Genomic DNA, 65,194 nt, shown 5'->3' with positions numbered 1-65,194 from the left:
TCCCAGCTTTGAAGCCTTTCCCAACTGAACCAGCTGCCTGTGAACTGTTCCATTCGATGAATTTAACCTCTGAGCTATCATATCGACTGTCAAATTTGGCTCAGCTTCCACGAGTTCGAGCAAGGCGTCGGAGTTAAAGACTTCAGGACGACCAGCGCGCGGGGCATCCTCCACGTCGCAGTTACCACTTCGGAATTTTAAAAACAACTTTTGCGCAGTCCTTACACTCACGGTATTCTCTCCGTAATGAGTGTTTATTTCTGCAGCAGCAGTTGTTGCATTTTAATCACTTTTATAAAAAAAATACAAAATATGCCTCTTATACGCGTTCGAAGATTCCATTTTATTTTTTAACAGCCCGTGCTTCTATACGCGATTAAAATCACTTGTTGAATGCACAATATATTAAAGAAAATATAAATAGTTCTGTTATATTCCGCGAGTAATTTTTCGTATTCAAAAATCATACAAAAGAGAAATTATGGGTAAAATACGCACGAACTGACTGAAATACGCATGGACTGACCTGATACTAAATTACGAATGAATTAATTTCTTACGTCTGGTGATGCCAAAATTGCAAGGCCGTCTTCTGGGTCAAGGTCTCGCGTGATTCCAATTTGCTCGAGTCGAGCTGCCAAGCTCCGAAATATTTGCCCAGTTGGGGCGACACGATTAGGAAATCGACGTCCATATTCACGCTGCGCCAATACACCGACCGAAAATTGGTAAAAAAAGCGACACAATTATTATTGTGGTCGTTATTGTAGCAGCACAAAAATTGCTCATACATGACCGAAGAATGCTGCTGGAGTCACAGTATTTGGCCGGATATAAACCGAGTCGTTCCGGTAACGTAGAACCGACTGTCGTGGGAACGATGACACGAGCAATCTGGCGAAGTAACGTCAGCTATCTACCTCGCAACTATCAAAAATGATAGACGTGCGACACCACTTGCAAAAATTATAATATCTTTGATGATCAATTTTGCGCCACCTCGTATATATGACTGGCTGCTAAACTTTAGGATGCTAAACTCCAGAATAGATTGAAGATATTTAACTAGACACAAACCCTAAGCAAGAGTTCTATCTTCCTCCTGTGGAACTCTCAGTGGTTGTGATAAGGTTGTCCCCCACATGGCTTAGTGTTGATCGACCGACGGCTAAAGTGAATGAGCTAGAGTTCTACAAGCGTTCAAATTAGTTCACCTGTTGGTAATATCTACTTCTGTCTTCTACTCAACTTGGAAGAGCCGACGCGCATTTGTCTGCTTACACATTCCCTGGACCACTTATATATCACGGCTCTGCATCTCAGCCTGAAAAACACTACAGTAAAGGCTCAAAGCTCAGTCAGCTTGAATCTCATTCAATGAGAGTTAGTGGGAAAAGACGCCAGATATTTTCAATGTCTGTTTCGCCAACTCAACCATAGTGGAACTTTTCACCTTCCCGAGGAGAAATAAATTGGCATCTGCAACTTAAAAAACTTAAAAACTCTTAACTAAGTAGCGTCCATCTATGCCCCGCAGACAAGTTAAATTTCGGGCTGCTCATCTGGAAAGGAAGCTGAATGGAAAGATGCTGCGAAACAGAATAATTTTCATTGCAAAATTAACGGCTCAAACTTTGTGGCGCTAATTGGCTTTTCATATCTCAAACATTTTACCTCATGAGAAGTTTTTGTTTTTGTTTTGACACATGTTTTCACTAAATAATTGCTTCCCATGCATCAGAGGAGAACTGCATAGGTTGAAGTATTTATCATCGCACATAAATGGTTTAACACAACAACATTTGGCAACAAAGTCAGTACTTTTAGGTGGAAACTTATGCGTCGTGTGTTTATTGCCTTGTTTATGACTATGTATCGGGTGTTTTTTTAGCTGCATGAGAACTGGCAAACTGTGCTGGCATTTCTGTTCAGTAAGATTTGTCAAGTCATCATGAATCGGTTAAAGCCAGAACTACGCTTTCAAATTGTGGAAATTTAGTTTGAAAAAATGTAAAAAAAAATATGTTCACGATGTTCACAGTTCGAAGAGCCGAAATGTCGATTGTCGTCGTTATTCGCCTTTGTATTTCAACTACGTGGAAAATTTTACGTATGGATCGCTTTAACGTACGGAGCTTTTAAAATAAAGCTAGTGCAAAAATTAAAGCCAAATGACCATCGTTTGCGTCGAATATTTTCTGATTGGGGCTCATTTAAATTTACACGGGGGGTTCAATAAGTACTCGTGTTAGAAATAATGACACCATTTTTTCAAAAAAAGTGCTTGTAGCGCAGTACGCATAACAGAAGTGAAACTTTCAAGGCAGACAGAGATAGAGGGAGAGACCCGAGAGAGAATGAGAGAAAGAATATATATCTAAATAAATTCACGAAGTTTGCAGAGAATACAAATAGACAAAATTAAAAAAAAACCGAGAAGTGTCGACCGGTGTAGGTAAAGGACGGACACAAAGCGTGGCAACAACGCGCACTACTCCGAGCTTTTACCACCCGCACAAACGCAGCGATTCCAGGACCGCAGCAACGGCACAAATTACCGCAAGGCAATACCAATAAATCCGACGCCGGAAGGGATGCCACCTTATTGTGCGCCAGGAAACGGAAATGAGCATCAAAAAGTAGGCACAAAGCAAACAACGCAAAAAACAATTGGGTTTTGTTATTTCTGACTAGAAATTAGCAATCACAAGGAAAAACTCAGGAAAAATAGCCTAAAGTGTATCTAAGATATATATGAGGTATAGCTATCTCTCTCTCTCTTTTTCCTCTACGTCATATCTTTTTTCTCTCGCGCGAAACGAAAATGCCCAAAACGTTGTATGGCCTTGAAATTTTACTCTCCATTCTCGCTCGTCGATGGGCGACGCCTAAGAAGTTTCACTTAAAAAAAAAATTTTTATTTTTCAACATAGTCCAAAAATACACTTTTTCCAACGCCACAGCCATTTTTTTAACCCCTCCAAAAAATAGTATTTTTCGAACTCTTTAAAATACGCCTCTGTCTCGGCGATGACTTCCTTGCTCGAACTAATTTTTTTGTGCTGATGTCTTATCGTGGTTCACCGAATGCGGCCGTGTCTCCTTGAATTTTTTGTGAAAGCGGTCGAATAGCTCACTGTCGTATTGCCCAGTGATCGTTCTCTTCTTCCTTTTTCTAAAAAATTCTTGAGGATAGCGCCATTCGCATCCCAAAAAATCGTCGCCGTGACTTTTCCGGCCAATGGGACTGTCTTCGAATTCATTGGAGCAGATTCACCAGAGAAACTCATTGTTTTGATTGTTGCTAAGTTTCTAGTGTGTAATGACGAACCCAGGTTTCATAAACGGTGACAACTCGACGCCAAATTCTTTCGGATCTCTCTTAAATTGTTCCAAACACTGCTTGTTACTTGTGAGCAATCGCATCACCCATCGGACGGACAATTTTTTATTTTTTATATTTTATCATGTGAAGTACTTATGAATTGCCGTTCCGGTCGACGCACCTATGGCCTCTGGTACTTCGCGCACTTTCGTTCCTTGATCAACGAGAATCATATCGTGGACTCTTCGTATGATTTCCTCGGTAACCATGACTGCCGGGCGTCCTAATCGCTCCTCATCAAAAAGAGATGTTCGCCCACGTTTCACCAATATCTTACTGTGGTCATAGATGGCGAAGCTTCCCCAGAGGCAGCACCCACCTTTGCTTTTATCTCCTCGCATTTTCGCCCATCCAAAAAGAAAAAGCGAATTACCGAACGATGCTGCTCTTTTTCCATCTTAGCCAAAATCACGAAGCATGTCGGACTCGAACAGCAGCCAAATCCTAAATAATCTATCAAGCAGTCTGAAATTAGTTTTGCCGTCGTTTGATAGATGGCAGCAAACGATGCCGCCCTCGTATTGTGCAGATTTCTTGGAAAAAGTGGTCATTAATTTGACTGATCGAATGAACCATGTAACTCGCACCGGTGGCGAGAATACGCCGGATTTTATATACAATAAATAAATGGCTTGAAATTACTAACTTGCTTGAAATTGAAATTACCAGATCAAAAATTAAAAAAAAGTCATTCGAACAATATTTCTGCTTTAGCTTATCATTTTAGTTTTCAAGCTCTTAAAAAAATACCCGATACTTACTTATTTTGCTACTGTTTCGTTCATTGTCACTTCTGCGTTTTATATTTTGTGACTTTAGTAGTGAATTAGTTTTTAAGAGACGCTAATAAAATAACTGAATTTAGCACTTTCGGTTTCTATCTGCAGTTGTTAAAGCAAATTAATTAGAAGGAAACCGAGTTTTTATCGCCCTCGTTTAGAGCTTAGAACTCTTCGCTATTCATTGCTATGGCTTCCATGCGTGATTCGTATTCGCTATTATCTATTTTGTATGCAATTTAGAGGAATATGGCTAATGGGGATTAAGTATTTGTGAGAAGTTTTTTTTTAATCAAGACTTTAAGCCAAAAGAGAGCCTGAATGGCCCCCTATTGGACCAACCTCATTTTTTGGCTCTAACAAAAATAACCTAAAACAGGAAACCAAGGAATATTGAAACAGCACAAACGGCCTAAATCATTCCAAAAAGTACTTGACCTTTAATACCAACAGAGCAAAATCTTATTTAACCCTAGACAAAAGGTTCCTCATATTACTCTGTGGAGCACTTATGTACAGGTCGCTTTGCCTGCAATAAACTGTGATGAAGAGGAGTCCATGGAACACTTAATCACCAACTGTAAAGCGTAACGTCACAGCAGACACAGAATCCTGGGATCGCACCTACTAGAGGCTGAAGATTTAGAAATGCTCCCTCCTTAAGAGCTGGTTCGATTCCTTCCAATACTGAATAATTAAAACTAAGCACAGAAGCGCACAATCGATCAATTTAGCCTGCATAAAGGCCTTAACATGACCCGTACAACCATTACCATTACCAATATTTGTAGGAATTTCTTCTATTTTTTTTTTTTTTTATTTAAATAAAATTTAAACTAACCCAGAAAGTATTCAATTTCCCACACAAAAAGTGATTACAAAATGGGAGTAGCTGGCAGACATCAATTTTAATTTTGACCTTAACTTCCATTAAGCGAATGATAAGGAGTCCCCGGAGGCATCTCGAAAACAGTTGATCTGCGGTGTATATCATTCACATAACGTATCACTGGTGGAGGGGTGAAGAGTGGGCTTTTCCCTTCGATTTTTTATCTCACTGTTGTTCGAAAATCTTCGTTCACGTAACTATTATTTTTTTAATTAAGAAAAAGCAAAAATTCTGAGAGGGGCAGGTTCAAACTGTAGTATGGTTGCTCAGTTTCGGAGAATCTTGTAGATTGCAAGGTCTCTCTCGTAACCCGAGAGTCCAAGTAAGCAATCGTTTCCGCTTGTAGGGCACTATGAGCACGATATGGTTGTGAAAATCTTTGTAACTTGTAAAATCATTGTGAGAGCGAGCGAGATTTAAATATTTTCTCCGATAATCGAGTTGCAATCAAGGCTCTGACGACGCCATGATGCATATCCAAACTAGACATCTCCTGAAAAGCAGAGATGAAGTAACATTTTTCTGAACTGGATTCCAGACATAGGAACATAGAGGTAAATGAAATTTCTGATGAGATTGCCAGGAAAGGGAATGAATTGGTCTCCTACCCGGTCATCGGTATCCCCCTGTATATAAGTATATATATTATATATGTGAGGTCGAGATTTCCTGTGAAGTGCGGAGAAGGAAATGGCTATGTATTGGTCACACACTGGGAAAGGACGACAACAGCGTGGCTAAACAAGCGTTCAAATGGAACCCGTTCCAACAAGCAGGACGTTCAGTTGGAAGACCTCGAATCCGAAACTCTTGGCTTATCATAGAGCGAACTGAGGGTTACAGCGCAAAACCGTACTCGCTGGCGATCTGGAATTGTTGACGCTCCATGATCCACAATTAGTTAAAGGAAAACATATAACATCAAGCCACGATGTTGTCATCTTTTCGCAGTGTGTGTACAATCAATTGCCATTTCCCTCTCCGTAGTTCACGGGCAATCTCGACTTGATTCGTAATCCTAAGCAACTCCGAGTTCCCTGTTTTAAAGGGCCAGAAGATTCGTAGTATGCGTCGAAGGCAGTGGTTGATGAAAATTTGAAGGCGTTTTGTAATTGTCACTGTAACCTTGCAAGTAGTGCACCCATATAGCAACACAGATTTAACGCATGCATAGAATATTTTCAGTCTAGTACCGACGCTTATGTTGTTGTTCTGCCATAGAGGCGCGATAATACCAAATGCAGACTTCGCTTTGGATACTCTTTGTTCAACATCTATGTCAGAGCATCCGCTTGCGTCGACACTACTCCCAAGGTAGCAAAACTTCTACACGCTCTCGAGCTGCCGTGCTGTTGAGATACAATTCTTTAGTTTCATTGACATTGATTTTAAGTCCAGGCAATCGAAGTTGCTATTGCACGGACGTTGTCATAGCCTGAAGATCAGAAAGCTTGGGTGACAGTAAGCAAATGACATCGGCAAAGGCCAGGTATCTCAACACGGTGTTATCAAGCTTCCATTGAATGTCACGTCGATCACCAACAGGAAAAGTAGAGGCCATGACATCTTCTATAACCAAAAGAAAAAGTATTTGCAAGGGGTTACACCCGTGTCCACTCTCAACTTGAAAAGGCTCTGCCAACACACCTTTTTGGAGCACCCGATTACTCATTTCTGAGGAAATCAGATATCAAAATGGTGATTTAGTGCTACTTAGAGCGTGTTAGACTGGTACTTCAATCATTTCACCGTCTTCTTACGCAATTTTGACCGAGTTTAACAAAGCGCGCCAGTCGTTTCTTTTTCATGCTATCCGAGATACATCAAGTGAAGTCAAGTCCTTCTGCACCTGATCTTTCCAACGCAAAAGAGGCCTTCCTCTTAATCGGCTACCACCACCATTCGGCGAAATGACCCAGCCAACGTAGCCGCTGGATCTTTATTCGCTGCGCTTTGTCTATGTCGTCTTACGCTCATACAGCTCGTCGTTCCATCGCATGCGATATTCGCCGTTTCCAAAGTGCAAAGGTCCAAAAAATCTTCCACAGAATCTTTCTCTCAAACACTCCAAGCGTCGCTTCATCGGCTGTGTTCATCGCCCACACTTCTGCGTCATAAGTTAGGACGGGCATGATGAGAGCCTTGTGGAGTGTTAGTTTTGTTCGTCGAGAGAGGACTTTACTACTCATTTGCCTACTTAGTCCAAAGTAGCACTTGTTGGCAAGAGAGATTCCTCGTTGGATTCCAATGCTGACATTGCTATCGGTGTTAGTTCTGGTTCCTAGATAAATGAAATATCTTAGCCCCTCGAAATCGTAACTGTCGACAGTGATATGGGTGCCGGTATGGAATGCGCCGACTGTTCGTTTGATGCCAGGAGGTACTTCGTTTAGTCCTCGTTCACCACCATACCCATTCGCTTTCCCTCTTTATCCAGATTGGAGAAGGCAGAACTAACAGCGCGGTTGTTAAAGCCGATGATGTCAATATCATCGGCATACGCCATCAATTGTACGCTCTTATAAAATGTTGTGCCTGAGAGATTAAGTTCTGCGGCTCGTACGATGCTCTCCAATATCAGCTTAAGGAACTTTAACCTCTTAAGCCTCGTTTGCTATCAAACGGCTAGGAGAGGTCCTTCCCAATTCTGACGGCGCTGCTAGTGTTGAGCAACGCCATCTTGCAAAGCTGTATTAGTTATGCAGGAGTACCAAATTCAGACATCGCGGCATGCAGGTAATTCCTTTTCGTACTATCGAATGCAGCTTTGAAGTCGACGAAAATATGGTGTGTGTCGATTCTCCTTTCATGTTTCATGGGTCTTTTCCAAGATTTGGCGTATTGTAAATATTTGGTCGATGGTAGACTTTCCAGGTCTAAAACCACACTGATAAGGTCCAATCAGTTGGTTAACGGTGGGCTTCAACCTTTCACACAATACGCTCGCGAGAACCTTATAGGAGATATTTAGAAGACTAATCCCGCGGTAAATGGCACAGAATTCAGGTTCTCCCTTCTTCAGCCATTTCACCTACCCACCTAAAATCATTTTAAATTAATATATTGCTTAATAACATTACTCGTTATGTGTTTAGGATCAAGGCAAGAGGCCACGTCATCACCTTATCTTTCTGACACAATCTACTCCATGTCCTTGGATAAGCTTCTTCAGGTCAGATCCCTCTTATTTTGGTACAAAATCTACTACCCGAAAGTACCTGGGTAGCTCGTCCTCTGAGTATCATAACAGCCGCGAAGTCAGTGAGAAACAAAACACAAACGTCAGAAAATCAGTTATTGGTGCATGTGACTCAACTTTTGAATTCTCATCCCCAAAATTTAGTATCCATAAGTTGCACGAACACTTCGAACACACGAACAAGCGAATTTCAAAGTGCTGATCTAAGAGAGGTCATTTTATTTCATATCTCATAAATAATTTTTCTTATTTCTTTAAAGGTCAACTTTGTTTTCCTATGTAACTGAAAATATCTTTGTAAAGTTTATTATGAAAATTGTAACCTTTAGTGACTAGCGGTAATAAATATTAGGTTTTCCGTTCCTCTGTTAGAATCGAATCTCTAAATAGATAAAATAAAAATGAATAAATGTTGTGCAAGCACATCCGTTAAGACTGACATTTCCTAATGCTTACAATTTCTTGGTATTTGAACATTTTTGGCATCCGGAGTTACACATGTTTTTGTATGTAAGTGATCAAGTGACTAACTTGGCTGTCAAGCTAAATTTATTTCGTTACTCCTATGCATAGATACAATTCCTAACACCTTAATACCAGTTTACATTTATGCAAATATCTCTGTTTTATATGCGAAGCTTGAATATCTGCCAATTTGTATGGATGTAAACCAGTGTTTAATTAAATGACGCACTGATTGCGGTCGTGTGATAGTAGTAGATATGTAATTATGTGTGAATGTATGTATGGATGTATGTAGCAAGTGGTTCATATCTCAAGCGTTTGGCGCACTAGCTGGACCTACGCCAATTTGCCAAGTACTTGGCAGCCGCAATGTCTGTTGCGCACAGGCGTTCGAAGTAGATTTGTGTTAGATTAAATTTATGTGGTCACAATTTCAGGGAATGTGGGTCGAGTGAAGTCATTCATATATTTGTTGAAGCCATTGATGAATCCACGAGGTGCGGTTGTGCGGTCCATGGGTGTAAGGATATTTCATATTGAAAATCGTGCACTTCGTCTATACATTTTTATTGAAATATTGTAATCTGTGGGCAAAAAGTAAGGTGAATTTATTTTTCAAACTTCGCGAGATTAAAATTTCGCTCTAGTTATTTTTTTTATGAGTTGGCAGCACTGTTAATAACATCTGGGCCAACTTTCATGTGAATGTCATTATCAGTAATATATTTACGCTTGTGTTTACCAAACGACCAAGAGTGCATTTTTCGATTTTTACAATGTCTGAATTGATTGAGCAGAGAAGTGCCATCAAATTTTGTTTGCGGAATGAAATTTCGGCTGCGGAAACGTTTAGCATGTTGCAGAAGGCATTTGGTGATTCGACCATGTCACAGAAAAATGTTTATAAGTGGTACAAAGACTTCAAAGGGGGTCGAGAATGTGTTGATGACTTGGAGCGCTCCGGACGACCATCGACGTCAACAGATGACCAACACGTCAATAAAGTGAATGAGTTAGTGCTCAAAAATCGTCGGTTGACTGTTAAAGACCTTACTGATATGATCGGAATATCAGAAGGATCTGTGAAAACCATTTTGAAAGATCATTTGGGCCTACGAAAAGTCAAATCTCGTTTGGTACCGAAAACTCTCAATTTCTTGGAAAAAAGTCTTCGCGTTGATGTGTGTGAAACAATGCTTTCAGACTATCAGGACAAGCTCAAATGCATCATTACGGGAGATGAGACTTGGATTTTTGCTTACGGCCTTGAAACAACCGACCAATCAAGCGAATATCGTGCTAAAGGCCAGGCCAGACCGAAAAGAGCACGTCAAAGTCGTTCAAAAATTAAGGTCATGATGACAGTTTTTTTCGATTTTCGTGGTGTGGTGCACTATGAATTCCTTCCACCTGGCCAAACTGTTAATAAGGAATATTATTTGAGCATTATGCGTCGTTTACGTGAAGCAATTCGTCTAAAAACACCAGAATTATGGGCCAACAACTATTGGTTTTTGCATCACGTTCATCGTTCTTCGTGACCATTTCGCCAAAAATTCCACGCATATCGTTCCGCAACTACCGTATTCGCCTGATTTGGCTCCGTGTGACTTCTGGCTACTCCCAAAACTCAAGAGACCACTCCGGGGAACGCGTTTCGAGTCGATTGAGGAGATAAAAGCTGAATCGAAGAAGGTGCTGATGGCTATACTGGAAATGGACTATTTGGCATGTTTCGGGGATTGGAAAAATCGTTGGCATAAGTACATTTCATCGAGAGGGGATTATTTTGAAGGGGATGAAATTGATTTACAAGAATAAATAAAGATTTTTCATTTTACAACCAAATTCACCTTACTTTTTGCCCACAGAGTATTTATTATTCAATTTTTTTAATAATATTTACTCACTCAAAAGCATGTCTTGAAAATAAAAGTATGCAGCTTTGACTCTATCGAGTTCTTTTTGCTTTAAAATCTTAATTTTTTTCATTGCTGAAAAATGTAGGGAAATATTGCCAACTTGTTTTCGAAGCTAGTATCGTTTTGGCGGAATAACCTGCTTGCTGATAAGAAGCTGTGGGAAAAACGAAGCCCCCATTGCGGCAGCTGTACGTTAATCTGCTCAAAAATCTCATGAAACTGGCCTTGCTTACCTATATATACTCTCTATATCTATCGCCTTTGATGAGTATCGGCTGGAAGTGGTCATTTAGAAATATCGATAAGCATAAATACCTTGGACTATTCGCTTGTGAAAATCAATTCTGTTGCAGCTTTTCCGGGCCTGTTATTCAATTTTTTATGGTCTTAGTACTCTGCGGAAAGTTCTTATACTAACTGATTCATTATCAAATTTTTCTCCATATATTTTCGCCGGTTATTTCGTTATACAAAGCTCATGCATTTATTTCCGCAAAGTTGAGAATATTAAAAAATATTTGAAGAGGACTTCACACTATATTTTAAGGTCATTTGATCTGTCATACCTACCCCACATTTAGTCTTATTATTAAATGGAATAGTTTCTGATATTTGGTTCTGTCCTTTTCAATGTTGACGGAATTACGTTTTGTACTCAGTAGAAGTACTTTTTTAGATGGCTTACTTTTATATGTCGTCAAAGAACAATTATCGGTTTTATTAGTTTCTGATGCATGTCGTGGTAAATTATCTTTTTTTGTTTGGGTTAGCCAGTTTCGGCAATTTTTTTTTATTTCCACGAATTGTTCCAACTAAAGTAGTCCGTTTTCCTAATAATTTCGATGCCAGAGATTTGCTGGTAATCAGTCTATACATTTCTCCCCGCACCAGTAAATGGTTCGATTAAATTCAGGACAACAAACTCACTCAAAAGAATTAAGGATTGTTTTGTTTCGTTCTTTCCCAAACACGGGCATCCATTGATAATAAATTTATTTTGTAGATCAGATGCCAACTAAAATTTTAATCCACATTTACTGGGTTTGTTTGAGTCAATCGGCATCTCGCTTTAGTAGGGAATACTTCTTCATCGATTATGATGTTTTGGCCTGTTGCGTAGGAGTTCTGGCAATATTCAATGACTTCCAAATTCCAAATAGTTGATATCAAAGCAAATTTATCCGTATGCAATCGTAAACTCCGTTCATTTTCTTTATCGAAGCGGATAAATTGTAAAATGTACGTAAACTCTTTTCTGTGTGCATTTCAAATTTCAATTCTTAATTTTTTTTAAATCTACCCGATCTCCGAAGAAATCAGAGTAGATCATGTGGTGCCAAGGAGCCAAGGCGGTCGCTTCATAAAACATCAGTGCCAAAGAGCTCAAGCCTGATTCGAGCAAAGGCTGGGCAGACACACAGAAAGGGGTCCGCCGTCTCATCCTCCTCTTCACAAGCTGGGCAGAGCACACCGTCTGAGATACCCACCTTTTCCATGTGCTTTGCCCATAGAAAGTTGCCCGCCATCAGTCCGACCAGCTGCCTATAGCCCCTCTGCTTAGTGACAGGAGGAACTGCGACAGTCGGTCGGACAAGGCAGGTGACATTATTTTTTCCATCTACAACTTCTCTCAGCCTGCCAGGCTCGCTTGTGGGTTAAAGTAAACCATTTGCTAACCGTGGCTTTTTGATAGCTGCAGAAGGGAGTGGCAGAACGGGTTCCGGGCCAAAGAAGTTGGTCTCAGAGCTCATTCTGGCTAAAGAGGCAGAGATCTCGTTACGCGCGATACCCACGATTACCGGAACTCCTGTTAACATCAGGCATCAGGATATTATGTCTACCGACATAGTTCAGCCTGAATTTACAGTACTCAACTACCCCTGAAGTGGTTGAAATGCTGTCTATGGCCATGAGCGCAGCTTTGCTGTCGCTGCAGACACATACGGATCTGCCTCTCCATCTGTTTTCCACAACAAAGTTTATCGCTTTTTGAGCAGCACACACCTCCGCCTGAAACACAGATGCATGGATTCCAAGAGCGAAATGTAGTTTTTTCCCGCTGGATTCCACGTAGACACCAGAGCCGGGATCGTGCTCGGTCCTGGAGCCATCCGTGAAAGTGCGAAAACAGTGTTTGGCGGGCTCATTTTCTGAACTTCCTCACAGTTAAGCCTCAGGTATCCCCATACTGTATTTCTTGTCAAGTAGGACTCTTGATGGCATGCAGTCGAAGGGCATGGAGAGAATCGTTGGATCGAAGTCCATGCCTACTCTGTTTTCCAATGCCGGACAGGGGCCGTACCAATTCCCATTGGGTTTCAGCCTGCAGGTGGCATTCAGGGCTTTTCCTTGGATGAAACCACCAAGTGCTGGTAGACCAATCAGAGCATCTAATGCCGGGCCTGAAGTGTAGGCTCATAGGACTTTACTAGGAGAAAGACCTCACGTTTTCCGAAAAACACCCTTGCACTGCTAGAAGGCTGTCAGTGTTTTGGATGTATTTGTTTCAACGAGTGACTTCCAAAGGAGCTTACTATCGAGGTCTACTCCAAGATGTTATTTATGTTAATTATCATTGATTGTTAAAATAATTTTTAGCCAAAAAATGCTAAAAATAGCAAAACGAGAGGTGATAAGTGATGAGTAAAAATAATAAATTTTTATAATTTAGTTAGCCGAAAAGTTAGCTGCTTATCCACTAAGAGCTTTTTCACTTATCATTTAAAACTTTAGTCCACTGCTTATCAATGACTTTGAGTGATATTTTACTTATCAATTTCAGTTCAATGACTTTCACTTGCAAAAGGTTGGGGAAACACATAACTTTGGGCAACTGCGATAATTTGCTAAAATGCTAATGACCAGACGAGGGTGCAAAAGGACCCATGTAAACGAGGTGCGGCTATTAAATAACGAAACTTAATCTGTAAAGTAGTTTATTTTGATTTCTTATCCACTCGCTTATCGTCACCCTCAACACACCCACTACTCTATGCTTTTAGTACGCCATTAGCTCATTCTTGATTTACCATTGTTTATTGTTCGGAGCAGGGTCATAGGTCATAGATGATATGAATCTCTCTCTCATTGGCCTTATGTCCCTTTTTCCGTTTTTCTTTACTTCCAAATTGCATTAACGGATCCGCCATCAGTTGTCAAACTCTAAGCAAACTTTTATAATTGAATCATGGAAAATTATTTAAAAATTGTTGACAGTTTTCAAGCCAAAAGCTTGATTTCTTTATTTATTTCTCCCCGTCAAAAAGGTGGGTTTTGTTTCTAGGTACTATAAATTGGTACCTCACTCGACTTCAGTCAGATAGCTGGCATGGCGCATAAGACGAAGAAGTGAATTCAGTGAATTTATCTCCTAAAAATTATTGTTTCATGCGTCTACTTACAAATGTATAATAATAAAGTCATAAGAGAGACGAAAATCAAAAAAAAAAAAAGAAAAAAATGATCTGTCCCTCACAAATATTTGTTGCCTGACATTGTCATGTCAACTCAATGATAAACAGCAAATCTCCAATTTCGAGGTCATGTGGCGTCATAAGAATGCCAAGATGAATGTATTGCTTTTTTTGGTTTTATGCGGTTTTTAAGTAGCAAAAAAAGGTTGGAAAAATTAGCAAAACAACAGCCAATGCGAGTTGTCAGCCAAAGCTGCGGTAAATCGCATTAAAATTGCAAACAACGCGAAAAGAATTTGAAAATCTCTTTGCTATGCAGCGCGGAAGCGTACAATCAACCGAAAAAATGCAAATCAAGTACAATTAAACATACAAATACAAGTACACAAATAAATTTACATACACACACACCGCTCCAGCGAATGCGTGCGCGCGGACAGGCGGCGAGGCGAAAGAAATCCAATTTACTAAACATTTATTTCGCAAGTGACACTTCCTCCTCCTAACCAATGAATGGGGTATGTATGTATGTATGTATGTACGTATGCATTTAGGTAATAACAATACAAATAACCACAAATGAGCAGCGTAAATAACATTAAAGCAGCAAAAAGAAAGGCCAGCAACAAAACGAAAATAAGTAATGGCACGCAGCAACAGCAGTAAAATGCGCTTGCACGTACGTAAGTATGTATGTACGTATGTGTGTGTGTGTGTGTGTGTGTGTGGAAGAACATTAAATAAGCGAAAAGAAGGCATGCAAAAAAAATATACTCCTAAAGCCAATTGTGGCTCATTTGGTTGGTTAGTCTCTTTGTTTTTGCTGTTGTTTTTACTTTGTTTTATTTTGTTTTTTCTTCAGCTTTAGCTTAGGTTTTTAGGTTTCGGTTTTTTGGTAGGAGTGTGACATAAGTTCACAACCAAACTGACCACGGCCATGGAATTCACAATCAGCATATCAGCGTAGGCACTTTTGGGCAAAGCGTCGCACGTAGCAATAACAGTAACAAAGAATTGTACGACGTCTGATAGTGGCGGAGGAGTGGGCGAGCGAAGTGAAGGCAAAGTAGTTAGCTTAGGCGATGGTGGGCAACCAACGCGTGCGGCTGTGTGTGCAATTTATTGGCTTAAATGGGCACGTGACCCGCATGCCACTCAGTGTTCGGAGCTCTCGAAGTTACTGACTGCCGCGCATTGCGATTGCGCAGCCGCAACGGCAGTCACAGTAGTCAATAAACACTGGAAGTCGTTACGGCGTAATAGTTGCAGCAATTGAAAGGGAAATGGAACCATGCGTTGTTTTCCGCGCCCGCACTTGCTGCACGTGTCGGTATGTATTTTAGGGCGGGCTATAATTTTGCGTCTTATGTTGAGCTTGAATGCCGAAGAAAGCACTGGTTCAAAAATTAATTTCAAACCTTTGCAAATATATGATTAAATACTTAAATTGAAGTCGGAATGAAGTAAATTGACTGTCCGTGGAAGGTAGCAAGGCCGAGAGCTTAGACGAAAATTTAAAATAAACTTTAAAAAACGTAATTACATGCAGTTGAAATAATTTAAATGAGCAGATCTGGTGAAACGAAAATTTTTTTAAACTGAAAATAATATTTAGCTCTGGATAAGCGCTCATCAAGTGATCAAGAAGAGGATCCTTTCCACGACAATCGGTTCTACGTTACCGAAACGACCCGGATTAATATCCGGCCAAGGACTGCCACTCCAGCAGCATTCCCCGTATGTAAGTATTGGGAATGTTTATGCTGCTACAAGAACAAGATGCTTTAATTTCTTTCTAACTGAATTGTTATGCATTCAAGTAGATGTTCAGTGCCATTGAAGAGAGCATCGAGAATTAAGGAGAATATTCAACGAAATTTATTTTACAAGGTTGACTTTTTTTTGAAAACCTTTAAAATTTGAAAACCTTTATTTACGATTCCAATTTTTTTTACACCTCTGAAATTTTTACGGTTTTGATATTGAATTATTTTTTTTAGTTTTTAAAATATTTTTAAAGAACTCATAATTGGGTTTTAATTTTAGAAAATATTTTAATAATTTTTTTATAATTTTCTTAATTTTTTGGAATTTTGTTTACAATTTTCACATTTTTTTTTATAGCAATGGAACACATTTTATAAGATTAATTGTTTTTTAATTTTGATGTTTATTATAATATAATTTAAATTCTTTTACAATTTTTATTTTTTTAAATTTTTTGCATTTTTAAATTTTTTACAATTAAAATTTTTAACAATTTTGAACTCTTTTTTATAAAATTGTCAAATTTCTTATAAGACCCAGTTTTTTTTATAATTTCGAGTTCGTTTTTTATAATATATAAAAATTTTTATAGTTCAGAAAATTTTTCCATAAAAATGATACAAACACATTTTTTACAATTTTGAAGTTTGTAAGAATATCTTTAAAATATTAAAATTTAGTTTTGTAATTAAAATTTTTTTTATGAAACCGAAATTTTTTTTATAATTGTGAACTTTTTCTGTAATTTCCGAGTTCGGTTTTTAAAATGAAATAAAAAAAATTTTTTTTAATTAAATTCTGAAATTTGTAAAAATATCTTTACAAAATTAAAATTTTGCTTTTCATTTTTGTAATTATTTTTTATGAAATTTTAAATTTTTTCATAAAACTGAATTTTTTTTTAATTATGATTTTTTTTATAATTCTGAAATTTTTTTCCAAAATGGGTGTTATTTTAGAAAATTGAAATTTTCTTATAGTTTTGAAAAGTTTTAACGATTTTTGTTTTTTAATAAAGTGAATTTTGTATAAGTTTGAATTTTTTTTTATAAAACAAAATTTTTTATTTACAATTTCTGAATACTTTTAGAAGTTTTAGAATGTTGAATCACTTGGAAACAATTTTTTTAAATTCAAATGTTTTTTATAAAATTTAACATTTTTGAAAATTTTGCTATGAAACTTAAAATTATTTATATTTGGAAATTTATTTTATTTGGAATCAATTTTTTTTTAATCTTTTTTTGATGGGTTTTCTATAAAACTTAAAATTATTTATATTTGGAAACTCTTCACAACATTGTATTTATTTAACAATTTTGAAAATTTTTATATAAAACGTAAAACTTTGAGAATATTTTTATAAAATTGAAAGTCATTCATAATTTTGAAACATTTTTTAATAACTAAAATTGTTGTTATTGTATAATTTTGAATTAAAAAAAAACGAAATTTTTTTATAATTTTTAAAAAAATATTTATATGAAATTTAACTCGTTCAATTATTTTAAATTAAATTTTTTTTTATAGTTTTGAAAATTCTTTTCTAATAAAAATATTTTTTAATGAATTTTTTTATAAAAGTGAATTTTTAATTGATTTTAAATTTTTTTTTATAAAACAAAACTTTTTTATAACTGTAAAAATATTTTCATACAATTTTAACTTGTTCATTTATTGTAAAATAAGTTTTTTTAAGTTTTGAAAATTTATGTATATTTGGAAAGTCTTTTTAAAAAAAGGGAATTTAATTTACAATTTTGAAAATTTTTATGTAAAATGGAAAATTTTGAGAATATTTTTTATAAAATTGAAAATTATATATAATTTTGAAACATTTTTTAAAAACTAAAATTGTTGTTATAATTTTGAATTTTATTTAAAAAAGGAAATTTTTTTTATACTTTTTATTTTTATGAAATTTTAAACTTTAATTATATTGAAATAATATTTTTGAATTAAAATTCTTTTATAATTTTGAAAATTAATTTGTAATAAAAATATTTTTTAATTAATTGTTTCCTAAATGTGAATTTTTATATGGTTTGAATGTTTTTTATATAAAAACCAATTTTTTTTAATTGTAAAAATATTTTCATAAAACTTTAACTCGTTTAATCATTTTGAAATAATTTTTTGTATAGTTTTGAAAATTTATTTATAATCAAATTTTCTTATATAAGTGAATTTTTTAAATATAATTTAAATTTTTTCTAATTTCTTATAATTTTGAAAAAAATTTTATAACGTTCTACTTGTTTAAGCAATTTGGAAATTTTTTTTTTAAATTGAGCTTTTAAATTTTTAAAAACCTTTCTATAAAACTGAAAATTATTTATATTTTAAAACTTTTTTTATACATTTTTGTAGAATTTTTGAAACTTTTATTTAAAACTGAAACTTAAATTTTTGATATATTAGAATCGATATTTTTTTTATAGTATATTATATTTTATAATGTTTTAAATTTTGAATTGGTTTTATTATTTTTATTGTTATTTTATTTCGAAATTAATGATTTCTTTATAACTGTCAATTTTCTTTATAATTTTACAAATTTTTCTATAAATATGAATTTTTTATAATTTAGAGATTTATTTAATACAAAAATTTTGGTGCGGATTCGGTTCTCTTTTGAGATAGGTTGGTCTCCATAATACCTGTATACGAAATCGGTCAAAAAGTGATATTCCGTTATAAATGAAGCAAAATTAATACAAATAATGAATGCAAAAAAAAATTAGAATAATGCACCAGCTCCGCCCACTTTTGGATAAATGCATTTATCTAGAAACTTAATAAAACTTACCCACATTTGGTCAAGCATTGCTCCCCTCCCCTCATTTAGATTCAAAATAAAATTATTGAGGTCGGAAACAAGCTACGGCCACATTTTATATGCTAAGAAAAAATTCCGTCCATCCCTTTAATGTCGCAAAATAGAACTCCAGTATTTACTATGAGTTGGTTTAGTTCCAAAAACTAACAGCCAGCGAAAATTAAATTTTACTAAAATACATACGCGGGAATATAAAGTTCCGTCCGGAGTTTTTGAAAAATTGATTTCTTAAATTAGTATTAAAAGAATTGATGCCCAGGAAGTTTCACCACATTCACAATTTGTGGTCCACTAATTTCTGGAGATTTTCGTTAAAAGTAATTTCTACCTAATTAATCTAATTTCTCTACCAATAAACCGACCCGCCCTAATGCAAGTGCGTGCGTGCGTTGAAGAAATTTGAAAATACATAAAAATTACCAAATAGAAAATTGTAACGAAATTAAAAATTCATAGCATTTTAAAAATAAAAGTAAGTAAATCTGCATGCGAGCCTGTGCGTACATAAACATCTACAGACACACACACACCTACTCTGCAGTAAAGGAAGGGCCGTCATAAGATTTCGCAAACTTTTTGTGAAGACCGCCTATGAATATCCAATGAGCGTGGCTACCTAAAGCCTCGTACTATCACAAGTCAACACTAACAAAAATGCTATGCAACTGAAAATTTGCCGAAATTATTTACTATTTCTGATTTCGAATTGACTTAATGCATTTAAATTGCAGATAATTTATGATTAATTAATAGTTTCCAGTGGTGTTTAGCTACTTTCCTTTTTTGTAATGAATTAAGCGCCATAAAAAAATACTGTCGTATGTAGTAATATGACGAGGTGTGTGGCGCAAAAAGAAACCTTGGCTGATTTATAGTAGATTGAGATTTTCTTACAGTTTGCCTTTTTTTCTGCTCATGGAGTACCCAGCAGTTGCATGGCCCCTTCATACGACAGCTGGTTTTTAAGAGCAATCTTTTCAAAGGAGTCATGAAACCGGTAGTTTTTACTATTTCATACCGTCATATGGCCACAGCTACAGTATTTTTTTCTATGTAAAAATTATTTATTTATTTATTGATTATTTAAGTAAATATTATTATTATGTAAATATTTCATGACCAAAAACTGAAAACTGAAATCTTGAGCTTTGAAACTTTTTCGATATGCCAAGCAAAATGGCGATGGATGGTTTGAGTGTACGCTAAAAGATTATCCAGCCTCTTAGTCGAATTACATCACATTACGACATCTAGATTGGAATAGACTCTAAAATCGTTTGATTTCTTTAAGTCACCAGACCCTGATGGTATATTTCCAGCGCTCTTGCAAAAGAGAAGTGCTTCTGTGATCCGTTTGTTGAAGGACATCTTTGAATACTCTTCGAAATTATATGTACACTATGTTCCGAAGAATTGAGGAATCACAAGGGTTGTATTTATACCAAAACAGGTAAAAGCAGCCACTTCATTCCGAAAAACTACCGGCCTATAAGCCTAACTTCGTTCCTCCTTAAAACCCTCGCAAGACTACTGGATTCCTATATTAAGGAAAGAAAATCAACTCATCTAATATCTGAAGATCAACATGCGTACACGAAAAGTAGGTCCACTGAAACTGCTCTGCATAAAGTTGTATCGCAGATAGAAAGGGCAATGCATATACAGTGAGGACGCGATGTTTCAAACGAGCACTGATTGTGGGTCTAAGATCAATTGACACACATCCATCGATACTGTATCGGCAACCTATTGGAAACAGAATGGGATTCTTTGGCCACCACAAGGAGGCGTACTCTCTCCTCTACTGGGGACTCGGGTAGTAAACAGGATCTTACTTAAAATGCGAAACAAAGGATCAAAGTTAATTGTTTATGTAGATGAGCTGGCCATCATCATCTCAGAAAGATGCCTAAGAACTATAAGTCAAGTTCGTGAAGAGGCACTTAAGGAAATCAGCAAGTGGGCAATTGAAGCGGGACTAAAAGTAAATCCTGAGAAGATGGACTTAGTACTGTTCACCAAGGAGGACAATATTTCGAACTGGAACCCACCTAGGCTGGATAGCCTTACACTACAGGTTAAGACACATACTAAGTACCTAAGAGTAATGTTGGATAGCAAACTAAAGTGATTGCTCTATGTGGAAGAACGAACGAAGAAAGCTCGCAATGCCTTATACGCGTGCGGAAAAATGGTCGGTAAGACCTGGGCTCACGACTTTCACATTGGTTTAACATGACCGTAGTAACACTAATAATCCTCTATGGCATTCTAGTATGGGAGACAAGTTTGAATAAGACGACGTGCGCTAACAATCCGAGAAAATACTAGAAAGAGGTTGTTGGAGCCGCAGTTCAATTCGGAATTAAGCTATGAAAGGTCATACAAATAACTGAGAGCGACGCAGCAAAGGAAGCAGCAAACTTAGCCATAGAGAACAACCCTCCGAACTCTCAAATAAACTTTGACATTGACAGCCAAGTAACCGTCAAATCAATGGCAGATGTAATGATAAATTCACACTGCGTACGACAATGCCGGATGGATGAGCTTGAAACCGAGAAACAAGCCACCATCTACTCGGTTCCAGAGCGCAAAGGAATTGAAGGAAACGGGAAGGGGATATACCAGCCAAATCAGGCTTCCTGTAGCTAGCACAACCGGTGTACAATCACCTCTCTGCAAATAGCGACTGGATATAGAGCAGCAACGATTCAACAAGCGAACTCGAGAGGGGAAAGATCGCGAAAATCATGCTACGCAGGTCTACGGCGAAGGTCATTGTGCAAGGAGTGTGTTCTGAATTAATTCCCATTATATCGAAAGTTAAACAGGGAAACGCCTTATCAACATTGATATTCAACCTGGTCCTGCACGCAGCAATTACCGAACTGAATCCAAACGGGACTATATACAAGTACAACAAGCCGTTCTACCTTCATGCATATGCAGATGATATACCTACTTATCATGGCAAAAAGCAGGAGTGAATTACAGAGTGAAACTAGGAAACATAGTACGAACTGCTGGGCTAGGAATTAATACAGAGAAAACGAAGTTTATAGTCGTATCCAGCTTCGGTTTAGGACATGATGAGCTGCTGATCGGAGACTATGCATTCGAGAGTGTACAGGAATTTATCTATCTGGGTATCAAAATATCAGCCAATAAGGATATGTCATTGATAATCAGTGGCAGAGTTTTAGCAGCAAACAAAGTCTTATTCTTCTAATTTGACTTGTGTCGTGTGACTTCTTTAACCTGATATTGGAGAGCATCGTACGAGCCACAGAATTTAATCGCTCAAGCACATTATTTTATAAGAGCGTACAATGTGGATGATATTGACATCATCGGCCTTAACAGCCGCGCTGTTAGTTCTGCCTTCTCCAAACTGGATAAAGATGCAAAGCGAATGGATCTGATGGTGCATGAGGGCAAGGCGAAGTACCTCTTGTCTTCAAAAAAATAGGCGGCGCACTCGCGTATCGGCACCCACGTCACTGTTAACAGTTATAACTTCGAGGTTGTAAAGGACTTCGTCTATTTGAGAACCAGCCTTAACACCGATAAGAATGTCAGGCTTGAAATCCAACATAAAATCTCTCTTACCAACAAGTGCTACTTTGGACTAAGTAGGCAACTGAGCAGTAAAGTCCTCTCTCGATTAACGAAACTAATACTCTACAAGGCTTTCATCATGCCCGTCCTAACGTTGATGAAGCGCCGCCTGGAGTGTTTGAGAGAAAGATTCTGCGCAAGATTTTTGGACCTTTGCACGTTGGTAACAGCGAATAAAGATCCAGTGGCGAAAGAAGATCTCGGGTGGAGAAAGAAACGACTGGCGCGCTTTGTTAAACTCGTCCAAAATTGCGTAAGTGATTATGGCGTCAATTAAGAAGAAGAGGATTTTAATTTGAAGCTGTTTAATCCAAATTATTATCTTGCGATCAAAAGTTAAGGTTATACAAAACCTCGATCCGCACGGTGCTTACCTATGGTTGCGAACTATGGACGCTAAAAACTACTGACATTAATCAGCTAATAGTCGTCGAAAGCAAAATTTTACGAAAAATGTATGGACCAATAAGACTGCACGGCGGTACTTATCGAATAAGATATAATCATGAGCTGGAACTTATAGCAAAAAACGAAACTGTGCCTTCCGAAGGAGGACCGCTATTAAAAAACTTTTTCTTCATTTTGGTCTTTCACCGAGATTCGAACCTACATTCTCTCTGAATTTTGATCGAAACTGTGAAAAAATGTATAAAATCTCATAGGATAAGGTGTCTTGGACACGTGTTAAGAATGTCCAAGGAGGTAACAACTCGAAAGGCAGTTGAATTGTGGCCTATTGGAGGCCGAAGAAGATGACGCCCCAGGAAGAGATGACTCGAAGACGTTGAAGATGCCCTTGCAAAACTTAACGTGCGGCGGTGGAAGGAAGTAGCCTTAGATAGAGACGGGTGACGAAGGGTTGTGAATGAAGCAATGGTTCACCAAGAACTGTGATGCTAAGAAGAAGAAGAAGAAAGTATACAAACTATATTTTATGTCTTCCCAGGATAGAGCGTCAACTTGTAGGGGGACACGGATGGGACACTCTCTTCTTCCATCGTACGCGACCAAACTGAAGCTAGTGCAGAACGATACATGCACAATATGTAACGAAGTCAACGCGAGAGGAACTCTGGAACACCTCCTCTGCTACTGTCCTGCTCGTATCGAAACAAGAACCAACTGCTTAGGTTCTGGATGATCTTGATTTTGACGATATCGTCCCTCTTATCCCAGAAGCATCAATGTGGAAATTTAAAAGTGCCTAGTTAATGAGTTGGCTTTATTAATTTACTGCATATCCAAACAGTTTTTAAAAAATCAAATTTAAAAGTCCATAATTTAGGTGAAAATTTGATGAGTTTTTCTAAATTTTCTCTAAAGTTTGAAAGTTCTAGTTATCTGTTTAAAAAAAGAAACAAAAAAAATTTTAGCCTGGGGAAATATAAAAAACAAAAAGCACCTTGCTTTCACTTATGTTCGCCATTATTTTCTCTAAAGTTTGAAAGTTCTAGTTATCTGGTTAAAAAAAGAAACAAAAAAAATTTTAGCCTGGGGAAATATAAAAAACAAAAATCACCTTGCTTTCACTTATGTTCGCCAGTGTATGGGGGCAAGGACACTTTTATGGAGTTTTATCCATTGCATAAAATTACAAGTAAAAACACTTTTCTTCTTCCTATATTTTGACCGTCGCTTAGGTGTGAGTTTGACAGGCACCCAGATGTGGGATGGTGTGAGTGATTGGCCTTTTTACTTGAAAGTATTGGCGGGGCTGCTATGCCGAATTATAATATTTATGGTGACATTGAAAACAGTAATACATCGACCAAATATATTAATAATAAAATCTTTGACTTGGAAAATTTGCAATAACAAATGCAGCCATGAAACCATACAGAAATGAGCGCTTCGGAATCAGGCGGTCTCAGCTGTGGGCATTTTTCGATGACCAGCAGACTGAAAATTGGCGATTGTTTTTTTGAAATCGTTGAATCCTTTACCTATTTAGGTTTCAAACTGAGTAGAGACAATTCAATGAGCCTCACCATCGATGAGGGAATTCTAGCAGCGAACAAATCGTATGCGTCGTTAACGAGACTCTATAAATCAAACTAAACAGACAATTCAAATTGACTCTGTATAAAACCATCATTAGACCAGTATTATGCTATGCAGCATATTCAACTCTTTAGGAAGTTTATGACCTCCCAAGCAGTTGTCTTGCCCTTTTTACTAAATCATAAAAGTAGAAAATATTGTAACAAAAGCTTTTAGCTTTTCACTCCAACCTTTGCGTACTGCCACCCTGAGCGCTATGAAACTTTTGTTCGAACTCCTAATTCCGCCTAAGTTTGATTAAAACCTTCCGGGCTTAACAGCTAACGCCAATGCTGGGAAAAGCTTCATCAAATAAAGAATAATTTAATTATCAGCCGGAAAACACAACTTTTGCCTATAAGAAGATTAGCCCAACATCAAAAATGTATAGAAAAATGTAATTAAGTGAAGAAAACTGGCTAACGCAACGCTTTCCAGAAACGGATATTAATCTGCTTATTGTTTTCGTGTCTATTCATCTTTTGCTCCAAATAGCCTCCACACTTCGACGCAAATCAATCCAATCGTGCAGCAAACGGCTACGCATTCAATATTCAGCAAGCGGCTAAGAAGCGGAGCACCACGCGGAGCTTACCATGAAAACTAATAAGCTGCAATGCACGGGCGGGCATTCATTTTCGGCTTTTTGCTCATTCCACGCACATTGCCCCCACTTAGCGACTTAGCGACTTGACGACTTGACGACTTGGTGACTTATTTACTCATTAATTCGCACTCGCTCTCAACGCAAATGCAGCACAACAACAGCAAAAGCTTAGCGCCAAAAATTAAGTTGATATAAAACCAAAAACCACAAAGGCGCCAGCTCCAATCAGTTGTCGAATTAAATACGCGCACGTTGTCGTTAACGTACCGCAATCAACAACAGTGATAGAAAAAATTATCGCGATAAAACGAAAAGCCACTAAACAAAGGATCCATTAGCAATGGCTCGTCTCAATTGTTCGCACACGGCCACAAAGGTGCCAACTCTCGGTTTGTTTGTCGCCTTCCTGCTGCACACATCAATGGCGCAATTGTCCTTTCACACGGACGCCAATTCGAACTCGTTCACCCTGAAAACGCCAGCGCTGCAACAGAGCTTCTCTCGGGTATTTGGTGGCGGTCAGCAACAACAGCAGCAGCAGCGTCTACAGGCGTCGCCTGTCGCACAACAGCTGCAACAATTTTCGCAACCACTTGGACAGCCGCAATTGCAACAACAATATGCTCAGCCACAACAACAGCAATATGCTCAGCCACAACAACAACAATATGCTCAACCACAGCAACAACCATTTGCGCAATCACAGCAATACCCATCATCGGTACAGGTGAGTGGTGCGAAAGTGTTTTCAACCAAACCGATTCGAAGTGGCTGATTATTTTTTTGTGTGTGGGCGATTTGCTGTGCTTTTTGCACGTTTCTATTTTCTAGTAAGGCAATTTTTTCCATTTGATTTATGTCTACTCACGCTACCTGGTAGTAGAAAAACAGGAGACTTTTTTGAAAAAAAGTTAATATGCAGGTGTTGAAGGAAGAAAACTCAAACAAAAAAAATCCAAAAAATATCCAGGCTTCTTTTACTTGTTAGGCATTGCAACAGTACTATTTAAGAGTCAAGTGTCCTTTAAAACCTTTGGGCAGCCACTCGAAACCTAATTAACTCCTCAGAAACACTCCTATTAGTTCAGTGAGTGCATCTGACGATCTAAAGCTTCGGCGGCTGTTTTGTGCTTATTTAGCCTAACTGTATACTCTCAGTGACTTCCAGTTATTCCTTAGCGAAATTCTTAGAATGTTTCTAATAATGGCTTTACTGGCCAAAAGAGATGGCTTCTTAGCTCATCCTGTGCAAAAATATGCTGCTTAAAACCAATTATGGTCAAACAGTCAGATATCTCATTTCCAGTTTAGTTGGTGGGTGGGTTGGTAAAAGTATCAGCTGACCTAATTCGTAAGTGAAGCGTTACTCTGCTTGTTCTGGAACCTCTGATAGCGGCTTTTATTAAGATTTGATGCTCTCTTTAAATCGTTTGGGGTATCGCTGAATCTGCTTGCAACAGTCTTTAGAAACCTTTAGAAATCCACTTCAGACTGTACCTTGAGAAGCTACCGGATTTAACAAATACAGCCTAAAACAAAAAGTAAAATACTGGGTCAAAACTCTAAAAAATCAGCATTGGAACAACGTCGACGGCCTTAGACACTCCAAAAAGTTCTTAAGTTTCAATGCTAAAAGAGCTAACATGGCCTTCACGTTAAACAAAAAGTACATTCGCACTCTCACAGGCGCCCTCACGGATCACTTCACCTGCAACAAACACTTACATAAATTAGGCATAACTAACACCAGCACCTGCAGATTTTACTGCAAAGATGAGGAGTCTATAGAACATCTCATCATCGAATGTCCGGGGTTGACGCATAGAAGGAAAACGTTTTTAAACAAGTTTATGCTTATTGATGAAGACCTACAATCACTCCCTCAGAAGGAGCTGGTACAATTCATAAGCATACTTAACAGTCAATAGACAGCATAGGATGCACAATAGATCAATATGGTCGCAATGCTAAAGGTCCATACCTTAACCCTTTACTACCATTAACCATTAACCATTGAGAAACTACCAAGTACCTGGTGGCTGTAGAGATAGTAAAGACCTGATTTTTTCCTTTTTGCTGGCTTCGAAGTTGAAGTTAGAGCATTGAAGGGACAGCTCAACATCACAGCTCCGAATTCAAGGAATCCGTTGTTGGCCACTTGTGAGATGTCTATCGGCTGGGCAGTGGAGCTTAATATCGGCTTGCAATGACTTAAAAAAATAAATAATTGGTGCGTACACTTCTGTTAGGTGTTTGGCCGAGCTCCTCCTATTATTTGTGGGGTGCGTCTTGATGTTGTTCTACAATTGGAGGTACATGCAGGTAACCTGGAGGTAAGCTGACTCCGAACGGCAAATGGTTTTTATGAGGAGCTCAACCCTGGCACATGACTGCACAATCTGTAACGGCCTGTGAGATTACCCAGTTTATTTTAAGGTAGGGTTATGAGTTGTCTCAACCAAGATTCTGGGAAAACTACCTATCGGCACAAAATGTTTAGTGTTGATGTAATTTAAATCAGCGTCTAAGCCTTCTGGTGCCTTCGAGCCATCTGGGTATACTCTCAATGCTGGGTATACTCGTCGGGTATCCTTTCTAATACAGCTCTACTGGCTAGAGAGGGGACCCTTCAGATGGCTTTCTCGCAATATCAGAGGAATTGAGTTCCCTTGAGAACCTGTGGTCTGCTACTGGAAAGATGGGCCTCGCGTCAACTCAGCGAGCGCTGAGCTAGTGCGCAAATGTGCAAAGTCGCGAGATCCTTCTGCCCACGGGTAGGTCGGGGACACTCGGGAGAGCTTCTAAGGCTAACAAAGCTGCAGCTATCGAATTTGGTAGGTATCCTCACAGGTGTCCATGCCGTGAGGCTTGCGATTGCTTCAAGCCCTTTCTGCAGAAGCTGTGTGGAGGATGAAGTGGAATCATTTCAGCACCTTCTTATCAGCTGCCCTAAGCTCTCGTTGGGCTAAGGTTTAAACATCTAGGCTTGGACTTTTTTGCTACACCAGCGGATATTGCGGATTTAAATATCACAAACCTAGTAAGTTTTATGAGTAACTTGAAGCGGTTAATACAAACGTAAATCGACACTATCGTCGTCCTCTAATCGAAGCTCCTTCTTCCCTTTTTCCACTCGTCTGGTTCCACCACTTTTTCCTTTTCCTTTCCTCTCCTCTCCTCTCCTCTCCTCTCCTCTCCTCTCCTCTCCTCTCCTCTCCTCTCCTCTCCTCTCCTCTCCTCTCCTCTCCTCTCCTCTCCTCTCCTCTCCTCTCCTCTCCTCTCCTCTCCTCTCCTCTCCTCTCCTCTCCTCTCCTCTCCTCTCCTCTCCTCTCCTCTCCTCTCCTCTCCTCTCCTCTCCTCTCCTCTCCTCTCCTCTCCTCTCCTCTCCTCTCCTCTCCTCTCCTCTCCTCTCCTCTCCTCTCCTCTCCTCTCCTCTCCTCTCCTCTCCTCTCCTCCCCTCTCCTCTCCTCTCCTCTCCTCTCCTCTCCTCTCCTCTCCTCTCCTCTCCTCTCCTCTCCTCTCCTCTCCTCTCCTCTCCTCTCCTCTCCTCTCCTCTCCTCTCCTCTCCTCTCCTCTCCTCTCCTCCCCTCTCCTCTCCTCTCCTCTCCCCTGCACGGTTTTGCAATGGACAAATTTTAAATTTTCGTCCAAATGGGCCCCTCGCAAAAGCGGCCATTTAACCCAACAGATGTGCTCCAGTTTATTTGATCGTCCAGTTCAATTCTGAACGTCTTATGAGGATTTTCCGCATACCGCGTGACCCGAAGTTCAGTCATTGATTTTCACAAATACTAAGTAGTGGATTTCTGTTAAGGACACACAAACAGATAAAGTTCTAAAATTCGGCAGGAATACTTATATTATCCTGGGCGGCCACGGAAGCCGAATGAGTTAGTTGATGACTACCATTCGGAAGAATTAGAATCTTTGATATAAAAAGTTGTTTTCTAATAGCGGTCGCCCCCCGGGTACACTTCAAAGAAGGAGATTGTGAAGCACTTTCTCTGTAAATATCCAGACGGTTAAGATAGCTGGGTGCTCCCTTTTTCAATAGCCTGAGCCAGTGCTCCAACCTAAATTCGATCACCCTTCGCTGTTACCTCAACAGCTCTATTTGATTGTAAGTATTTTTCCGTTAGAGGTCTGTTTTTGCGATACCAAAACGACGCTTTAGTGCTACTTAGGGAGCGCCAGTCTGGTACTTCAAATATTTCATCTACCCACCTACGCACTTAGGGGTCGCCCCTTGGCAGGCAATAACAAACTTCCGAGTGTATTTCTGCCTTGAAAAGGCTTCTCATAAAAAAACATTTGCAATTCGGAGTCGTTTTAACACTGTGGGCCCTCCATTTGTCGAACAACATCAAGACGCACATCACAAATAGGAGGAGGAGTTCAGCCAAACACCCAATCAAGGACGTAGCAGACCTGACATTTAATCATGAAACGCTAACGAAGTATTGGTATAATCTATTAATGTGTGGTATTTTAGCCAAAGTGTTATACGCCTCACCCCTAAGCAACCACGAAATTAGGCTCTTGAACCACTACACAAATTTTGCTCTTCTAAAAACTTTATTTGATCAATTTCAATCCTTACGCGCGTCAATCAGCGTCAATCACTTCACACTAGCGTTAGTCAGACTCATCCGAGGAAGATGATGACGAAGATGACGACGACGACGACGAGTAGCTCGATGAGCCACTGCTTGATGAACTGTCACTTGAAGCGTCACGTTTCTTACGTTGTTCCTTCGCCACAATCGGTGCCGAATCAAACTCTTCTGACTCATAAGAATAATCACTTAATGAATAATCCGAATCAAAGCTTATCGAGTTACCTGCACCCAATGCTTGCGGTTCGATCGCACGTCGACGTCTATGTGTGGGCATCTTCATTGCATCACCAAAACCGAATGCCGTATTTTGGCCTGCCTTAGCGCCCATGAATTCCAAATCCCGCTCATCACGCGTACCTGCGCCATTTTCAACCACCTCCTTCATCTGGCCTGCTACCAGTAGAGCGGCCGTTTGGAAGTCCTGCGCAAGTCAAATGAAAGCACAAATGTTTAAGTGTAAACTTGAATTGGTAGTCAGTGTGAAAAGTCAAAACCACCTGTGGTGCTGGCTCAACACAGCAAAATGCAATGCTGAGCAGCGCAAATATAATTTTTAGCATTTTACGTCCGCTGGATGTGGTACAATTTTTGCAACTATGTCGCATCTGGTGACTTATATTCGCATGTAGTGAGATGCCTTTTGGTGAGCGCTCAACTAATTTGTATAATTGGGGAAGTACATTGAAATGTGATAATGAAATGCAAATAACTCTACCGGATATAGTTTTATAATATTTTTATCAGTGACAGATGAGAAGATTGTGAAGACCATGAAAATGCGATAGGAATGCATTCATGCTCTTTCTGTAGGGCAACGGAGGGCGATTGTGGAATGAGGTAGGAAGAGATAACCTGAGTTTCGTTATTGAGCTCATTATTGGTTTTATGAGTGCAGCAACTGAACTTAAAAATTAATTTTATGTTTAAGTTATATGAAGGAAAAGTAAACTAATCGCAAATGAAATTTTCATCAGCGTGATTAAGGGAACCCTGCACAGTCAAATGCTTGATATCGGCCACTCCCATATATGAAATTACAGAATCAGACATGAATGAGTGCAATGCACAAACTCGTTGCAGAATCACGAGGCATTCATTGAAGCTGATGTAAGATGTCTGATTTTCACCCTGTGTCAGCCAACTTGAGCTACTCAATAAATCTGTGATGTTTTCTCGAAAAAGCTACTTTTTATTGCAGAGCAAATTCTAAGGAAAAGTTAAGAAATTAAAACTTTTGCTAAAAAAAAATAGCAGGCAATACTCTTTTTGTAGAGCCACAAAAGGTGGAAAAAGAGGACGTTCAGTTTGTTCATATCCGAGGAGAGAAAAAGAAAAGAAAATATTGGTTAAAATCCTACGGCACTTCATTAAAACCAGGCGAAAAAGTTTGCATGTATCAACCTGCGGCAACGGATTCGGAGATCGGGTTAGATCGGAAGAGGGCGAAATTGAAAATTCAAATTTAAATAGGTCGAGCCAAGGAGAACCGAGAGATTTGGTGGCTCCTAAACCACTCAGGCTAAAAAGCCTATTGTATTTAGAGCTCAGGAAAGAGGAAGGAAGGTAAAAAGTATCAGAGAAAGAGATAGGAAAGAATAGAAACAGGGACAGAGATAGTGAGTCCTGTGAGAATTTTCCAGATTCTTTGGTAAATCTGTAAATATCCTCCAGCTTCTCATGACATCGGAACCCAAAACTCGTAGCCGTGCTCTAGAAAAGGCAGGACACTCACACAGAAAGAGCTCAGCGCTATCCGCTTCCTCCAAGCACGGCAGGCACATTGGGTCCTCAATTCCAATGGTGGTCATATGCTGACCCCATGGGTTGAGTCCTGTGCTGATACCGACCCTCAACCGAACGTCTTTCATTCCAAGTTTTAGTAGAAAGTTTGACAGTTTTCTGTTCGGACTTGTCACAAAACACTTTGAATGAAAGCAGAAAGTGATTTGTCAATTTGCGCTCCTTTACATGGCATCTGTAGTAGACGTCGCAAGGTCCTAAGTTTTTCTTGCCTTGTCTCGACCATCGCAACTCTTGAATGGCAGTGATGCCAGCCTTTGCTCTTGCGAGAACATCAACAAGCCGGGCAATATTTAACATCCCCGACATACTAAGCATATGTCCGGCATGCAAAAGCACCCCGCACGATAATAACCCCCTTTTTACGTGCCCCGTCAAATCCACTCACTTAACACCCCTTTCCATCTGGACCCAACAAGTTTCCTGAGCCTACCGTTAAATGAGCTAGACGAAGATGACCGGTGATCTACATAACACTGACAGGGATAAGTATACTGCTGCAACAACAACAATAGGCATCTTCCCCATTAAGGGACCGGACATCCACCTGGAATGCCCCTAAATTATAGTCCTTAGTTCGCTTGCAGGTGTCGTCATAAGTATAGAAAGTTCACATCCGAGTCTATGGTGTCGTTTTCATTGGGGAAGGACTTTTATGTGGCGGGTTCCAAACCCAGCGCACAACCAGCTATTCTGGAATGCTTCGCCTTCTCACATTAGCTCTCTCTCGAACGGGTGTTCAGAGGCTACCCAGAGAATACTTGGGCGAAGCCCCGAAGTTGTGAGCCGCTTGAACCATATGCAGAAGAATTGACCTGGCCACTCCCAAGTAAATGGAATTAGTGACTTTACCCACTTGCGGGGATTTCTACATACGGAACCATCCTCCCTCCATTCATTGAATAACGTAAAAATGATCTACGGTTTACATCGACTTTTTTTTCAATTTTTACCACCTTTTCAGTGAAGGGATAAACGTATGCCCCTTTTCACCTTACTTTCAAATTGCATCGGTGGATTGAGTGGCTTCCGAAATTAGTTGGCAAACTATACACAATCTTTCATGATTGATTTTTTTTCTTAGTTCACTCCACTCAGGAGCATAGAGCCTCAACAAGACTCAGTCTTGCGTTGGTTTCGTTAATCTGTTTTTGATTTCGGACCGGGTAGGTAATTAGCCTACCACTACCAGTCCTAAGTAGTGGGAATGCCCACCTGTTCTTGCTTAGGAACAACGCCTTCTTGCTGCTTGATGCGCCATCTGTGTTTCAGATTTTTCTGGCAAAAGGATCACACAGATGGTTGAGGACTTCGCTAAATTTGGTGTGTCTGCGATTGCCCGCTTTCTCTTGCTGGCGCCACTGCTGGAATGTGTAACTGTGTGTTTTTGCTTGGTTTAGCAGCCACAGTGCAAATAATGCGCTGACTATTGTGCGGGAGTAAGGATGAAAAGGACATGGTTTTGGGGTTGAGGAATGAGATTTTTTTTATTTTTTGTTCTCGTTTTTTTTTTAGTTGGAAATTAGGTAAATTTGGAAAAGTGTGAGGACCGTTCTTTCCATGGGATTGAGTAATGGTGCGTAATTAAAGAAATATCAGCATTATTTTTAATTTTGAAATGTTAAAACTGCTGATAAAATAATTTGATCATCTAAACTTTCGGTTCATCAATTCTTCGTGTGGTTCTCTAAGCTTCTTCATAGGTCTCTTTTAAATTTTTTTCATTTAACATAATTTTTTTCATTTAACAAAATTTTCTTTTGAAAGTCTATTTCTTTCCTGTTTTTTATTTGCATTCAAATTCTTCCTTAAGGGGTTACATTCCTTACAAAACTTTCATTACAAAACTGTATTTAAACGGGATAACAATAAAAATAAATATATATTAAAAAAAATGTGTAGATTGTTTATTAGTACCTAAATTTTTATAAAAACATGAATTTAAATTTTTCTTTACAAAAATTAGTATATAAAAAATCACGTGATCTAAAGTACAATGAAAAAAAGTTGCTCTACGGTCTGCATCATTTCTCCTGAAAATATTGATGGATCTGTAAAAAGTAAAAAAAATCTTGTAAAATAAAGAATTCTTAATTTAAATTTTGCAATTTATGGCATTTAAAAAAAGTGTACGTGTTCTTTATACCTAAATTATGTTTATAAATTTTTTTTATAAAAATATCAAAATTCCTACTCGACAGACTATAGAGAAAACACTTTCGAATATTAAAAAAAAAAAACCACTTCAAAAAATATTAAAAACTATATGAGTTATCATGCAGACCGTGCCGAAAAAAATTGTTTCGAGAAAAACAAGTTTGAATTTTCAAGTGCATTTCGCTCGAGGTCGAACTCGCACTCGCGCCTCAAATTCTCGTCGGGCAGTTACATTTTCTACCATAACTTTGTATTAATGGGGAGTTTTTACAATCGACTTGCACAGAAATACGCCTAAAACTATAAAGAATTATAATCTGTAGAAAAAATCGATTTTTTGAAAATTCCCTTAAGTTTTTGGTCATTATCTGCCTAGGTGAAATCGATACTAATAGAAACTGTCTCCATAAAATGATATTTTCAGTTCGTAGTGCGAATACCTAGAGGGCATAGTTCAGAACTCACCAACTCTGGCTTTTCTGTATAAAGCACAAATGCAATCAACCAACACTTCGGAATAGGAATTGCTTTGCTTGCGTGTCTGTTATTCAGTTCGCCCAATTGAAGGTTTTCAAATGTTGCCATTTTATCTCTCACTCCCTCACTGCCTCTTTCCTTTTATTTCTATATAAATTGAATAAAATAATTCAATTTCAATAATAGTCAATTTCATTTAAAACAATTCACCACTAATTATATTTGCTGAAATGCATTTAATTACTGATAATCCAGCTTCCGTTCCGACTAGATTTGGCGTGTTTGATTGTCAGTGGCCAAAAGGCAAATTGCAGCGGGCGCACATAAAATAATTCTATGTGCAGCTGAGTACAAAATAATAGAAGTGCGACGATTTTCAATTAATTTTTTTTGTATTAAAATTTGTTTAATGTTTTTATCAAAGTAAGATGCATTCTACAACAAAAACCATATAGTTCAAAGCTCCTGCCCTTGTCTAAAATTCTCTAAAATATGACAAATTCAGAAAAATACATAAAAATATGTTTTTTTTATTTCTTTTCGTATTCTGATGGTATCGAGTTTCATATCTTTAGAAAAATTTGAGCGTATCGAGTTTTGTTCTTTTATTTCGTATCCATTCAGTTTTGGTATAACAAAGCGCAAGTTTCAAGTGGCCCAAAATTCTCGTAGATTTTTGACAACTTTTTTTTCGCTGCGGTGCTGCGCTTTTCTTACACATAAAATGCTTTCGTAATTGCGCTTTATATGGAAGATAATTCTCAAAATTTTATGCAAAGAAACAAAAAAGTCAAAAGTCAGCAAGATTTTTGAGCGATTTCCGACTTACACTTCTACATACACAAAATTTGTTTAAAGATGCTTAGATTTTGTTGAAATTTTTTTATTTATCACTTTATTAAGCCAATGGAAATAAAAGATTCTTACAGGCTAAGGCTTAAAATATGAGCTTGGTTGGTTGGTTTAAGTGGTGATTCATCCAGAATCCAACTAGCGCTTCCGCACCAGTTGTTAAGCTTAATAGACATTAAAAAAATGAAATTACAATTAAATTATTTATAAAGATATGAAAAAATTTTTACAGGTGATCCTTTGAAAATGAAAAATCTCTCTCAACAAATTTTCTAAATATTTTGGTTAAAAAGTTGAGAATTTTGATGGCATTTTTAATCTTTTAATTTTTTAAATTTTTGTGAATTTTGCAAAAATTTGAAGCTTTGATAAAAGATACAAAAAACTAAACACAATTTTAATTTAATTGAAAAAATGCTATTTTTGTAAATTTTTTTTAAATTTGTTAATTTTTTTTTGAACGAAATTAGACATACGAGTATAGCGGCTCAAAGAAATTGTGGGAGAGCCTTTTTGACAGCGGGAGGCGGAAGCTTCAACTAAAAGCAATATTAATAATAATAATTTACAGAGAGATGTTTTTTTTTATAGTAGGTCCTTAGTTCTGCTTAAAAATGTCATCTAAAGTACAAGGTGAAGTCTAAAAAAACAAGACTGAGCTAAAATAGAAACGACAGGAGCTTTGTTCTGATAACTTCGAGTTTATTTATTCAAAATCCCCAAAGTCTAAATCTAAAAGCTTTTCGAAAGAGTGTTTCAGGCCATTGACCGAATTCCGGAACATCCTTCAGGATGTCGGTACAAGACTTTTGGATTTTTGGATGGCCTCTTCGGACGCAAAACGTTTTCCTTTCATGGCCAAATGCAACTTTCCTACTTCGCGGAATTCACGTTTCATCACCAGTTAGAATGTTGTAAATGAAGTTCTCGTCTTTTCTCGTCTCTTTAATGAGGTCTTTCGAATGTTCAATTCTGAGCAATTTTTGGTCCTCAGTTAACTTGTGCGGAATGAAACGTGCACAGACCTTTCGTAAGCCCAAATGATCAGTCAAAATGCGATAAATCGATGTTTTGGAGATATTCCACTCCGATTCCATGAATTTCAATAATCCATTTTTGATAAATTTTCGAACAATTTCGATGGAGCCAATAACTTCGTTTCCACTGAAACGAGTGTCACCAAGCTTTCACTGGAAGTCAGCTAGGGATGTAACTTCCAAAGCATTAACTCATTAAAAAGATGAAGCTATCAAGAACATTTTTATGATGCCAGTCTTGTTTATTTTGGACTTCGTCTTGTATAAATCAAGGAATAAAAAAAAAAAAAATAAAAATAAAAAACCCACCGCGCTACAATTCTTTTGAGCACAGATGTATAAATCTTACATACATGGTCATATATTTAAACTGCTATTGAACTTATTTCCAATTAAAATATTCTCAACTCATTTTGTCCCTTTTGTGTTGAGTTGTGGTGCGATTATACTGATACGTACATACATACAAATATAGGTAGACCTTACTTATTTTATTTATTTTTTATATATTAAAAAAATAATTTATATAATTTTTATAAAAAAAATAATTAAAATAATTTATAATTTATTTATTTTTTATAAAAAAATACGTAAAGTAATGAAAATAAAATTTTATTTAAAGGGCCAATAGATACGTGAAAAGGATGTGTTTTTCAGTTTTTTTTCTTGCCACTCGCCTGAAATCACCGACGTAGCTGAATGGTTCAAAACCTTGGGTACCAAACACAAATTGATAGAAACAGTTTTTTCTAAGCTATTGTGGCAAGGCTCCGAATTTATGTCTGCCATAAAAAAGTTTCCTAATAAGAAACCATCCGGAGTTCGCAGGCGGCTTAAAACTGTAGGCTCCTCCATTTTTGAAAAAAAATTCAAGACACCAAACAAATTAGGAGTAGCTCGGCCAAATACATGGACACAGGTCTCCCAGATTCCTAAATCACCGATCTTGGTGGCCAATCCACTGGCCCAAGATTTCTCGTCTAAATTGCTCACCGAAAACCGAAACGACGTCGCAGTAAATCCATCGTCTTACGGGCTATATGGCAAGTAGCGACATCTCATTGAAATGGATTGGTTGCTGTTATGGAGATCACGGCCTTTAATTTCCGGTATTAAAAAGTCGTTCATTATGGCGCGATAACCTTCGCCATTCACTGTTACATTGACGCAAGCCTTGTTTGGGCAGATGATTTCTCCAGCTCATAGGTCGCACCAAACGATTGTTTTCAATGGATATGATGGCTGTTCTTGAATTGGGATTTATGGTATAACCACCAGTCCAGAGCTGTATGGAAGCTCAACTGCTAGTAGTGTTGGCTACGAAGTCTGACCGGAGATTTAAATCTGGTACCACGGGGAACAGGGGCTTTCGGGGCTTGCTCCGATCTGTTCTTGAGGTAGGCCCTTCGGGCAGTATCATGGTGGTTGTGGCTTAACACCCAAATGCAGGTAGATCATTTTTGGCTCGATGTGGAATTGCATTGCAATCGGGTGCCGGACCCATAGTACGGCAGAGGTTTAGATTGGCCGCGAACCCCACCAAGTTGATTAGTGTGTCCATTCCGCACTGCAATTGGTACAGCTAAATGCTTTTTGCGTTTTTGGGGCGCATTGATTTGATCCGTTGTGCTTTTGAGCAACGTGGTGTCGAGCCGTTGCCGGTAAGTACTCACGTTAAAAACAACAGGGTTCGGGTTGCTCTTCAGCCAATTTTGCTTATTGACGTAGCCATTAAGAGACACATGGGCCTCAGCGCAGAACAAAGCCCCAAAATGAGGATTTTCGGCGAGTTTTTCAAGAGCCTAACGACTGAAACTATGACGTCTTGGAAGATCAGCCGACTTTAAGTTTTAGACTAACTGTATTTTATACGCTTCCAAATCAAGATCTTTGTGTAAAATCGCCCAGGTAGTGCCATAAGATAGGCCAAGTTGTTGAGATTGGCGCCGCATCGATACTTCCGGGTCTTGGCAAAACTCTCATTTACAGCCGCAATATTCTCTTTACTTCCGGCTGTACGTGGTCGAAGCGGTGGAGCATCATCCAATAATGTAAAATTATTCTCGAGTTTCCTCATTTTTGGGGGCAACGAAGCCTAACCTAAAGAAGCTCTTTTTTAATACTTTTATTTTATTTTATTTTATTTTACAATATTTCCATTTTTAATTTTTTTTCTCTACAAATTTACAACAAAAATTTCGTCCTCACAAATTCAACTTCACAAACTTTTCCGCCTCTGCGTAGCAACCAACTCCAATAATTCAAAAAAACCACTGATAATCATCTCAAAGTACTAAAAGTTTACAAGTAAACGCCATGGAGCTTAAACTAATTAAAGGATTAAAATCAACTCAAAATACCGCCATTACTCATTGGCGATGCTGTCCCACGCACAAAACTTTCCATTCCAGGGTCATTAGCTTGCGAATAGCGGCACCTACGTGCATACATAGCTGCTATTCGCTACATAGTTTCATCCCCATTCTCATCACCTCCTTCATCATCATTCTCGTCTGCCGTGAAAAATTGCCACACAGCATTAATGACTTGCTTCAGCAATTCAATCAAAGATTCCCACATTGGTCCAAAACTATCGCTGATCCATTGAAAATCCACACCGCCTTCAACCTCATTTGAAACCTCGAGCTGTTGCTCGTTCCAGGGTAGAATGCCGCCATTGTAATCGTAATTATCGTAATCAACACCATCTTCACCATCGTTAGCGGCACGCGTGAGACGCTTATGAGTATGGCGCAATGGAGACTCAGCCAGCTGGTCGATGGGTGTTAATAAAGCGTTTGAAGGCGACCGGCGCAGTTCGTGCGGTGGCTGGAGTTTCGCGTTCCACGTTGCAAACTGAAATTAGTATTTTTCATTGGAGTTCTTATTTTTACATACTTTGTTTTTGCTAGTTTTTTTTGCCCACTAGTGACTGACCGCTTACCGCATGAGTTCGTTGCCTCAGCTTGACGGCTGTCGGCACTGCTGCAGTTGCAGCTTTTAAATACAAAAGGAAACTTAAAACAGCAAAAGAAATGCGTAGACAATTTAATTGCTTTTGTTCCATTTTACACGTTGAATTATTTTATTGACGAAGTACGTAGCTACCAATGGGTTTTGCCGACTTCCGACACGAGACACGAAGCGCCACTAAATGGTGCAGGAAATTCAATTACTAACGCAGAGGCGAGTGAGTCTCTCTCACCCTGAATTGTATGAAATGGTTGTGCTGAATAAAAATAGCTGCGCTGCGGGTTTAGAGCTTCAAGTCAGAAGAATTCTAATAAAAGCTTTATATAAAGCGCACGAAAAAGATGTTTATCTCGTTTTTGTTGTTCGTTTGGTTGCTATTTCGTGCAACATGAAAATTAGCTGTAAATTGGCGGAAATTAATGCGGAAGCAGACAATTTTTATAGATTTATAGGACAACATGAAAACTAAAATAATAATAAGAAGAAGCATTTAGGTTCAAAATGGAGGGAAATATAATCGCTTTTCAGATTTTGATCAAAATTTCCTCTTTACAAGCAAATTTTTTTAGTTCAAGATTTAAGGTGGGCCTTGTGGGCTCAGTTAGTGGGTTAGGTTACGATGGCTGCCTCTCTCCTTAAATTTGTAGGGGCCCATTTCCTCTTTACAAACACATTTTTTTAGCTCAAGATTTAAGGTGGGTCTTGTGGGCTCAGTTCTCAACTCAATTATAGGTGGGGTTAGGTTACGATGGTTGCTTCTCTCCTTAAGTGTGTAAGGGAGACCCACTTAGGGCTGCAGGGGCATTGTGGTACCACTAATTTGGACTCGAATTCCCGCTCTACTTCTCAATGCGGTAAAACCACTTCGCCTCTCGGATAAACAATGAAATACTGTGGAGGGCTGCCGACTTATAGGAGGCCTCCACATACAAGTTTCTATTCTAATGTGTCAGAAGTCGCTTTAGCTACACATCTGTCAAAGGCCAGAGAAGCACAATAATGGCCGTGGAGGATTCAAGAAAGAGCAGACCACCTGGACATCCAAGCTTCTGTGTAAGTGCTGCGAAGACAGAGTAGCATAGTGACTGGTGGGCAAAGTTTCTCACCTGACACTTTTGCTGTATACGCAGTTGGGCCTCCGATGGACCTCTACAACTCCGCATTTAGACTTTTGCCAAATATTCATCTTATTCCACTCTTATTCTCTTTTGATAGTAAATTCACAATTTTTCGGGCGGATATATTCGCCTTAGAACGGGAAGCGAAGCACTGAACTTCTCTGATAGCCAAGAAACTATCAGATCCAACTTATTGCCAATTTGCGGCAATCGTCATTCAACCAGCATTTTTGGCTGACGCAGTCGGTTTTATTTTCCTAAACGATTGTCTCGGGCTAGAGGCTTAGATAGAATTACTTCCAGGTTTGCACTTCGGTCTCTTGATCTTTTGTGCTCGCTAGAGACTTAGCTTTGTGTGGTATGTTTTTGGAAGAAGGACTTTGGTCGAGCCAAACTTGTGTGCTTCGACAGAATGATACTGGGAGATCTTGAAATTTCGTTTCACTTCATGTCATGTAATGCCATATTATACCATGTTATGTCTTCTTCTTATTCTTTTATTATAGGTTTTTACCTGTTTTTCTTCACACAATTACATAGTTATAAATTATACAAGTATTACAAAGTATTATTCAAATTCAAAATGACGAAATGTTATTGTCCTTCCGCTGATGTCGAAATCCAGCTTTCGCGCCATATCTTTGGTGGTCTTCCAGGTCCGCGCTTTCCATATGGTATATAGTCCCTCGCTATTCAGATAATTCTGTCGTGACTAGCTCTAGAAACGTGATCATTCCAAGCTCGTCTTCTTGTTCTTATAAACTTCACTACGTCATTACCGCCAGTTTCGTCACGAATGACCTCGTTTCTAACGCAGTCAAGACGTTTTTATCCTACGATGGATTTCAGCTGTACGCAGTAGCTGTTTGGTTTTTGCGTTTTCAGAACGTGCTTCGGCTCCATAGGTCAGGATTGGTCTTATTATAGTCTTGTATATACGCGTCTTGCTTTCAGTAGTCATGTATTTGTTCCACCCTACAACATCCCTATTGCAACCTGCAATACGTGCGCCCTGCATACATCTCTCTCTGACTTCCTGAATAATGTCGCAATTACTGGATATTTCTATCCCCAGGTATTTAAATTTCATAACTTGCTCTATCATCGTCCTTTCTATTTCAAGTTTGCATCTGATCGCATTCTTGGGAACTACTAAAGTTTTCGTTTTTTCTCTGGAGACCTCCATATTAAACTGTTTGGCTGTAACTACAAACCTATTTAGTAATCTTTGCAAATTGTCTTCAGAGTCCGCAATTAATATGGCATCATCTGCATAACAGAAAATTGGTATGCTCATGTTATTAAGACGATACCCATCTAATGACTTGACTTCTTTTATTATTTGGTCCATTATTGTATTGAAGAGTATTGGGCTCAGCGAGTCTCCTTGTCGTATTCCGCTTGCGCATGGAACTTCGTTGATATATTTTCCATCTATTCTTATTTTTGTTTTGCAATCACAGTTCAGGTTTTTAATGACGGTAAGAATGTCTGCTGGTACGTCTTGTTTGCCCAAATTGTTCAAAACTTCTTGCAGTTTGACTCGGTCGAATGCTTTTGTTAAGTCAACAAAGCACATACCTATATGCTGGTGCATTAAATTCAATTGACTTTCCCACTATCTGTTGAATGATATATATTGCATCTACAGTGCATCTATTTACTCGAAAACCTTGTTGTTCCTCCTGTGTGTCCAAGTACGAGTTTAGTTTGCCCAATAATGTCTTTGAGATTAGTTTTTGCGTTGATTGAAGCAATGATATACCTCGATAATTTTGTGAATCTTTTTTGTCACCTTTTTTAAATATGGGTATCGTAATGCTGGTTTTCCATCCTTGCGGGATTTCACCGGTTTTAGTTACGATATTGAATAAATTTGTTATTTGCTGGTGTCATTTTTTGACGCCATATTTCAGCAGTTCATTTGTTATAGGTAAGATCTTCACCTGGTGCCTTTCTATTTTTTATCTTAATGATAGCATCATTAACTTCATCTATATTAACCTCTGTCTCTACGAAGCAGTCTCCACATCTTTTTCTGAGCTCCGTATAGATCATACTCCATATTTTTCGTAAATTTTTCCCAATATGGTTCTTTAAGGTTTCTTATTTTGGCGTTACACATATTTCTCTCAGCAATATATTTGTCCTTATTTTCCTGTGTTTTCGTTGCCTTATATTCTAAAAAAGCCTTGCTTTTTTGTAATGCTAAAGTTTTTGCTTCATCAGTGAACCAAGGGGTTTTGTTTGCACGATTATTCGGTTTTAATATAGTACGTTTTCCTAATGCTTCGTTGGCTGCAGTTAGTATGTTTGTCTTTAACTTTTCCCATGATTCATTTGCATTATCTTCTTCACTTATTGAATTTATAAGAATTTTGTTTCGCAATCTTGTTTCATATAGAAATCGCGTAGTTTCGTCTTCAAAAGATTCGTGTCATTTATTTCACATCATTTTGCCCTATATCCTTGACTGTCATTTCATTTCAGTGCACAACATTTTGCTTTATGATGTAATGTCATATTATGCCTTGCTATGCTACTCTACCGATATATTTTACTTTATATCGCTTTATTTCATTCCTTATCACGTCATTTCATTTAATATTAATTTGTTTCACTTAACTTTTCCATTTTCATATTATATCATGTAATGCCTTGGTATGCCATTTGATTCCATTTTGTACCATTTTATTCCATTTCGGGTAGTGTTATATTGTTATGCCATTTTATGTCATTTCATTTCATTTTATGTCATGTTATGTCATATTATGCGATATTATGTCATCTCATGTTATTTCATATAATTTCATGCCATGTACCATTACGTCGTGTTATGTCATTTTACTTCACTTCATTTCATTTTATGTCGTGTAATGTCATATTATGCCATGTTATGCAATGTTATGTGATTTCTTTTTCATTTAAGTTCATATCATGTAATGTCATATTATGCGATACTATGTCATTTTACTTCACTTCATGCCATGTAACGTCAACTTATGTCATGTTATGTCATTCTACTTTACTTCATCATGCCATGTAATTATGTATTATGCCATGCTATATTATGTGATTTCATTTCATCTTGCTTCATGTCGTGTAATGCCATGTTATGCTATGTTGTGTCATTCATATCATGTACTGTCATATTCCGTCCCATTTCTTTCATGTAATTTAACGTTAGCTTATGCCATGCTGTGTCACTTTATGTCATTTTACTTCACTTCACGTCATGCCATGTAATGATACATTATGCCATGCTATGTGATTTCATTTCATTTTGGTTCATTCCATGTAATGTCATATTATGCTATGTTATGACATGTTGTGTCGTTTCACTTCATGTAATTTCATGTCATATAATGCCTTATTTTGCGCCATTTCTTTTATGCTATGTTATGTCATGCTACGCCATGTTATGTCATTTTACTTCACTTCAAGTCATGCCATGTAATGATACTTTATGCAAAGCTATGTAATTTCATTTAATAGTAGTTCATGCGTTGTAATGTCATGCTATGTTATGTTATGTCATTTCACTTGACTTCATATAATTTCACGCCATGTAACATCATCTACCGCCATGTCATAATAAGCCATTTCTTCCACTTTTTTTCTTATTTTATTTTCTGTCATGTAAGGTCATCTTATGCCGCGTAATGTCATCTCACTTCATGCCATTTCAGTATAATTCATGTAATGTTGTTTAATGTCATAATTTTGTTGTAATGTCTTCCTATTCCGTGTCTAGTCATTTCGTTCGATTTCAATTTATTTGACTTCTTTTAACCCTTTCGCTACATCTTTTTATTGCGCCGTCCAAAAAATCCAAATTTTTGTCTGAGTATTTATTTTAGGAGCAATAACAATACAAATAAATTTTTAATTTTATTTTTTTTGTTAAGTGCTTTTTTTTTAATGGTGCCGTGTGGCAACAAATGTTTTGTATTGGTTTCAATCGCAAATAACCTCCTAATGCAAGTTTACACCTTACGAGAAATTTGTTGCCATATGGCAAGAAGCTTAGTTTAGTAAAATTAGCACAGCTTTTAAAGCTGCGAGCAAAAAAATATTTATATGCCAAATGACAGATTGAACATTTTTCTATATACTTCATTCAAAAATTGTTGAAAAAATTTGCCCAAAATGCCCCAAAAATCTAAAAATGCAAAATACAAATTTGAGAGTGAAGTGCTTTATGCCAGAAGGCTTTCTTTAAAATTGTTTTATTCTGTTTAACCATTAAACTTCAATTTTTGAAAATATGTAACAAAAAAGTTCATATTTTTTACAAGAGAGTGTTGACGGCCTTTTAAAGTTTACTGCCAAATGGCAACAATATCGCGAAAGGGTTAATTGCAAAAAAAGTTAACTTCTTTAATTCTGCTTTTTAAAGATTCTTTATTCTTTTGTTATAAAGGTTGGTTAAGTTTCAAGGGCCGGTGTTGATTTTGAATAAAATAAAATTTTTTAAGCAAATTATTCCCATTTCTCTTTACTATGATAATATTGGTGTGGCTCAATTCCGCATGGAACAAAATATCGGTCAAATGGCTGCCGCGGCCTCGGTGGCACACCTCCATCCGATGGTCCAAATTTTCGATGACGCTGAGGCATAATTGAGGTTCTATGCCGTTAGTGTTTCGAATCATCTCATCTTTTAGCTCTTGAATTGTTGCTGGCTTATTGCGGTACACCTTTTCTTTCAAATAACCCCAAAGAAAGAAGTCCAACGGTGTCAAATCTCATGATCTTGGCGGCCAATTGACATCGCCGCGACGTGAGATTATTCAGCCATTAAAGTTTTCGTGCAAAAGCGCCATTGTTTCGGTAGCTGTTCGTTATCATCTCAAGATAGCGAACACTGTTCACAGTAACTGTCTGAGCGGTCTCATTTTGTATAAAATACGGCCCACTGATGCCGCCGGCCCACAAACCGCACCAAACAGTCACTCTTTGTGGGTGCATTGGTTTTTCGGCAATCACTCTTAGATTATCATTCGCTCAAATGCGGCAATTCTGCTTATTGACGAATCCACTGAGGTGAAAAAAAATCACGAAATGCGCGATATGCATTTTGATTTGAACGCCCGTTTTCATAATAAGCCTGAATAACTTTAACGCGTTGCTCGATTGTGTATCTTTCCATAGTTGAAATTGATTTAGTTTGAAGTTGAAAAATGTCAAATGAAATGCAGAAAAACACTTGACGTTTAGGTGTGGTTTACATTCAAGATCGGCCCTTGAAATTTAACCACCCTTTACAATAACAACACGGTAAAAATACTTCTAGCCTCCTTATTTATTTATATATTTTACTAAGTTTGTTTTTGTAATATTTTTAAATGTGCATTTTCCTACTATAATATTTCCTACTAATATATAATATGCGAGTTAGCTTTGAGACCAAGTAATTTTATGCGTTTGTATGCATTTACGGTATGTTCAATACTCCTAGCCACCATCCTGCTCCTACATCGTTACATTTCCCTACGAAATTCCCCTACTCGCCATCATCATCCGCGTTGAAGCTCTCATCCATCCGCTTCATCAAGTCCATCACTGTAGCTGCAATATTTTCATACACCCGATTAATCTGCTCAGTGAATTGCTGCATATGCGTCCGAAATGCGTTCTCCAACTCGGCGCGCTCACTCTCGTCTACGTCCACCAAATCGTCAATTTCTGTTTGGCGTCGGCGACGACGACGTCTGCCACTTTTTGTCTTTGAATTGGTACTCTTTTTTGCTTTCTTGGCGGCTGCCGCCTTGCGTGCTCTCATTCGTGCCATACGCCGACGTGCTTCGTCGATGATTTCATCACCGTCGCCGTTTGCGCCCCCACCATCCGTGGCACCGCCACCAGCATGACATGGCGCATTTACTTTGCGCATAATTTGCATGAATGATGTTCTTGGCCCAGCTGACAACTCGTCGCTATCGGCCGATCGTTTACGCCGATACTCATCCGAATCCTCTTCGCTACTGTCGCTGCGTCGTATGATTGCTTCGCCCATTCCGAACTCCGTCTTCGAATGCATGCCCACACCCGGCAGCTGAAAGTCTAAATTCTTGCGCAGTGCTGCGCCATTCTGAAAGAATTCCGCCACTTGCATGGCTACACCTAAAGCGCTAGCTGCGGCTTGATCGAAGAAATCCTGTTAACGAGAAGTTGCATTTTAGTAGTTAAATGTAATTATCCTTTGATTATCCTGCGCTTACTTCTTGCTGGCTTGGTGCTGCTGCCGATAATTGTGCCAAACAGCTCCATATGCAAATGCGTGTAATGTTGCTTCGTAGACACATCGCGCGTTTTTCATTCATTTTGAAATGGCTTTTCGAGCACAGAATCCTTTTGCATTAACGCACCCTGGCTGCTCCAGTCCGACTGATGTTTGTTACATTTATTTATGAATTTAAAGTTTGTGACTTACAATTCGTTTTTGTTTAATATATTTTTTACTCAAAGCGCAATTAAATTTGCGTGCATTTCTTTGTGCACATCGGCTTCGGGCGCTGTGGAGCCGGTGTCAAATGTTATCGCTTCATCTCTTCTGCTTTAGTTAATTGCTGATCTGAAGCCGAGTGTCCGATTGTGTCTGACACGCAACAATTCAAAGAATTAACACTCGCGCTTCAACACCACAATATTTATCTGCAGCGCCTTTACATAATGCAAATAAAATATTTACAGTAGATAAAAAATGCTTTCGCTTTAATTTTGCCTTTTATTCGAAATGTCAACAATGTTTTTAATATATCTGCATATAATCAGCGCATTTGTCATGCAAATTTGAGTTACACAATTCCGTTGCAAGATATTTTTTGATTGTACTCCTATTGGCTGTCTCACACTTCCACATGGAGGGTCCAGCAACTAGATTTGTTTAAACTTTGCTATTCCAATGCATCGGACAGCCTGGAAGAGCTTAGATGAGTTGAAATGAAATGAGTGAAATGAAATGAAAAAAGTGAGGTTTGCACTTCGACCTTAAGGCCTTTCGTGCTCTATACACACTCTACTCTGACAGTACCTCATTGACACCAAGTTCCCTTAATAAATTTAGTATGGAGCTGGGTTAGGCTGAGCGTGCATGTTTTTCTTCGAGACCAACCAAGTCGAGATGTTTACTTTTTCTCCTCGCTCTGACATTGCATTTGAAAACGAAAGGAGTCGGTCAACCATAGCCTGAGCCTGTACAGCTGCGCAATCTGTAAAGCCAGTAAGCATTCTCTGTTGTACTTAGGATGATTACGCCTTTTTTTCATAGAGGTACACCACAGGGCGGCGTCCTCTCGCCTCTCCTTTGGCTAGTAGCTATTGATGAAGCTTTAACTCTCTTAAACAGGGGTGTGGTGAAGGTGGTAGTATAAGCCGATGACTTGGTCCTAATGGTCTCAGGACCCTTGGAAGGTACACTGGCCACACTCAGTAGTTGGGCTGCCAGTTGCGATCTCAGAGTCAACTCAACTAAACAACCAGCGTCTTACACTCGCATCGGAAGTCAAGTATCTTGGTGTAATGCTTGACCCCAAGCTCCACTGGAAGCTGCACATAGAAAATTGAGTTAAGAAGGCCAGTGTAGCCTTCTACGCCTGTAAATCTATGTTCAGCAAAAATGGGGTCTCAGACCACGTGTCGTACTTTGGATGTGCAACTTAGTGGTTCTGCCAATTTTAACATATGGTTGCCTAGTTTGGTGGGTAGCTCTTCAGAAGGGCTACAACACCACTGAGCTAGAGAGAGTGCAGAGAACTGCGTGTGTGGCCATCACTGGTGCTGCCCTCAAAGTCATTCTGCATTTACTTTCCGTGGATCTGCAAGTTAAATTCATTGCTGCTCAGAGCGCTATTAGATTGACGGAGATTGGCCTCTGGAGGCAACTTCCTGTAGGACATAGTAGCTTCTTGAAGCAGATCCCCCCTTCCTTCTCTGTACTTCGCACTGATCTCTGCATCCGCAAACTGGGTTTTGAGGGTTGTGCTAAGGCTATCTTTCCGAGCAGGCAAGATTGGAAAGAGGGGAGAGTCGGTACGGATAAAAGTACCTTTGTTTTCACTGACGGATCCAAGATGGAATCTGGAGTGGGAGCGGGGGTTTTCTCTAAATCAGCCAGCATTTAGGTCTCCTTTAAACTGCCAGAAACAAGCAGCGTTTTTCAAGCAGAGGTCTTGCCGATCCTGCAGGCATGTAAAATGATTCGGGATCGCTGTTGGGAGGGAGACATTCATATTTTTTCCGATAGTCAAGCTGCGATCAAGGCCCTGTCGTCGCCGTATTGCAGCTCTCTTCTGGTGAACTCCTGCAAGGAGGAACTCAAACGTCTCGAACGTACAGGAAGTATTTCCCTTATCTGGGTTCCTGGGCACAGGAATAGAAAGAAAAATAAAATTTCCGACGAGCTTGCCAGGAAGGAGTCGACAGAACCGGTTTCAGCTGACCCCCTCTCAGACATCGGTGCCCCCTTGACCGTTGTTAAAGGGAAACTACACAACTTCTTTCTAAGAAAAGCGCAAGACAGATGGAGGTCTGTCTCATCGTGTGCTATTTCAAAAGCACTATGGCCTTAATACGATAGAAACAGAACGCTTAAGGTGATGGGAATCCCCCGCCATTCAATTTCCAAACTCATTGCGGTGAACACTGGTCACTGGGTGATCGGCACTCATGCGGAGAAGTTTGGAATTCGGTACAACTCCTATTGTAGAAGCTGTAGGGGTCGTGCAGAGAAAGAGACTGTTGAACACTTTCTCTGCAAATGTCCAGCTCTGGCGGCTAGGCGCTTGAAATTCATTAGCATGGCCTTTGGGGATGACTTGAAGAAATTTTCCAGCCTATATTCCTTTTCTCTCCCCCACTACATCAACAGCACTGGATGGCTGTAGAAGGTTTACTCTTCCCAAAAATGTTTCTTTGCACAGGTAATGGTCCACACTATGGTATCAAAACGGCTCTTAAGTGCTACTTGAAGTGTGCCTGTGGCACCTTTGCCATTTTACCTACCTACCTACCTATCGGAAGAATGCGATATCCAATTTGTTAGTACCAACTTGTTCCCGTCTGATATCGTCGTAAGGTAAACAGTTAGTGCCTCCTTACTCAAGAGTTCCTACTCTTCAGCCGCCCACTCTACATATCGGAGGTACTGCATTATTTTTGCTGAATATGTCTTAACAGCATTCTTCTTATTGATTGATGCACACATGGCAGGTATCAGATTGTTCACCTGTAACGGGAGTCCAAGTAGCACCTCCAGTGTTTGACGCTCGTCCCGAAAACGGTCACATAGGAAGATAATCAGGGCTTAGCCTGGCGTGGTGTCAGCTTACATATCGTTTCCTTAAAAAAAGGGTTTTTTTATGCCCTGGAAAGAAAAGTTTCTGCGCTGCAAAAATATAAAGATATATAAACCTTCAATGAAATGTACACCTTAAATGGATATCAAAAATTAGTTATTGAAAGGAAAATAGAAAATGAAAAAATAAAACAAAATAAAAAATATGCATTGAATAGTAGGTAAAAGCAAAATGTGGGCTGTAACAAACCTCCAGTGCCAGATACCGATCATGAACTGACAAATCCTCAACCACTTGTTATGCACCATTAGTCCCAGCCCAATCGACCCCGCGTGTTTTTCCACCCTTTCTACACACGTATTTGCCATTGCATTGCCCTCGTTAGTAGGCCATCGCTACAGTCTCATTAAATGTAGATAGCAAAATACATGCGGAGGGCTAATCGCCACCTCTGCATTACACCTCGCTCACATGCCAGGGAAGCATAGCTATTAATAATTGGGAATACAACGTAAGCCTGCTTAAATGATATCAATTAACATTTATTAATGTTTCTTTATTTTTATTTTTTGTCTTCTTTTAGTTATTTATTTCTCATCCTTATATATATATAATTGACGCGTACACCCTTTTTGGGTGTTTGGCCGAGCTCCTCCTCCTATTTGTGGTGTGCGTCTTAATGTTATTCCGGCGGCCGCCGTAGCCGAATGGGTTGGTGCGTGATTACCATTCGGAATTCACAGAGAGAACGTTGCTTCGAATCTCGGTGAAAACTCCAAAATTAAGAAAAACATTTTTCTAATAGCGGTCGCCCCTCGGTAGTCAACGGCAAACCTGCGAGTGTATTTCTGCCATGAAAAAGCTCCTCATTTCTCATCCTTATAATTTAAAATTTTTTTATTATAGAAGTACTCTTAGAAAGTAATTTCTTTGGCTTTCGTTAAGCTGATGATTTGGGCCGTTTTCGTCGTTTTTGTCGACAGCATTTATTGTTCTTAGAGGGCTCTGAAATTAAGTGATTATTATTTTAATAAAAAATTATCAAATTACATAAAAACTTAACTACGAAACCTGAAACGAAATCCGCATTGTTTTCAAAATTTTAATAGAATTGCTTCACTGATCAAAAACCTATGAATTATGAGATGCAAAACTCTCTCTTTTTATGTGAGAGCGCCCCCTACTTATTTGAGTACTTCACAGCAGTGCCAATTCATGGCGAATCTATTAAAGGTGGTGTTGGTAAATCAGCTGAGTTGTTTGGTTTTTTCTTTCGCCGTGTCCATGTGGCTGTCAGCTCAGGATGAAACAAGGCGAATTCATTATTTGTATTCTAGTTTCTCAATACTTTGCTTTGACAATCAAACCTACAGAACATTGTTGTTGGTCTAGCTAGCGAGCTGTCAGAAAGAAGGAGTCCAAAATATCCGAAGAAAACAATACGTTTTTAAATTTGAAACCAGCATTAAAACCGAAAACAATGTCAGGCTTGGAATCCAACGGAGAATCTCGCTAGCCAACTAATACTACTTTGGACTAAGTAGGCAATTGAGTAGTAAAGTCATTTCTCGATGAGCAAAATTAACACTTTATAAGGCTCTCATCACGCTCGTCCTAACGCATGGCGCAGAAGCTTGGGCGATGGCAACATCCGATGAGCTGTATGAGCTTTAGGACGACATAGACATAGCGCAGCGATTAAAGATCCAGCGGCTACGTTGGCTGCTGGGTCATGTCGTTCGAATGGATACAAACATGACGGCTCTAAAGCAATCCTTACGGTATCAACTAGTGTTAGCAGAAAGATGAGGTGGAGAAGGATTTGGCTCTGCTTAGTGGGTCCAACTGGCGCCGATTAGCACGAAAAAGAAATGACTGTCACGCTTTGATAAGCTCGAACAAAATCGTGCAAGCGGTTATCGCACCAATCAGAAAAAAAGTCCAAAATAATCAATGAAAACAATACGTTTCTTAATTAATAGAAAAATTCCGCTATTTACATAGTTACTTTTTAATAGTTGTTTTAAAATAAATTCAATTAAAACGAAATAAAGTACATTGCAAGTCTCCACCGATAAATCTAAACTTTCGCCACTGTGCGAGACGCCTTAACCGTCTCCAATCGAGGCCAAAATTTAAATGTTAAAGTTATCTTTGAAAGTTGTTTTATCGTTTTAAGGGAGGAGACTGAAAAACATCCTTCACTTGATTTTTTAAGGCACACCCTAATGTGTGTGCATATGCCAATAGTCGAACTGTAATAAGTGCCCACGACCTCTACAGTTCAATGCCAATACATAAAATCAATTTAAATGACCCTTAAGCGCCACGTGCGCTCGCTCCCGCTAACGTCAAACAAACACTTTCACTTTTCAAAAAAAATAAAAATTCTCACAAAAACTTTAATGTCTTACAGACAAAGCGAAAACTTTACTTTGCTTTTTATTTCTATTTCTGTTTCGTTCAATAAATGTTCAATACAAATAAAAAGCCGCTTAAAAAGGTCTGTGTGCAAAATCATAAGTTTCATCGAAAATAGAAAAAAAAACGATAAAAATAAAATAATAAAAACAAACGCTCTTCTACAACAACAATAAAGTTCCTTTTGCCAACGCTAGAGATGCATATGTCCGAGGTGAGCGACCAGTAGCGTCAATTTTCCAGCCAAACTGTGAAAATTGTGTTTGGCCACACACACACACACCCTTACTTTCAAAATTTTTATATGTAATAACAACTTTATAATGATTTTCTTTTGTTCCATCTCTCTTTGCAGTACTCCAACGCCGCTGCCGGCACCCAATCGCCCTACCAACAGGCGCTCCAATATCCACAGCAATCGTACCCCTACACGCCGCAATACTCGACTCAGTCAACGCCCACTTACACCGGCCAGCAGGTCGCTCAACAGCATTACGCGCAAACGCTGCAACAAATCCAACAACAGCAGCAATTGCAAGAACAATTGGAGCAACAACAGTTGTTGCAGCAGCAACAGCAGCCGCAGAGCTACGCGGCGCCAAAGGCCGCGCAGTCAAATCAAGTGGACCAACTGCAAGCCGCTTACCTGGCGTACCAGCAACAGCAGCAACAACAACAATTGCAGCAACAACAGCAACAACAATTGCAGCAACAACAGCAGCAGCAGCAGCAACAATATGTGAACCAACAGGAATACCAACAACAACTGCTGCGCCAACTCTACAACCAAAATCGTCCAACAGCGGCCGCCTTCCCTGCTAGCGCCAATCAGCAGACCAGCCCCATTTACACCACTGCCGACTATGCCAACTACATGCAGCGCCAACAACAACAGGCTGAGCGTCAATTCGGCAATGCGCCAACTGCTGCCACCCTCGCCGCCAACAACGGTCTGAGTACCACGCCCATTCCGTCCACCATCGGCAGCACCACCACCGAGAAGTTGCTTGGCGTGCAATATTCGCCGTCGGACAAAGTGTCGCACGTCAAATTCTCCAGCGGCAATCTGCAGTATAATTTCTAAGGTCGCCGCGCCAGCGACTGTGCTGCACAGTGACGGACTGATGTGAGTTGTGAGCGGACATAAAATATTTATAGAAAAATATAAAACTAAACAAAAATTGCACTAATCGGTTACAGGACGAACGAGGGCTTGAATTGCCTGCTCAGCTTTTTAGGTAAATATGTTCCTCGAATTTTTGGCAAAAAATTTAATCTTCTTCAAGGGTGGCTGCCACGGCAAAATGCTGCGAAGCACTTTGAGGCTTTGAGACTTTGAGGGGCGCCAAAAAAAAATCGATTAATTTTTCGAATCAATTTTGTATTTATAGCAACAGTCATCTAAATTTAAGTTACCTTTTTTAATTTATATTATACGGCTAGTAAAAAAATTTTAAATGTGCGATTGGAAAATCTTTGACTGTTGAACAAATTCCTCTAATAAAGTAACAAATGCATATGAATTTAAAAACCTATTTGTGATTTTTGCTTTGGGCGAACATTCAAATAAATGAAGTGGGATGGGAATTTGTGAATCTGTAAGTGAGTTGGGAATGTCTTTAAGTCTGCCGCTTGCCTAATTTTGTTCGCGCAATTGAGCTGTTTGATACCAAACGAATTTCAGACAGTGTAGTCCGCAGCCGTGTGACTTCCAGAAACTGATGCTGGATAAGATCACGTGAGCCGCAGAACTTAAAAGGCTCTGGCACAATTTTTTATAACAGCGTAAAGTTGATGGCGTATGCCGACGACATTGAAAACATCAGCTTTAACAGCCAGCTTTTGCCTTTTCTAAGCTGAATAAAGAAGCAAAGCGAATGGGTCTGGTGGTGAACGAGCACAAAACGAAGTACCTCCTGTCATCAACAAACAGTCGGTGCACGCGCATATCGGCACCCACGTCACTGTTGACAGTTATGATTTCGAAGTTGCACGATACTTAGTTTAGCAAAGAACCAACATTAAAGCCGAAAACAATGTCAGCCCATGAAACCAACGGAGAATATCGCTCGCCAACGAGTACTACTATTCTTCGGACTAAGTAGGCTAAATTGAGTAGTAAAGTCCTCTCTCGACGCACGAAAATAACACTCTACAAGGCTGCCCTCATGCGCGTCCTAATGTATGACGCAGAAGCTTGGCCGATGACAACATCCGATGAAGCGTCCCTTGGATGTTTGAGAGAAAGACTCTGCATAAGATTTTTGGACCTTTGCACGTTGGTGGTGGCGAGTATCGCAGAAGACGGAACAAAAAGCTGTATGAGCTTTAGGACGACAACGACCCAGCGCAGCGAATACAGATCCAGCGGCTTCGTATGCTGAGTCATGTCGTCCGAATGGTTACAAACCCTTCGGCTCTGAAAGCATTCGATGCGGTACCAGCTAGTGGTAGTAGAGGAAGAAGAAGCCCTTCTCTGCGTTCAAAAGATCAGGCGGAGATGGACTTGGTGTTTCCAACTGGCGTCGGTTAGCATCAAAAAGAAATGACTGGCACGCTTTGTTAAAGTCGACTAAAATCGCGTAAGCGGTTATCGCGCCAATCAGGAAGAAGGTTAGAGGTTTTTAGGAAGTAGATACAATAGAATTTAACCAAAGTCCGGCTTCTTCTACTTGTTACCTGTGTGCCTTTTCCGCTTGGCGGATTGGGCTGATATTTAAAATTTTCGCCGGTCGTCTCTCTCGTATGTGAAGCGGGCCCAGTTATTCTTATTATAACTGTTGGAGATGGAACAATGTGACCTTCAGATTCCTTGTGCCGCTTTCAAGAACTTACATATAAATTGCCCTTTGATGCTGTTAAAGAACTTTAGTATGGACCCTAAGTACTTGGAATTAAGCATCCAGACGCGTACTAATAATTGGAGCAGAATCGCCACCAGATATCTAACAACGGTTGTAACAATTTTTCATATTTTCATACATATATTTGAAGTTTTTTTTTTCTTAATCCATTTCTTTATTGCGATGTGTTCCTTTAGCATTAAGCAAGATTTTCACTAGTTAACATGGCCTACAAGCTCTTCACAAATGGTCTCTGTGAACGAATCAACGAATATGCCGAAAGAATAATTGAAGACTACCAATGCGGATTTCGTAGAGGCCAGTCTACAGTCGAAAAATGTTTTGTTCTTCGCCAAATGTTTGAAAAACACTATGAATACGGACTAGATATTCACTGCCTATTCGTTGATTTCAAAGAAGCCTTCTGCAATTTTGAAAGAGATAGGATCCAGCACATACTGCTTATTCTTGGAATACCTGCCTCGTTAACGCAACGCTCACAAATACACAAGCAAAAGTGATCGTCCAAGGGAAGCTCACAGAGTCGTTCTCAATTGAATCAGGTGTAAAACAAGGTGATGCCTTATCAACGGTCACACTCAATTTGATGCTGAATTTTGTCGTAAGGGAAGTCATCAAAGGTGGTACCTTGATAACTAAAACAACCCAAATATGTGCTTACGCTGTAAAAGAGGGCAAAACCAAATATCTGTTGAAATCGAGGCGGCCTGCACAGATGCAAAATTTCCATATGGGAGTCTATACTTGTGCAGCATTTTAAGTACCTAGGAGTTATGTTCGCATGTAGCGGCATATTACGCCCACCTTTATTTGTTCAAGGCGCGACTTTTGTCTAAAGTTAGAAAGTTCACTATGTACAAGACCCTTATTCGACCAATCCTAACGTATGGTTGTGAGGTATGGACTCTTAAGGTTGATGACTGCGCACAGATTGCCTAATAAGAATGGATGATGGATGGTACCTACAGAATTCGATTGAACTCTGAAGTGAACAATCTAACTCAGAACGAGACATCTGTACGTTTTATTAAAGCGCAGCGCATGAGATGGCTAGGTCATGTGATCCATATGCCTGCGACTGTACCGTGAAGAAAGCCTTGACAGGAAAGCTAATTGGCGTGAAGGCCAAAGGTAGACCGAGAAACCGTTGGATAGACGCAGTGGAACACGATCTTATGAAGCTGGGTATACGTAACTACGAAGCAACAGCTCAAGATAGACCGCTTTGGTGGAACATTTTGAAGAAAGCTTTGATGCACCTCACGTAGTAACGCTATGAAAGAAGAAGAAGGTGAGGTATTCTGTTGATTTTACCTTGAGTCTGGTGAAGACTATGGGATTTACAATTATTTCTGTAACGAGGGTGGTTGGAGTCGTGTGTTGTGTGATGTGGCATATTTTTTTATTTCTCCAGTTGTTGTGGGTGGTTTGAAATCACGACGATTTATTTGCAAGATCCATGAGTTTTCTTCCACCAGGGAACGTTTGAGATCATTTTGAGTGCTTCCGATTGGAATCTTTGAAGTATTTCGATGCTAAAGTTAGCTGCAGTGCCCCAAAGTTGAATGCCGTATGCCCATATCGCTTTCAAGATAACTGAGTAAAATGAGGGCTTACTTTCGAGAGACACTAGGGAATTTCGATGTAGTAACCAATTAAGGCTTCTGAGTTTTATTTCTATAGCCTTCCGTTTGTTGAAAATATAGGTTTTCCAAGTAAGTTTGCTATCAGAATGCATGCCGAGACGACGTTAATGACGTTAGTTGGGGGATGATTGTATTATTGAGCTAACGGGTTTTTCGGTTTAGTGTAAAAGTGACTTGGGAAGATTTTACCTCGTTTGGCCTGAAGCGCCACTCTTTCAATCAATGAGTTATTTTATCAAGTCCTTTCTGTAGCTTCTGGGAGGCCACATGTGATGGGAGTCCCCAGAGAGTACTGCAGTGTGATCTGCGAACGTTCCAACTATTGTTTCATAAGAAGCTGGTAGATCGGATGCGTATAGCGAGTACAGGATGGGGCTCATAACACTGCCTTGCGGTACACCAGCTGAACTTTCCAATAGTTCAGACTGTTCTTCGCCTTGCTTGACAAAGAAATATCGCTTTTCGAGGTTGTTTTTGTTGTTGTTGTTGTTGAAGTGGTTGAGTATTTCCACTGAAATAATCCTAATTACTGACCAGCACCGTTTTACTACCACTGTCCTCGTGTGATGATGCCCTTTTTTTGTTTTTTGTTCTAAGTCAGATCCATTTAGTGAGGTCCAAGTAAAGCAGCAAATTCTTTATCTCGATGTCTGAGACCCATTAATTTGCTGTAAAAAAGGCTTACCGAAGGGGCGTAGTCGTGCCGTAGCTAGCGCTGGACATTCACATAAGTAGTGGAACATACTTTACTTTCCCTTCCGCTTGACAGCTTCTGGAGATGGGACTGAAAGGGATGCTGAGTCTAGCTGCATGATCCCCTACTTTCCAATGGCTTGTAAGGGTTTCAGTGATGCGTGAAATGTTTGGCCGAGAACATCCTAACAGATCATTCGTCCTTTGGATTTTGTACGATGGCCATGTGTTTTTGTTGTAATACATGTATGTATGTAGTTAGTTGCTTTCCATCTTCTTTCGGCTAAAGGATGATAGTGTGAAGTAATGGATGCTTTTATTTTGCTCTGTGGGGTGAAGACTGCCACCGCATCTGCTATGTCTAGTGTCGAACCTTTTCTTGCTAGCTCATCCGCTATCTAATTATCTCGTATGTTGATAGCTTCTTGACCGTCTGAAAAGATAGCTACTTTTGCACCAACTTCCTTGTAGAGTTTTAGTGATTTGCATGCTTCTTTGGTCGCTAAAGGTTCTGCCTGGAACACGCTGGCATAGTCAGGAAGTCTAATTGAAGTCTAGCTCCGAATGGAAGCCAGCTCCCACACCACAGTTCATCTTAGTTTTTTGTTCGAGGTAGGAAATAATAAATATGTGTTAATTTATTGGTAGAGTGTCTCTTATTTCATAGAGTAAGCCATCATATCAAACGCGGTCAAAGGCTTTATATATATTGAGAAAAGCCGCCATGCACAATTTTTTGTTTGTTCAAATGCTTTGTGTATTCTGTTTATGGGTGTCTGAGTCTATGGGCTTATTCGATGGTAATGTGTTTTTTTCTGAAACCGAATTAGTGATTTGGGATTATATTTCGTTCTTCAATTATTGGCATTATTGTTTCGAGGAAAAGGGATTCCATTACTTTAGAGGCAATGGGCTGATGGGCCGATATGAATTGATTTGTTCAGCGCTTTTTCCTGAGCTACTTTCCATTGAGAGGAAATAAAACCAGGTAATGCATTGGTAACTAGAATATTTACGTAAGGAAAGGCAGTCCTTCTTCTAGGAGTTCTTTCCGTATATCTTCTATTACAAAGTCGTATTCAGGGCTTTTTTTAAGTTTTTTCATCACTTCTTTAACCTCATTTTTCGAGAATTTCTTATCCATGTGGTGCGTGTGTTCTAGGGTACCTTTTACTTTTTGAGCAGTGCTTTGCGATGGTTCGCTTCCGTGGGAGCAAAACACTCGGGTTACGTGACGAGCAAATAACTTTGTCATCACGAGATCTCTTTTAGCCCATTTGTTAGTTTCCATTTTAATGGATGATTGTGCTAGAGTTGGCCTTTTTAAATGTCTCGTTGGTTACCACAAAAAGTAGTATTTCAAAATAAGTAACCTAAAAAAGCAATTAAAATTTGTTGAATTTTACGTGTTTCATTTGCTGTTAAAGAAGTAACAAAAATTCCTCAATTTTTACGTGCATGCATTTGTTGCCAATATTTTATTTAAAATCACCATACACAAATATTAAATAAATATATGTATGTATGTGTGTGTGTGTTTGTGTCAGTATAAAGCAGTTCAATTTACGCATATGCGTGTCCTGTGCGCCCATTACTCCTCTGCACCCAACGCAAAGCTCGGCTTATCCGCTGTTTTCACAAAATATACGCCACGTGCGTCGAACGGAACTGGATCGCCCATCAGTATGCGTTCGCCGCTACAATTCTTCGCTCGCACATCGTCCATGGAATTACAAGCGCTGGCATGGAAACCCTTGTCACTGTTGATGGACTCGGCAAAATATTCATAGGAGCGGCCGTGACTGCAGCCGGCTTTAAAGGAGGAAAGTACAGCAATAAATTTAGAGAGAGCTTTGAAGGTGTGCGTTTTTATTTTAATAAAATTATTCATATTAAATTGGCAAATGTCACTAGGCGCAATTGTAGAAAACGCTTCTAAACACTGGCTAAGAATTGTTAATAGGACTATCAATAAGTTCGTGCGGTTTTACAACAGATGGCGTAACTTGATTATTATTCCATCGATCCACATTTCCAAACATTCATTGGAGAGCTACTGTCGTAAGGCACAAACGTCAGTATAAGTTTTTTATTTGAAGCGTAAACAACAATATTTTTACCACACTTGAAAATGTCGAATTTCGTGCCAAATAATGTGTTTTTGCGGGGAATTCTTCTTCATTATTTTAATATGAAGAAAAAAGCAGCCGAAAGTCATCGTATCTTGGTGGAAGTTTATGGTGAGCATGCTCTATCTGAGCGAACGTGCCAGAAGTGGTTTGCACGCTTTAAAAGTGGTGATTTTGGCTTGGAAGACGAAGAACGCGAGGGTGCGCCGCCAAAGTTCATGGATACCGAATTGGAGGAATTGCTCGATCAAGATCCGGCTCAAACGCAAGAAGAGGTTGCAAAAACTTTGGGAGTTGATCAATCAACCATTTCCAAACGTTTAAAAGCCATGGGAATGATCCGAAAGGTAGGCCATTGGGTGCCGTATGAATTGAAGCCAAGAGACGTTGAACGCCGTTTTATGGCATGCGAACAACTGCTTCAACGGCACAAAAGAAAGGGTTTTTTGCATCGAATTGTGACTGGCGATGAAAAGTGGGTCCATTACGACAATCCAAAACGTCGGGCAACGTATGGATACCCTGGCCATGCTTCAACATCGACGTCGGCGCAGAATATTCATGGCCTGAAGGTTATGCTGTGTATCTGGTGGGACCAGCTGGGTGTTGTGTATTATGAGCTACTGAAACCGAATGAAACGATTACGGGGGATGTCTACCGACGACAATTGATGCGTTTGAGCCGAGCACTGCGAGAAAAACGGCCGCAATACGCCGATAGACACGACAAAGTTATTTTGCAACATGACAATGCTCGGCCACATGTTGCACAAGTGGTCAAAACATACTTAGAAACGCTCAAATGGGATGTCCTACCCCACCCGCCGTATAGTCCAGACCCTGCGCCATCCGATTACTATCTCTTCCGATCGATGCAACATGGCCTGGCTGACCAGCACTTCCGTAATTACGATGAAGTCAAAAAATGGATCGATTCGTGGATTGCGGCAAAACCGACCGAATTTTTCACAAAGGGAATCCGTGAATTGCCAGAAAGATGGGAAAAAGTAGTAGTAAGCGATGGACAATATTTTGAATATTAAATTTGTAACCATTTTACGTCAATAAAGTTTCAAATTTCGAAAAAAAACCGCACGAACTTATTGATAGTCCTATTAAGAATAAAAAAATTCAATTATTTCATTTTTACTAGCTAATACCAGATGCGAATATTGATTTTATTTACATAATACTTAAAAAAATTTGAAAACTATGAGTTTCTTCAAAACATTTAAATTTTAGGAAAATATTTGTAGGAAAAAAATTCAGAAAAAAAATAAAAAAGTTCTTATTAAAAGCAAAATTTATTTTATATTAACAAATTGTTTCAAAAAAATTAAAAAAAGAGTATTTTTTATTTATTTTTTTTTATTAAGAAAACATAATTTTTTTACTTTTTAGGATGAAACTTACTTACAAAAATTTAAAAAGTATGAGGTTTTTCACAACATTTCAATTTTTTTAAATAACTTTAAATTTTGTTTGAAATATATTCAGAAAAAAATTTAAAAAATTCTAATTAAAAGCAAAATTTATTTTATATAAAAAAATTGTTTTAACGAAAATATTATTTTTTTATTCTTAAAAAAATATATTTATAATTTCTTTTCATTTTTTGGTTAAAACACACTTAAACAAATTTAATAAACTTGATATTTTTCAAAAACAAATTGATTTTTTTCAGGAAAATTTGAATTTGTATATGTAAAAGTTAATTAATTTATGTTGGAAAAATATTAAGAAACATTTAAAAATATTCCAATTAAAAAAATTGTTTAAAAATATTTATTTTTTCAAAAGAATTTTAATTTTGGTTGGAAAAATTTTCATAAAACAATTAAAAAAGTTCTTTTTAAAATTTATTTTATATTAAAAAACTGTTTCTATTTTTAAGGACGAAATATACTTAAAAATTTAAAAAGTATTAATTTTATCCGAAAACTTTAATTTTTGTTCCGAAAAGTTTAAATTTGTTAAAAAAATGTTTAATTTATGTTGGCAAAATATTTATAAAAAAATTAAAAATATTGCACTTAAAAAAAATTGTTAAAAAAATTTGATTTTAATTTAATAAATTTAAAACAAATAATTTAAATTCTCGTTGGAAAAATAAAACGAAGTCTGTTACAACCTCAAAATTACAACTGTCTACAGTGACGTGGGTGCCGATACGCGAGTGTGCCGACTGTTTGTTTGAAGACAGGAGGTACCTCGTTTTCTCCTCGTTCACCACCAAACCCATTCGCTTTGCCTCTTTATCCAGTTTGGAGAAGGCAGAACTAACAGCGCGGTTGTTAAGGCCGATGATGTCAATAACATCGGCATACGCCAACAATTGTACGGTCTTATAAAAAATTGGGCCTGAGCGATTAAGTTCTGCGGCTCGTACGATGCTCTCCAACATCAGGTTAAAGAAGTCACACGACAGCGAGTCACCCTGTCTGAAACCTCGTTTGGTATCAAACGGCTCGGAGAGGTCCTTCCCAATTCTGACGGCGCTGCTGGTGTTTAGCAACGTCATCTTGCATAGCCGTATTAGTTTTGCGGGGATACCAAATTCAGACATTGCGGCATACAGGAAACTCCTTTTCGTACTGTCGAATGGAGCTTTGAAATCGACGAAAAGATGGTGGAACTCGATTCTCCTTTCATGGGTTTTTCCAAGATTTGGCATATTGTGAATATTTGGTCGACGGTAGACTTTCCAGGTCTAAAGCGACACTGATAAGATCCAATCAGTTGATTGACTGTGGGTTTCAGCCTTTCACACAATACGCTCACTGGAATCTTATAGGCGATATTTAGAAGTCTAATCCCGCGGTATTTGGCACAGATTGCAGGATCGCCCTTCTTATGGATTGGGCAGAGCACACTTAAATTCCAATCGGCAGGCATCCTTTCATCCGACCATATTTTGCATAGAAGCTGATGCATGCACCTTACCTTTGTTGTTCTTTAGCCGTGTTATTGCTATTCTCACCTCGTCATGGTCGGGTAGCGAACGACAATTCCGTCGTCAACGATTGGGGTATTGGGTTCTTCACATTCTCTGTGACATGCGCAGCTGTCACTGTTTAACAGCGGCTACTAGACTTCAAAAGCCGCCCAGCAAAGATCACTCAAATGGCCTTTCTACTCTCAAGAAAGCTAACTAAAGTTTTACGGAGAATTTGAAGGAAATGGGACAGTTTTTGCTGGACATTCACTTTCCGGACTGTTTCAGTGTGGGTGAGGACAGTGACGACTCTGGGAACATCAGCAGAAAACTCTCTCTGTGGCCGTACAATCTTTACAGTGAACAAAACTAAATGAGCGATCTCCACCTTCAGTCCATTTAAATCACCAGGTGCTGATAATATGCAGACGTGTCTACAACAGCACGGTTTTCACAAATATTTTCAAGATAAGCCTGTATTTAGGCATAGTGCCTAAAACTTGCAGTAAAGGCGGGGTAGCTTTCATTCAGAAAGCAGGCAAAAGGCGGACATTCGATATTTTTTTTTCAGCTCTATTGAGGAAGGTATGGTTAGGAAGGAAATAGAGGGACTAATCGTAACGTGGGTTCGCAATATGCTGAGGAATAGAATAACCGTCTTTGAAACTGGGCTAAAAAGATTACGTGTTAGGTAAATCAAAGGATGCCCCCAAGGAGGTGTTTTATCACCGCGCCTTTGGCTATTTCTTATTGACGAGCTCTTACAGACTCTCGATGATCTCGGATACGAAGTTTAGGGCTTTGCTGACGATCTAGTCATCATGGTTAGAGGCAAACTTAACTCTACCATAACTGATCGTATGCAACTAGCTCTCGACATTACGCAAAACTGCTGTCAGGAGAAAGGACTTTCGATAAATCCGAACAAGACATGTGGGGCACCCTTCACCCGAAGAAGGAAATTAAGTCTAGGGACCCTTAAACTAGAGGACGGCGACTTTACGCTATCGGGGGACATGAAATATCTGGGAGTAATCCTTGGTACTCGTAAAACTTTGATCTGGAAAAATCACAAATAAAGCCTAAGAATTCTGGGTTCAATCCTGAACACTCAGTGTCTGGCCGTGTAGGACAAGGATATATAGGGATTAAGGGACTTCCCTATAAATATCAGGGTGCTTTATAATTTAATTTTTTGTTCTGCGTGCTCTGTCAACTTTCATTTGCTATCCATAGTTCCATACCTTGCATCATTTTATAATTATAGGATTTTTTTTTAAACACTTCACTTATTGAAACTTACAGATATTAAAAAAAAATAATAATAACGTTTTGTGCAAAAACCTTAAAGGCAGATTTTCTAGCTTCATGCGTATATCGATTTCCTCAAGTATGCCAAAAATAGTTAAATTTTGTAGTATAGTGTAATAAGATGAGCTTGTCTATGGCTTCAAAAAAAAAGACCTTGAATTCCTACAAAATCAACAAGAAGCCATACGCTGAGAGGCAATCAGCAAACGAAATGGATGCATATAAAAATACAGCTTCCCGTATCCGAACTCTAATTAGCAAAATTTCGATCTTTCACATTCTACTCACTAAAAATCTTTGCCAGCTCACTGCAGCCCGGTTGTGGAGCGCGTCCGCCATTTGGATAGAAGTCCACCGCACCAATGGGTTTCTTGAACCCCAAAACGCCAGCACAACTGTGTATAACATCAACGAACTCTGCGTCGGTTGCATCCAAATGATTCTCAGGGCCAATGCAGTCTTCAAAGGCGGGACGAGCTGGATCGAGACCTGCGTTAGAAATATTGGAGATGTAAAAAAGGGGAAAAAAAGCGGCACAGAAAGAACAAAAACACACACCTGTGATACGGCCCACTCTGTGCCTGGCATACGAGCCGGCGTAACCCATAATGTGCGCACCCAGACTGTGGCCGATCAAATGTATGCGCTGCGCATCCGCATAGTGCTCCTCCACCAGCAAGTCAATCAAGCGGGACAAAGCGCGTCCCACATGGATGGCATAACGCGCCGGCTTCAAGTAATAAATGCTATCCGCTTGCTCGCGCCAATTAACGGCAAACACATTGACATTGCGATGCTTCGTGTAGGCTTCGCGTATCGATTGTATTGAACGACTCTGACTGCTCGACTTCCAGCCGTGCACCAACATTTTCGTATCCAATTCGGGCTTGAATTGCGCTAGCAGCTCGCCCCATTCCTCGGAGGCGTGTCGATGGCGAACGACTGTAGCTGCGAACGGTTCAATTGAGATGTTGCTGATAAAGGGTGTAAGCGTATGAGCACTGGTTTAAAAGATAAATCGATTTTATTTGTTTTTTTTTTTGTGGCAATAATTTTTGTTTTTCTGTGCTTGTGTGCACAACTCACCCGCCGTAGTATTCAAATTGCACAAACATCGGCATATTGCGTTCGATCTGCGGCGGTGGTTCTAGGAGATAGGCCAATTCGGTCTCACCATTGCCATTCGCCATGTACAACCAGGTTTTATTGTAATCCTCATCTCTCAGCGGCACATGCGAACGTACACCAACTGTGCGCGAGGGTGGAGAGATTATTTATTTTTAACAGTATTTTAACAGTTATATGAATATTTGTGTGAGTTCACATTTATCTATTTACGTACATAGCAGCCAAACTGGACGTATAACCTTGACGATTGCCGCAATGCCCGTTATAATCCATTGGAACAAAACGAATGTGCCGGCGATTTCGTTACGACACGGATGTACGATGTTGCAGATGCAAGCCACCGAATTGGACATGGCCACAAGTGGAGCAAAAACTAACGTCTTTGCTGTCTGTATTTACAAGAAATCGCTGAGCGCCTTAAGCCAATCAACAGGAAATGCGTGCGCCTGTGGCAGCGCTTCCACTGAAGCTCAACAACTGATTTCGGGTGTGAGATGTGATTGAATGGTTGCCTTAAGCGTTTCATGGGCATGTGTCACGCACACAAGTACATATGTAGATATGTTTGTAGTTAGGTGAAGGCGTAAGTAACAACTTGCAGGTAGATATTATTTAACCTTCCTATACCCGCGCGTTGGTCTGTGAGACCGAGAAAATGATTTTACGTAAATTTTTGTTTTTCCAGAAACTCTACAAAGTTGAATTTAATGCTAGCTTCCGGTTTTCTTGCAAGCTCTATATTAGTGTTGATTTGGCGTTTGCACTAGACAGGCGTGTTGGTGAATTTTATAAAAATTGGTCTGTGAGAC

The 65,194-nt window shown here is 38.9% G+C and overlaps 5 protein-coding genes across 5 annotated transcripts; 1 reads left to right on the top strand and 4 right to left on the bottom strand.

Annotated features, from left to right (window-relative positions):
• The first annotated feature begins 25,172 nt into the window (after window positions 1–25,172).
• LOC128857190 (putative uncharacterized protein DDB_G0271606) lies at window positions 25,173–53,205 on the top strand. The gene is made up of 3 exons (XM_054092828.1): window positions 25,173–25,653; window positions 52,035–52,805; window positions 52,880–53,205. Exons 1-2 carry the CDS (start codon window positions 25,267–25,269, stop codon window positions 52,761–52,763), a joined length of 1,116 nt encoding a protein of 371 aa, XP_053948803.1. The 5' UTR covers window positions 25,173–25,266; the 3' UTR covers window positions 52,764–52,805; window positions 52,880–53,205.
• On the bottom strand, window positions 29,545–30,156 carry LOC128857193 (vitellogenin-like). Its single transcript, XM_054092832.1, has 2 exons — window positions 30,043–30,156; window positions 29,545–29,966 (listed from the first exon to the last, which is right to left on the bottom strand). The coding sequence occupies exons 1-2, from the start codon at window positions 30,148–30,150 to the stop codon at window positions 29,562–29,564; spliced, it is 513 nt and encodes a 170-aa protein (XP_053948807.1). The 5' UTR covers window positions 30,151–30,156; the 3' UTR covers window positions 29,545–29,561.
• On the bottom strand, window positions 38,276–39,121 carry LOC128857192 (uncharacterized). The gene is made up of 2 exons (XM_054092831.1): window positions 38,813–39,121; window positions 38,276–38,724 (listed from the first exon to the last, which is right to left on the bottom strand). Exons 1-2 carry the CDS (start codon window positions 38,933–38,935, stop codon window positions 38,332–38,334), a joined length of 516 nt encoding a protein of 171 aa, XP_053948806.1. The 5' UTR covers window positions 38,936–39,121; the 3' UTR covers window positions 38,276–38,331.
• On the bottom strand, window positions 45,265–46,331 carry LOC128857191 (uncharacterized). Its single transcript, XM_054092829.1, has 2 exons — window positions 46,184–46,331; window positions 45,265–46,119 (listed from the first exon to the last, which is right to left on the bottom strand). The coding sequence occupies exons 1-2, from the start codon at window positions 46,283–46,285 to the stop codon at window positions 45,466–45,468; spliced, it is 756 nt and encodes a 251-aa protein (XP_053948804.1). The 5' UTR covers window positions 46,286–46,331; the 3' UTR covers window positions 45,265–45,465.
• Window positions 53,206–58,341: 5,136 nt separating the features above from the next.
• Window positions 58,342–64,891, bottom strand: LOC128856314 (lipase member I-like). The gene is made up of 5 exons (XM_054091608.1): window positions 64,600–64,891; window positions 64,344–64,506; window positions 63,816–64,258; window positions 63,546–63,746; window positions 58,342–58,694 (listed from the first exon to the last, which is right to left on the bottom strand). Exons 1-5 carry the CDS (start codon window positions 64,736–64,738, stop codon window positions 58,474–58,476), a joined length of 1,167 nt encoding a protein of 388 aa, XP_053947583.1. The 5' UTR covers window positions 64,739–64,891; the 3' UTR covers window positions 58,342–58,473.
• Window positions 64,892–65,194: the final 303 nt, after the last annotated feature.

The sequence above is a fragment of the Anastrepha ludens genome, chromosome 3 (assembly GCF_028408465.1).
Source record: "Anastrepha ludens isolate Willacy chromosome 3, idAnaLude1.1, whole genome shotgun sequence".
NCBI lineage: Eukaryota > Metazoa > Arthropoda > Insecta > Diptera > Tephritidae > Anastrepha > Anastrepha ludens.
The sequence above is the reverse complement of the archived record's forward strand: the minus strand, read 5'-3'. Positions and strand labels throughout refer to the sequence as shown.

Coding starts and splice junctions, on each gene's coding strand:
- LOC128857190 (XM_054092828.1), top strand. CDS start 25,267: ATGGCTCGTCTCAATTGTTCGCACACGGCCACAAAGGTGCCAACTCTC. Junction 25,654..52,034: donor AATACCCATCATCGGTACAG/GTGAGTGGTGCG, acceptor CTCTCTTTGCAG/TACTCCAACGCCGCTGCCGG.
- LOC128857193 (XM_054092832.1), bottom strand. CDS start 30,150: ATGCGACATAGTTGCAAAAATTGTACCACATCCAGCGGACGTAAAATG. Junction 29,967..30,042: donor GTGTTGAGCCAGCACCACAG/GTGGTTTTGACT, acceptor TGACTTGCGCAG/GACTTCCAAACGGCCGCTCT.
- LOC128857192 (XM_054092831.1), bottom strand. CDS start 38,935: ATGGAACAAAAGCAATTAAATTGTCTACGCATTTCTTTTGCTGTTTTA. Junction 38,725..38,812: donor TGAGGCAACGAACTCATGCG/GTAAGCGGTCAG, acceptor TACTAATTTCAG/TTTGCAACGTGGAACGCGAA.
- LOC128857191 (XM_054092829.1), bottom strand. CDS start 46,285: ATGAATGAAAAACGCGCGATGTGTCTACGAAGCAACATTACACGCATT. Junction 46,120..46,183: donor CAGCACCAAGCCAGCAAGAA/GTAAGCGCAGGA, acceptor TCTCGTTAACAG/GATTTCTTCGATCAAGCCGC.
- LOC128856314 (XM_054091608.1), bottom strand. CDS start 64,738: ATGTCCAATTCGGTGGCTTGCATCTGCAACATCGTACATCCGTGTCGT. Junction 63,747..63,815: donor CAGAGTGGGCCGTATCACAG/GTGTGTGTTTTT, acceptor TTTCTAACGCAG/GTCTCGATCCAGCTCGTCCC. Junction 58,695..63,545: donor TGAGCTGGCAAAGATTTTTA/GTGAGTAGAATG, acceptor CCTCCTTTAAAG/CCGGCTGCAGTCACGGCCGC.